The 72,089-nt window shown below is 39.0% G+C and overlaps 1 protein-coding gene across 2 annotated transcripts; it reads right to left on the reverse strand.

Moving 5' to 3' along the window:
- Positions 1-14,011: 14,011 nt before the first annotated feature.
- On the reverse strand, positions 14,012-56,732 carry SS18 (SS18 subunit of BAF chromatin remodeling complex). 2 transcript variants are annotated; one of them, XM_064706001.1, is made up of 11 exons: positions 56,528-56,732; positions 52,982-53,058; positions 51,651-51,735; positions 39,798-39,951; positions 33,217-33,438; positions 25,013-25,180; positions 24,191-24,295; positions 21,914-22,006; positions 21,075-21,197; positions 18,220-18,353; positions 14,012-16,090 (listed from the first exon to the last, which is right to left on the reverse strand). In XM_064706001.1, exons 1-11 carry the CDS (start codon positions 56,594-56,596, stop codon positions 16,064-16,066), a joined length of 1,257 nt encoding a protein of 418 aa, XP_064562071.1. In that variant the 5' UTR covers positions 56,597-56,732; the 3' UTR covers positions 14,012-16,063. The 2 variants fall into 2 exon arrangements, with proteins under 2 accessions (XP_064562071.1, XP_064562072.1); XM_064706002.1 differs by lacking the exon at positions 21,914-22,006 and having other exon boundaries at positions 56,528-56,730.
- Between the last annotated feature and the right edge of the window lie 15,357 nt (positions 56,733-72,089).

Here is a 72,089-nt window from a genome sequence, read left to right on the forward strand (position 1 = left end):
CTTACTAAGCTTTGGAAATGCTCCATCCTCCTCACAGTTCTCTAAGACCCTTGGAAAAGTTATTTGCTGTGGTGCAAGCAAGTGTAGAGCTGAGGCTGGAGAGCTCAGTGTCACCTGTCTCCTTTAGATGTCATTTTCCCTCATTGCAAACATTGCAGACATTTTCCTCCTCATTGCAAGGAGACAGACAATGCTTACCTGTATTTCTGTGTAGTCATGGATAGTCATGAAAGGAAAACATATCCCTAAAAGGTTATTGCTACTAATGGAAGAGAGCACTATGGAAAGGAAGGAAGAAGATAAAACTCCCAGATACATGTTGCCTAGTTTTAGGGCTTTAATGGGAAAGAAGAGACCTCCTGAGAGGTTCCTTTTACTCAGCTTATTCTCCAGTTGCAGTTGCATTCTTATTTAGGGTCCTGGTATTTGGCAGAGAAAAATCCTTTTTCCATTGACAGTGCTTCCCCTTCTAGAACCTAATGAGATTCTGCTTTTGGGAATAAAGCACAGAGAACTAAGGGTGGCCCCTCAAGAGGCCAGCTCTCGGATTGCTCCTGAGACATCCAGGGGAGCAGCAAGCAGTGCTGAAGCCCAGGGTGTGAGGGCAGCACAGTGAGCAGCTGGCAGCCCTGACCACGGCTCTCCTTTCACCTGCCAGGTCTCCAGGACCCTGGAGCACCTTGAGGGCTCCACTTTCCATGTGCCATTCCACTAGCAGAAGACCATTTCCCCACGCTGCTCTTTCCCAGTGGGTTGTGTGGTGGGATTTGCCCAGGTTCAGAGCCAAGCTGTGCTTGGGGCTGTCATCCCCCTGAGAGCAGCACCAGCAGCCTTCCTTGGGGAGGACACAGGACCTGAAAGGGTCCTCAAACTTCATGTCCCTCTTTGTCCCACAGAGCTGAGGAGGAGCATCTGCTCCAAGGGGAGAGCAAATGGGCACAGGCAGGACCCCACAAACCACCCACATGTACACACACACACTTGGCTGCTGTGCTTTCTCAGGTCATAAACTTGTGTTTTTGCAGGCAGGAGGGGGATGGATCTCAGCTGTGTTTTCCCCTGGCTTTGCTTTTCATCCTGGTCTCTGCTATGGTGTCACCCGTTTCCTCTCCCACATCTGATCAGACTAAAAATAAGCCATAAAAAGTCATGATGACTCCAGTTGGAAACAAAAGAAGTTATTGTACCTTTCTGGAGCAGCTGTTCCCCTCTGCCTGCAAATCCCAGCTGGCAACTGAGCCCCACTCAGCCCCTTGCTCACTTCTCCCTGTGGGATGGGGGAAGACATTTGGGAGAGTAAAAGCAAGAAAACTCACCAGTTGTGATAAAATCAGTTCAATAGGTAAAGCAAAAGCCACACACAAGCAGAGCAAAACAAGGAATTCATTCACCACTTCCCAGGGGCAGGCAAGTGTTCAACCATCCCAGGAAAGCTGGGATCCATCCACCTAAGTGACTTGGGAAGACAAACTCCATCACTCTGAACATCCTTCCTGCCTCATCCTCCAGCTCTTTTTGCTCAGAATGATCCCATATGGTCTAGGATACCCCTCTGGTCTGTTGGGGCCAGCCCTTCTGGCTGTGTCTCCTCCCAGCTCCTTCTGCATCCTCAGCCTCCTCACTGGTGGGGTGATGTGAGGAGCAGAAAAAGCCCTAATTCTGTGCGAGCACAGCTCAGCAAGGGCTAAAACACCCCTGAACTATCAGCACTGTTTACAGCACAAGCCCAAGCCATCACTCCATGCCAGCTAGTGTGAGGAAAATTAACTCTACCCCAACCAAAACCATCACAGGAATTCATCATAGTGGAATGAAGACCTTGGAAGGTGAGGAGGGGATCTGCCATGAAACTCAATGCCAGAGGGATGTGGAAAAAGTCACATAGACATGCCTGCACCCTGGCTAGGGCTGGGGGTAGATGTCCTGGGGTTTTCTAACCTGCCCAGCCCATCCTAGATGGGTTTCAGACATACACCCCTGGCTTCCTAATTAAGGCAAAAGTCACAAGAAGAAGTTTCCCTCTTCTGCAGTTGTTTCTGTCAAAGGGAAAGATTAGGTTGACTATAAATGATATTAATGTTGTCCTTAAAAAGTCATAAGGAAATCTGCTGTAAATCAGCCTGTTATTCCCCTGGAATACAGAAATGTGTCTGTTTGCTTCCCAAACAGTCATTTGCTGCAGACAAACTGAGTAAAAGGAAATATATGGCACCAAAAAGTGATTGAGAGAGTGGGAGAGTTGGGAAGCACTACTGGAGCAGCAAAGCCAGGGCTCTCCTGCAGCCCCATGTTCAATAGCAGAGTGCAGTAGGTGGTTCTTGGATTTGTCATTGTTATGGAGCTGGTGAGGTTTAGAAGAGTCACAACAAAATTTTCATTTTAGAAGTTGTTTTGTTCCCATATCGAATTAGCTGTATTTCCCTTTTGTCGTTGTCATTTATGAGAATATTGACAGATAAACCAATGTTTGTTTTGCTAAGCTCATTTTCTCTTCCTACCTACTTCCCCTCTGAAATCATGAGGTGAACTATTTGCAGAAACAATATATTTGATAAATAAACTCCTTTTCCTTTTCACAAATTATCTGGGAATAGACATTGATTTTTTATTACTTTGTTCATTATCTAAAGCATTTGTCAAATTCTTTCCAATAAAATTCCAAACCATGCATTGCTGTCACAGCTATCATTAACAGTTTGACTTAGTGATTTACTTTCTGGAGCCGGATCTTGAATAATTCTTCATGTCATTTCCAAATCCCAAAGACACTGTTAATTTGCTTTGCAGGAGCATCTTCTAGTTCCTGCCATGCATCAGGATGACACTGTGCTAGGTGCTGCATAAAAGATAAAAAAAATTCTTATTCCAATACCCAGTCTAAGCCTAGAAGCAGCTGGATATTACCAGGAAAGCCAGAGCACAGCAACAGGTGGGTATGATGGACTCTGGCGCAAACAGTTGTCACATATTTTGTAGGCATTATAGCAAAGAAGTCTGCCGAAGCAGAGAATGAAAAAGCAATGAGGTATTTTTCTTAAATACTGAAATTATTTTGGTTTATTCATTGATCTGATGCTTACAGCCCTCTATATCATTTAATGCTGCTTGAGTTCTTCCCAGACCTTGCAGGCTAGCTGCAGGAATAACTTGGGTATCAAAATGTCTAGAGAAACAGATTTGTAGAGGTATTTGTAAACTCCATCAATATTTCTTGTAATTACATTTTCAGAGAGTAAAAGAGATTGCAAACGCAGTCAGAGTGAATATAAGAAAATGTACTTTCTCAACCTTTTAGCTTAAAAGTCAATTCCTAAGTTCAATGTGGAAGCATTCTCATTTTAACAGTAGTCTTCCTGCCTGAAAATGGAAGAGTTTGCAAAAAGAGATAGAGAAAAGACTCCACACATGAAGAATTTTCCCCATCATTTTTCAAGAGAAGCTTGCAGCTCTTTAAAAGTAATAATCATCATTTCAATATATAAAATCAAACTTAAGCAGAATCGGGCAAGAGCATATCATATGTGACTGCTGGGATTATATAATGGGAAAGTTCTCATTGATTTTATAAAGCGTTGGATCCCAGAGATTTTAAAATCAGGCACGAGGCTGACCCAGTTTGGGTGGAAAAAGCTCACAGAATCCCAGGGAAGTGCACAGCCCAGGGAGAAGTCTCAGGAGGCACTGTTATTTTTAACCTTTTAGACCTGCAAGACAAAGAATGAATTCTGAAAACTCTGGGTAGAAAAGAGGTACTTAGTTTTGAAATTTTAGAATCCTCTACCCCCTCTCCTAGATCCTGACCCTGGAAGAAAACCTGTAGAGCAAACTTTTTTTTTTATTAAAAAAATTTGGTGTAGACCGAAGCTGGCATTCTACTCATCCCTCCACAAGCAAGGAGGACAAAATGAAAACATTTTCTAGGATGCGATAAAAGAAAGAAAAGAAAGATGCAAGGTTAGACCACCAAAGCAGAAAGGGGTCTTGTTTTAACTGAAATCAAGAAACTTAAATTTATAGCCAACATGGTAAAGAGAAACTATTGAATACTGAAACTTACTCTCAAAATTAACATTTGAAAATTGGTCTAAAAAATGCTGCAGTTTCCCAGTGATTAAGTGTGCCTCATTAGATGATTCAAACAAAACTTGACCTGGACAAATATTCTTTAGAAATTGTAATTGAATTTTCTTTCAACATACAAGAAGATTTCAGCCTTTCTTATAAATATGAAGGGATCATTATCTGAGTAGACTCTATTACAGGTGCTGAACAGCATTTCAGATACAAATTTATTAGCAGTGGAGTAATGTTAAACAGGTGTTAGTGTTTTGAATCAGGTGAGGATGAGATGCTTGTGTTGGTACCTGATCTTATCATACCACTGCACAAATTTTTAGTTGCTCTGAAATGGGAAGAGGACTGAGCAGACCTTTTTTTTAGCAATTCAGTTACATGGTACTAGCTATTTGTATATGCTTCTGGCTTGAAATCCCCACCACTGTTTCAGCCTCGTTTCATCACCTGAGAAGGTAGACTAGGGCTTCAACACACTTCCTTGCTTTCATCCCTAAGAACAGGATGTACAAACAGAAGCAGAGCAAGGATGGATACCTTGGGTCTAATTTCCAAAGACCCTTCTAAAAGCTGGGACACAAATTAGGATGGGGAGCACCCAGTGAAGCAGAGGTGCCAAAACTTGCTGGTGCATGATGACCTCTGTAGCATCTCCCACACTCATTTCAGGCATGCTTTTATTGGCCAGTGTGGAAATTTTACAATATGGGACACTGGAGGAGCTTTGGCCAGCGACAGGCAGGAGAACCTCTCTGGACACAAAGCACAGCCCTCCCTCATCCTTTCCACTCCTGCCCATGCTGGGATCTTCCCCAGTCAGCCCCAGCCTGCCAGGCTCCGTGCAGGCAGGACTGGCAGCTCCAGCCCTGCAGAGCACAAGGCTCCAGCCCCAGGTGTTTGCTGCTGGCACCTGGGGAGCAGCAGCAGCTCAGCAATGGGCAGCTTTGGGCCGTCCTGTCTGGGTTATCCCCTGCATCTGCTGTCTCTTATTCTTGCCATTCTGTGCCTGTCAGGTGTCCCAGGACAGTACTGCTGGCAAGAGCTTGAGAGATTTGTCTTGTTGTTTAGGTTTAGGTTTTTTAAGGTTTTTTTTCTGCTCAAGCCAGATGAAATTCCGGATTGTGTCCAAGTCCTGGCACAAATGTGAAGGTAAGGCACTGCAGTACTGGCAGAAGGCGGTGCCTTAAGCTGGTACTGCCAAGGAGGACACGGGCAATTTCTCAGATGGAAATCACTGGCCTCACAGCCATATTTTGTTAACAGAGCTGAACATTTCTCATTCAGTGCAAGCTGGCTTTGTTTGAGTCCTACTTCTGAATTTCAGTGGCAGAAAAACAATTCTAAGTCACTGCCTCAGAAATTAAGTTTTGAGGGTTTTTTACATAATAACTTTCTCTAGCTCTTGCACAATTTTACCTTCTTTATCTACATATATTAATGTTGTCACCTTAGCCCAAAAGTCAGCATTGCAGTCCTGCCCTGCTGATACTCAGCTATCTGCTGAAAGACACAACACAAAGCACAAAACTGTAGAAAGGAGCTTGGACAAACTTCATTCTAACGCAAAGACTCAGATTTCATTGATCTACAACTTGACATTCAGTTCCTGCAACTGAATAGAAAAAAAAGGCATTTATAACCTATTAAAAACCCAAGGATGATTTTAGTCTTTTTTTTTTCTTGTTGGAGAAATCAGTCTTTCAGAATAGCCTGGGAGTTGCAAATAAAAAAGAACTTTGCTATGTTTATTTAGAGAACCTAACCCCTTGGAGCCAGCATTTTCACTAATGCATTTTACATTAGCGGGCTGCATCAGGAAATCCTGACTTTTGGTGCCAGGGGGGTAATTAATATCAGATCATGTTAGCAAAATGGTTGTGTTTATGTGGGAATGAGGACTGAGCTCTAACTGGCAGGGTTTGAAGTACTCAACTTTTGCTACGAAGCTTCCATGACTTGCCAGGATGGGATGTTGAAAGAGCTAGGTCTTCATAACTTGGTAGAGCTACAGCTGCTGAGGAGAGCTGCAGCCTTTAGGATTCTGTTCAGAAACCTTTAAGGGGCTTCTGAAGAGTCTTAAGAGTGTGAGATTGGAGGTAACATGCAAATTGTTGTTTTGCTCCCATGGTCTCAGATGTGGCATTAAGTGCCCAAAATAGGCACACTAGGATTGTCATTTCCCAGTGCATCCTACCTCCATTGCTCCCAAATCCCTGTGCTTACTAGACAAGGAGCATCCATAGGTGGTACAAATGCATTTTATCAGCACACCTTGCTTTTGTGCACACATCAGCCAGCATGGTCCGAAACAGGAATGGGTCAATTAAGGAGTTTTGAAGCCCAGTTTCTCCTGAGCTCTGTGTTTTGCAGGGGATCTGCAGTGCCACTCCAGTGTTCCCCACTCTTGGAAGTGCAGGTCCCCCTGCACTTAGTACTCACCTGCTCTGCACACTGGCTTCTTCTGAAAAGAAGGAGGAAGCATACAAGATCTTTAACTCCTCTTCCTCCCAACTCAAAGCCAGGGTATTCAGGGAATGGGAACTCTGCTCATGATGGTGATTCAGCCTCCTGTGCTAGCACAGGCATGGTCTGCAGCTCCAGCTGGGCCAGCTCCAGCTCATCTCCAGCTGAAGAGGATGATGGAAGGGTATCCTGAACAGCACTATGCTCTTAGTATCAAAGAGAAAAAAACTACCGAAGACGGTTTGAGCAGCCTGATCTAGTGGAAGGTGTGCCTGCCTGTGGCAGGGGGATGGAACTATATGACCTTTAGGATTCCTTCCAACCCAAGCTATTCTTTGATTTTAAGATGGTGCCCAAGAACAGCCTATTTAGTAAAGACCTTGGTTTTACACCTGCCCAAAAATCACAGTTTCTTAGCACCAGTTAGGAAACTTGGAATAAAGTTTAATAAGGTTGAAAATCGCTCAAGAGAACAGGATGCACTGAATCATAACATTACAAATTGGTGTAGGCAAAGTTTAAAATTAAAGGATGCTTTCTGAAGTTGAAAAGAAGAGTGCAACTGAATAAAAGCAGCAACTGATGTTCAAAATGGGTTTTATCTGCTGGTTTCCCAGCATCCATTTCCATGGGATGTGGCAGCTGGCAGGTTCTCTGCAAGACCATTTATTTACTCTCTCCCCATCTCTCTCCTTTGCTGGAAGTTCATTACTCCCTCAGCGCTGGTGGGGATTAAAAGTAAAGGTGTAATCTATGTTAGATCTAATATATGTTTTGTACTATAATGAGCCAATATACTATTATGGATCTTGTGGTCAGCTCACTGTGTTTGATAAATATGATCAATAGATGTTATTCCCCTCTGAGATGCCCCCACCATCATCCTTCCATACTCACCTCATGCCAGTAGTCATTTGGGGATAATTATCCCCACCAAGATCCTACCTCTAATGTGCCCACTGTCTTTCCTTCTGTCATAAATTGGCCTGATAAGATAACAAATCTGAACTCTATTGCTGTTATTGCTGTTATTTTACTAGTTCCTTGATCCTAGAATAGGGCTAGCAATCTTCATGGCAACAATAGTAAAATTCTATGTACCTAATGAATTTCTCCTCATCTGGTATTTGTGTAACTGATTATTCCCACCTAAGTCTAGGAACAATGTCCTAAGCTTGAATCCTCTTCAGCAACACTGCCTACAGCTTTTCTTCCCTGAGAAGTAATGGATTAGCTCTTCTTTTTTTTTACCAGTATCTCTCAATAATTATAGTCCTGTTTGTTGCTTGCCTTGATTTTATTTCAATGTGTTCTACTGTTATTTTAAGCCAATTCCTAACAATAAGTGCCTTCAGTGCTCCTTTGTTTGAAGGCACTGATGAGCTCTTGATCCTCCATATTGGGATAGTTTGTACACCTACCATAGTGTAATTTTCTTTAAGGACTTGCCAGCTCTTCTGAATTTCTTTACTGTTTTTTCCCCCATTAAAGTTTCCTAGGGTAAAAATCTCACCATGACGGCTGCATTTGGTCTTTTCCAACTTGTTGTTGCCATGCATTCTCAACTGGTAAATCTTCCATGCCTCAGAGAAATACCTTATTCACTGATAAAGCATCTCCTCTCTTCAATTGTAAAAAAAGATGTGTGTATGTTAATGTTCGAAACCTGTAAATAAATAAATAGAACTATCAATATCTATTTGTGCACAAGATAGTGGAAAGAAAGGTGTTCCAGTTTGAGCCAGTGAGGTCGGTCAGTGCATCTGTGAAAATTTAGGAGTCTTCATATGAAAGGAGTAGCAAACTCTTCTTGTTGATGGAGTCACAGGTGCTCACAGTGGTAAAAATGGAATACTCAGTGCTGGGATAGGTTCCACACAACTTTACAGATTTTTTCAGGCAAAATTTGCCAAAGCAGATTTTGCTGTCCATCTTCCTTGCAGTAGACTTTTTCACTCTTAAGTCACCAGTCAGTGAGCAACAGAATCAAACCTCTTGGGCACCCTCTCCCTCACACGCACTGTTGCTTGGAATATGCTGTGATCTTTTAGAAACTCATGGAGCAGTTCACTATACAGGTCTTCACCCAAAGACCCTGCTTCCAAATATAACGTAAGTTCACTAATCCATGGCTATCTCTTGGGCTCAGAGCCCACTCACAGCAATGGAGAAAGCACTCTCAAAACACACACCATGTCACAGATATCTCACAGTATCTCCAGCAGCAATTCTGCCTTTGCATCCTTATCAGGCATCCAGGAGAGAGTCTTGCCTGTTACCCTTCTAGATGAGTATGGTCAAAAGGTAAGGTGTTGTGGCTTACAATAACAAACAGATGGCCAACATGGTCCCACTGCTGTATGAGAAACAGCAGCAGAGGAGAGAACTTAATATTCATCTATATATACAAACTGTCTGCACTACTGATGCCATAACATGGGGTAGCCTAGAAGTTACTGAGTGATTGGATCAGCCTGTTGCAAGGACACAACCACACGCTCACCAGCACCACAGCATGCTCCAGCATCCTCCTGCAACAACTCTCAGTGATAAGCAGGCAGCCCAAAAGGTGCTTTGACCCACGAGTTCACTCTTACCAAGCAGCTGATACAAGCTGGACGTGCAGCCAAGTGCCAAGTGAGCAGCTGCTGTCAGTGGTCACTCAAACAGTGACAATGGGAAATCCTGGACAGCCGGTCACCTCTGTCGTGCTTGGCCCACAGATCTCAGGCCTGCCACATTTTAAACTCCAGATTTCTAAACAGTCAAAAGAACTACTGAAGCAGTCAAATCAATTAGTCTCATGTTCCTCGTCAGCAGATTCTCACATAAGACTCCTGCTTTTCTGCCTTCCTTTTTTGCAGCCAGACAGGCAGAAAACATGAAGCAATGTGAAACTGATGGGCAAATAACACGGGCAACTTAGAACTAAGCTTCTGAGGCTAGAGAGTATCGGTGCTGTCTTTACAGCAGCAGCTGTAACAAGCACCGATGAACACGAGCTCCATTAGACATGTTTGCATGCACACAAGGTGCTTGTAGCTGTGACAGATACCCTCGTACTCACCACGTATCTATTTCGGTCCTAAAACCAACCTCTTGCCATCAACCAAAAATGCTGGGGGATACAACAGAAATGTTCATGCTGCCTCAGGTTTGCCAAATGCACTTTTCCTGAGCCTACATGGACACTGAAGCAGGAAATAAATCCTAAGCCAGTGTCACTCTAGCAAATACTTCGTCATACTCAGATGGGCTGGATCTCTGTGCTTATGAAATCAGAAACTCTAGGGTTTATAGCCAGAACCCTTTTTACACACCAGTAAGCTAAGAAGGCATTCCAGGATAGAAGGCAAACATTTTTGCCAAGCTGGAAACAGTGTTGTGAGCAGATAGATACACTTATCTAGGTGCCCAAATTTAAGAGCTAGCTCTTAGACAATCTGCATCCTTGCTGGGATGAAAAAAAAAAAAAAAAAAAAAAAGAGACAGAGATTCTGATCATTAACCTTTGAGACTGACGCTGCATCAACTTGCCAAAAAACTACCTTAACAAGTAAGGCCATAATTAGCATTTAGAAAGAAACTCTAAGAACTGGAGCACTTGTTTACATTGTAGCCCTGTGGAAAGAAAGTCTAAAGGCTATGGGCTGAGAAAAGCTACATGTAGAAAAATGTCAACGTGGCAACTTAATACCGGAGACCAAAACTTCTTGACTTGAAATTTGCTAAAAGCATCAGGAAGTACAACTGATGAAACTTAATTTCATAAAAACAAAATCTGTGTTTCTACCAAGCCTGCCCTCACAAATGGTATTTTTCTATAAAAGTATCTGTAATGAACCTGTGTCAAGATGCCAGTGCACTTCTGGCAACACCAACTGCAGTAGGTGATTAGAATTTATGCTGTGTAAAATTAACTGTGAGATTAAATGAAAATTATGAACCAAAATGCAAAAGCATTTATATGGCAATTCACCTACACCATTTGTTTAAAAAGTGCCAAGGCAAGTGAAAATAACACAGTGCCCTGAAGAGTTCACAGACTATTAGGTCTGGCTATTCCAGCAACTTCCTTTCCAGCCCCACAGCTCTTCCCACCAAAAACCCCAAGTGTACCTCTGTGAAGCCACTGACATACCAAAACTACCTTCATTTCCTAAGACCAACATTTGAATAGTTAAGAGAAAATTAGAACACTTTATCTATGGAAAACAGAAAAATCTCTTGTAAAATCATTAGATCTCAAGCAGGGAAAAACAGACATTCTGCTGGATTAGTCAGAATTTTCCTGAAAAATTGTCATGGGAAGCTTAAGAGAGTTCAGTGAAAGTACCCAGCCAGCATCTGGCAAGACTGAAATGTAAGTATTTCACTATTCACATTATTTTGGAGATATATTTCACCATAGCAAAAAAATAGCTTTCTGAATAGGACATTGCTACCCCAGTTCAGCTCCAGTTTGATATTGGAACATACACCAAGTCTTCTGCTAGTGCTGCCTACTCCCAGGTTTTGCAGAATGACATTCTAAGTGTGACAATTGTAAAAAAAATCAAAATATACTCGCAACATTTACTGTCAAGGCACCAACAAAGTTCTACACTCTGGAACACTGCTTATTGCACAAAGTTGTGGAACATGAGGTTTTAACATTCTTTCAAATTAAGCTTTTCATCTGCCCTAATTTAATTGTTTGTGTGAAATGAGGTTGCAGCAAAGTGGGGGTCAGACTGTTCTCCAAATAACAGCTGGTAGGACAAGAGTCCTATTCTCCCCTCACCAACTCACCAAAATACACACAGGGAGGTTTAGATTTGATATTTGGAAAAAGCTTCTCTTCCAAAAGGGTTGTCAAGTGTCAGAACAGGCTGCCCAGTGCAGTGGTGGAGTTGGCATTCCTGGAGGTATTTAACAGATGTGGCACTTGGGGACATGGGCGCTGGTAGAGCTGGCTGTGCTGCCCTCATGGTTGCACTCACTGGTCTTAAAGGTCTCTTCCAACCTAACCAATTTTACATTACTGTACATGTATCAAATTCACTTTTTAATCCTACTAAACCCATGGGATTGAGTCTGCAGTTCTGCATGCCCTAAGAAGCATTCATCAATTTCAAAGGTGCTGCTTTTAATTTTGGTCATGTTGTCTGTATCCATACAAAAACTACACTATCTGTTATTCACTGCTGGTTTACACATTCTGACATTTGAAATAACCCCAAACACTGTATTTGTCCTTGGCCATTTGTTACCCACTTACCTTTTACGTGAACTATCTTTTTGATATGGGAGAGAGAAGGTTGAACAATTCTGAAGTGAAAAGAATTCTTATCAGTGTTAGAGTACTTTGTTAAGCATTCCACAGCACAACTTTTCGAGTATTTTGGTAGCCCTGTGATTCCTGACACACTGAACAGAACTTTTACTGTATAAGCTGCTGGACTACTCCTGACAGCTAAATAGCTGGGTATGAGTAAAAAGGAATTATCTCACCCAGTACTGTATTTATAAACATCAGTGATTTCTTAAGTTCCGCTCTGTATGTCCCATTGCATTTCTAGTTTAAGTCCTGCATAACTTAAGTAGCACCACTTCCACCTCTTGTTGCTGTTGAAATACATGTTCTTTTCTCCAATTTATTTTCAGCTGTTAATCAGTGATCCCTAGAGAGCTCCAGAGTAACTTACTATCAACCTCTATTACTTGTGATACTTAGCATTTATTCCTATACTCCTTTTGCTGTCTTATCCCATTCCTAGTGCTTCACAGTCCTTACTCCATGCTTCATTTTTATGATGGCAGCTTCTCAGAGAACTTCAGGCATTGTGACCATAAAGATCAATTCCATCAGAGTGTGCTATGAGTTGTTACTATAACTCTACCTGACTGAGGGTCAGCTTTCATTGTTTTGAATATTTTTTTTTTAAATGAACATATTTAGCTTAGGTTGTTGGGTTTTTTTAACTTACTACTTTATCCAGGTATCTATTCATCTCAGAAGGTTTGTTTGGCTTCATTTCACAGGATTTTACTTTCATGCTTCTGTTTTATGATACAGCAATTGTTGTTCCTGTAGGGAAAGCCTGCTACTTTCTTTTTGAACTTCTTCAGTGCTTCTGGCAGAACTCCATCTAGACTTGCTGAAGTAACAGTTTCTCTTAATTTTGTAAATTTAAGTATTCTTTTTTTAAATCGAAAATCTGGTGGTTTTTTTTATCACATTGTAGTCTTTTAGCATCCTCTGTGGTAAAAACTGTACAAATACAACAGTATTTTTGCACTGAGGTCCTTGCCCCTCTTTAATCAGCTGCATTTTCTGAAAAAATCTATTACTTTACATATTTTAGAGTAATTTAGGTATGAAAATGGAAGTGTGTCTTTTGCAAAATGATACATTTAGCCTGCCTACAAAGCAGCACATTTGCTTTCTTACGGACAACACTGTGAAGTCAATTTCAACTGAAACAAGGAGCCAGCTTCTCTCTTCTGCAAGTCATTCACAGAGCAGAAAAGGAAATAAAACACTCTGAATACAGAAAACATACAACGGCAAAAATCATAACCCTATGATAAACAGAAGTCACTGAATGCATTAAACCCTCTTTACTCTTTTACCATTTTTATCATTTCTGCTCATGTGTTTGATTTGCTATGTCAGTCCTCCTCATTTTCTATAGTCTGACTGTAAAACGCCAGTTGCAACACCTTTTTTACTAGTTTCCTGTTGGCTGGACTGGATTTTATTTAATAAGGAAGACTTACTAAAATGAACTTTGTATTTTGCCATTTTCTCCTGGTCCTGTCATGCACTTCTGCTTCTTTTGTTTAGGTAACACACGTTCCTTTCTAATACATAGTTTTAGAAAAACAACTTCTGCATGGAGCTATCTCCTCTCAAGTTGTTCTTTTGGCATAGTATCAGAGGAATAAGGTAATTTTTGTCACCACCAATTAAAAAGTTTTACGAAACAGGACTGTTATAAAACAATTAAACCTTGCAAATGCAGTAGTCTCTAGGAGGGAAACCCTGGAGGAAATTCTGCTTATTAAAACTGCAATTTTAGTTTCCATTAAAAAGGAGAATAAGACAACAGAAGATGGGTTGGCAAGACAAATTATTTCTTAATGTCAGTTGAGCCTATTTCAAATGAGATAACGTATCTACACCAGGTTGGGTTCAACACATTTTTGCCTCGTCAACTCATTTATCTAATTCAGTCATCTTGATTATAGCCTCATGGACCTTCATTTTCAGAGAAAGAATTTCTTAACAAACAACCTACACAACATGCTGATTACTGAACAGTTAATTCTAATTAACTTGGCTATGGCAAGAGAATTTTGATAAAGTCCTAGACTGCAAATAAGGTCTGGTTATTCTGGCCAAACATCTTTAAAATCAAAACCCACAGCAGAGTCTCCAGATGAGACATCAGAGTGATAGGGATCTAATTTAAAGAAACAAATGAGAAAATTAAAATCACAAATAATTTATTCTTCCGTTAGAATTGATGGAGTACAGTTTTAAATAGCAATGAAGTACACAGTAGTGGAAAATTGGCACAGAACCTACAAGATTTTAATTCATAATAATGTTCCTCATGCCATATCTGTTCATACCTTGATGTGTATTTTCTATTGACTTTAAGAAAACTGTTTTCCTTTTAAAAAGGACGCACAAATTGAAAATCTTGTCTTCCATACATAATGTCACACACACTATGAACATGAGTCGTTTTTTTTATCCCCCTGAACGTTGATTGCAAACTGAAAAAACACAAAATATCATTTTACTCCTGGGTTAATTTTAGGTTTTATCATTTATAGAAGTTGCAAGGGATTTTTGAATGCATATATTTCTGCAGAATAGAATATCCATTTATTTATCTGATACACAGTTTTAGGGCAATTTCAAAACCAATTTTTTTGTGTACTGTTGTTATTGATCAAGGTGCTGCCTCTCTCACATGCAACACTATAAGCATTAATGCAATTCCAAACAAAATTTGGCATTTGCCTCACCAACAGGTTTTATACTTAATGTTATAAAACATCCCCTTGGTCTCATGTTAACCAATAAGAAAAATGGGCACAAACAAAAATGTCCCTTTTCTAATGTTATTAACTCCCAGTTAGGAAAGCTGTCCTGGTTCCGGCCAGGACAGAGTTAATTTCTGCAGTAGCCAGGAGGAGACACCTCATTTTCAGGGGACCCTTCCAGGCAGTGCAGCATGGGGTGGAACCGGGCTCTGCATGGTGAGCAATCAAGCACGTGTGAAGCCTTCACCTCTTTCTTGCACCCTCTGGCACTGGCATTGCTGCCGTTCCCTTCCTTTTGCTGTTTGCAGTAAATTGTTCTCCCAAGCCCTGATCTTTCCCTTTTGTGCCTCTGATTCTCCTCTCCAGCCTGCCACAAGGGAAGGGGAGGGAGAGTGGGGAGCAAGCGAGCAGCGTGTGGCTTGGAGTGTGTCAGTGGGAAGACTAAAATTGGGGGGCACCATTCCTAAACCATGACAAAAGTTTAGATAGGTTTTACAAAGTCCTCTAGGCTATTGTGATACATACAAATTATTCAACTAAAGGTTAAAATACACTTATACAATACAGTCCTGTTCTCCATATTCTTTTTCAAGTTCTTTGCATATTCAAGCCAAGTAAAATTAACACTTGTCATTTTCTTTGTTATTGCAATTATTAAGAAGGATTACAGCTTGCTTATGCAAAGCTCTGACAAAACACTTGAGAAATAAAACCCAAACGTTTATCTTGTTACCCAAAAAATGTTGCAGAAAATTGTCAAACTATGTTAGAAACAATTTTTACAAAACCGCTTCACTCAGAAAAATTGGAAAGCTTACAAAATTTATCTTTGCACAAGACTATATTACACTGTCCTTAATTATGTTCCCATTTAGATAACTGGGATTCTCAATCTTTGTATGTGAACCCATCAGTGACATAGAATGCTCTCCATCTTTTCACTGTTATCTTTATTGTACACCATTTCGAGACTAATACAATCAAGCATTTACCATGCCCTACCCATTTTAACAGTAGATTTGTTATCCTGCCCAGCGAGTAGTGTACTGTCTTGCATATTCATCACATGTAAAACATAATATACAAAATATTGCTGCTGTAAAAAGTGTGCATTTCCCCTTTCCCCCTACAAAAAAAATCTGTGGAAAAAATATTAAATTCCCATAACCTTCATAAACATACAAAGCTGTTTGCACCTCTCAGTCTGTAACAGTATATTTGACATACAGTTCTCGACTCACTGCAAATTGTTATGTCACAGATTTTCTGTCCAATATTGCCATCTAGAGTAGAGATGTGAAACTAGTTTCTGAGAATCTACAGTCTTTAACAATTAACCCATAAAGACTGTATACCATAAAACAGCCACAAGATTTTTCCAAAATCTAGATGGAATGGGAGGTTCTCATCTCAGGAAGATGTCCACAGTGCTGAGGAGAAAATATGGCTGCTAATAGATTTTGCCTACCGGAATGTGAGTACTTTTTCACTGTTGGTAATTTCCATATTGACCCTAAAAAAAATTCAAAATACATAATTAGACTACAATACATATTTTCCTGCATTTAAAGCTGCAATTGGAAGACCATCCAAATAAACTGTGATATTAAAAGATGGAAACTAATACAAGTAAATGATATACTGATATGAGTAACTAGCGTAGTTTCATCTCACTAAAAATACTTTGTGCTTTAATGCAGAAGTAAGACCAAAGATATGAATTTAAGGCCAGGAGCCTGATTTGATCAAAAGAGTATACCTTTATATTCAATAGCCTGCTGTGAAATCAGTAGAACATCATTAAAAAAAAAAGATGGGGATTATTTCCCACCTAAACTCTGAAAATTATTTCAAAAAGTCAAGGTCACCAAAATTCAAAGTAATTTAGGAAAGTAACCATGAAACAAAGGTACCTAAAATTATTACTCTATCAAGCATTACATGTATTTCAAAACCAAGGCACATCCTGGTGAACACTAACAACCCAAGTCCACATATCCTACAGGAGGCAATTATTCCACAGATCTGATACACAGAATTACCACCCTTACTGATATTCTCTATATCTTTTGACAGAATGTCATGTACTGCAGAGGTGGACAGAGGTGAAAGCATCAATGCTGTAAGCTTACCATGATCCTTCACCACAGGGTTCAAGGCTTGCAGAAAGAAGTACTGTGCTAGGAAATGAGCATGATCCAAACTGATCCTGCCACTGTTCCATGTAAAGTACTACCACAACAACGTAGTGTTTTACATTTTAGTTTTATGTTGCAATGTCAGTTATATTCCATTATAATATAACAATCAGTCATGAAGAAGAGTTTCACAACAGCTGCCAGATGAGAATTTAAGCAGCACAATTCCTATAGGAATGGTCAGTATGAAAGAGAGGTCTTCTATAATTGAATTTCCCAGTGGAACTTACAAGTGCACAAACTGGAGGAGCACAGCCTATCTACAGAGAGGGCTATCCACCTCTACTGCAAGGAAAGCTGGAAAAAACTCAGCAACTGTGATTAAGTTTCCTTGACCCTATACTGGCCGCAAGCAAAGAATTCTCCTGTAGCTTATTGTTTCCAGAGGAAGGTACTGGTTCAGTGCATAAACATTTTATCTGTTAAATAATTAAAAGCAACTGCATCTCTAAACTACCACACAGAGAGTTTGTTCCTTCTTCTTTGTCTTTTCTAATTTCTCTAGAAAGAAAGCCAACTGTTCTTCAAAATTCTGGGCAATTCTCACTTCCTCAGAGTAGTTTTTCTTGAAAGTTCAACTGATCTTCTACTGACATAACAGGATTTTATTTAAACATTAGAACCTCAAATTTATAATTTAGTTAATCTTAACATTATTTATACCAAGGAAAGTAACAGTGTACATTTTAATGACGTTTCTGAATGATTCATAGTGAAAAGTTTGGATTTTTAAAAGTTAGTACCTTTTACGGGGACAAACCTGTTTCATCCTTTAATTTGAAGACAGCTCTTTTACATGAGCCCTTCACTACAACTCCAGCCCAATGTTTTGGTGGTAATTGTTTGTTTGTTTTAATCTTGACTTAGCAGTGATAGGAATGAAGCAGCTGATTTTCAGGTCACTTCCTTCCCATGTTCACTGCCCCCTTATACTGCTCAGAGAAAATCTGTGCAAAAACAAGTTCATGTCTCCCCATAAGCTCTGCAGCTGAAAGACCTCAGCTGCACGCCTCAGGTGCTTCTGCAACTGAGGAGGAAGATTATGATTAGGATTTGTGTTTGTGGAAAATAAATTCAACCATTTCTATTGCAAAGAAGTAATGAAAAATGATCCACCATGAGATTTGGAAACCTCATCTTTCATATTAGTCATTCACCATAAGGCTATGAAACACATCACCTTAATTTCTAACATCCAAAAACACTGCTGGGAAGACCTCACTTTGCCAAATTGCATTAAAATTTAGCAAACTCAGGAGAGAATGACTAATCACAATTCCATACAAATGATTCTTGGTAACTCACCAAGAAATAAACTCCATGAGAATTGTATGTACATACCTGAAAGACCATGTCCTAAAATTCCTTAGTTTAAATGTCCAGAATCTAAGATTATTAAATGAGTGTGTAAGAATCACAACTTGCTCATCAAACAGAAGAATACCTGGTCATATCCGTAAGGCCTCTGCTGTGGTGGTTGTGGTGGCCCAGGCTGTGTGGGTCTGTATCCCCCATACTGTTGTCCTTGTCCCTGTGGATAATTGGGATACTGAGGCCCTGGACCACTCTGGGAAGGACCTGGGGATCATTAAATTAAAAAAAAAAAAAAAAAAAAAAAAAAAAAAAAAAAAAAAAAAAAAAAAAAAAAAAAAAAAAAAAACCAAAACAAGAGTGCTTAAGATGTTGGAAAAAAGAGAACAGGAAAAACACTGAATTTTACAGCTAAAACCACTGAATTTTACAGCTAACCAGGACTAAGAAATACCACTACTATGCAATTACGTCTTTTGAGTGTCCTACCTCCCTCCCCCTGGAAAGCACCTTGGCTGCCAGGGCCTGTGCTCCAACCACAGAAACATTTACTTTTATTTATATATTCATTATTTAATATCAATGCATGCAGTTCCATGAACAGGACAGAGAAGAACAAGGCAAGAAATGATACACATGAGCCCTTTCCAGGATTTAGGAAGGCAGTCTCCTGATGTAGGCTGCTTGAGTTCCAGAATTTTCTAATGCCAAGAGCAGCCAGATAATCAGCTATGTTTAGCATTTGGACTTTCTGAAGAGACCAGCAGCACTGTGCTGCCAGAAAGTGAAGTCCCACACCACAGCAGGCAATCATGGATGGGGTGTCAGGCAAGCAAGCTACACATGTATAAAATGTGAGATGTGACAAGCAGTAAAAGGTATTGTGAGATGGAAAAATGCACCCTCTACTCCACACTCCTCTGGTAATATTAACTTTCCAGAAAAAGGTTAAGAAAAAACCCAAAACTTGGACTCCAGTCTTTTTTGTCTGTAAAAGAAGTGGTTCTTTTGCAAGTATAACTCTCTGTTACTATTCACAGGGACTTGGCTTGTCTACCACTGGAAGCTGCACGTTACCACCATCAGGCATTGCAGCCATATTCCAAACAAAATTATCCGCATCCACCCCAGCACTGGGAGAGATGTACTCTGTATTTCAGTGGCACTCCTATGAATCCTCAGGAGTGGATCTGTCAGCTTTTTCAACAACACTCCTCAAAAACTGAGTCTCTATTTTTCAGAGCTGAAGATCTACAGCTTTTCAGACAGGCTTTTCTTTTAAACAAACCAACACTTTTGTTTCCTTCCCTTCAGAAGAAACAGATATGTTTTTAGCAACGGTGATTCAGTGCTAGAGAGGTCTAATCTGAGCTACAGGCACTGGACATTAAGATGACATCAGCTGGTAACTCCTTCAGTAATTCTGGATCTGTAAGACAGTGAAAAGATGACCTGGAGAAGAAAAGCTCCATAAGCTATCACCATTCTCCTCAGGCCTCAAATCCCCTTGAACTATGCAGTTTCACCTTTCCACAGTAAACAAAATCTTAAAGATTGATAATGATGTCTGAGATATTGATTTATTTCTGAAAATTAGAAAGCAATTAAATATTAAATTGAGCAAGAATACGACATCCTAAAAGTGCTGTGTTCATCTGATAAATGAACATGGGTTTATTTATTCATGGTAATTCTTTACAGCTGAATTCTAAATATTCACTGACAAATTTCACAGGAAAAAATGGAACTTCAGTAACAATTTTGGCTAAAAACAAGAAACTGAAAAATATGTTATTCTGTTTTACAAATTATATTGGGTAAGTGGCTCCAAAAGACTTCCTAATCCCTTTTTCTTCTAGTATTTCTTAACCTAAACTTTCTGAATAAATCAGATTTTATTTCTTTACTTACAAAGTTCAGAGCAGTGATCAACATGACCTCTACTCTGACCTTTAGTCTATTCCTATATTATGTTTAGCAGAATGTAGGTACAAGTATTACTCCAGAACCCTCAATTCATCCATAAACTACAGAAGTAGAACTTGGTATACCTTTGGATCCTCTTAAAGCTTAACTCTGTCTCAGCATAACTGGATTTCATGTGAATCTGGAATTTATCTACATGGCAAACAAATTACCCGTGCATTTCCTCACATACACACAATGCTGAAAGCTTTAGCATTTAAGCCTGCAAAAGAGCTGAAAGCTAATATACATGGAGTTTATGAAATTTCAGAGATTCCTTCTTCTGTCATAAATTTATGTATATTGCTTTACAGTATGAAAGCAAATAAAACTTTTTTGAGTTTCAGTATGCTCTTCTGACACGAAGTTTTTTAGAATTAATTCACCAAAATTACATTCTACTGCTTTAAGTTTCCTTTTTGGGTGGTTTTCCTTGAATCCAGGGACTTGTGGCAGAGGATTTCTCATTCCAGCCATGTACCAGAAGGTTTTGACTACTAGCGCAAATTTAAAAGGCACAGTTGCTTTAAAGGTGTGCTGTCAATGCTTACAGTCACTTCTCTGTACAGTACAGTCACTGATCAGTACAAAAATTTGAAAATAATGGTTCATGTATGTTGAATGAAGTTTTAAACCAATTTTAAAAAGACTGTTTTAACTGGCAAATCCACAGATGAAAGTGGTTCTTTGTCATCTTTGTGCATATGTTCACCTACAGAAGACAGAAAAGAGCAGAATCTTTCTGGGTCCTTCTAAATTACAGACACCCACTGCAATGCTGTTTAGTCACCCTCAGTTTTCTGTGCTACCATACTCTCCTAGACTGCCTAATCCTAAACAGATCTAACTCCCAAAAGACACTGCCTTCTATGTTTTCTTGTCTCAGCCCAGTGAAATTGCAGGCACAGAGCTGTTCTGTCCAAGCCTAGCCTCTGGACACAGTCAAACAGGGGTGGAGTAACACACAACAAAGGTCTCTCTTAGTCCTTTCTGTGACAGCTGTCTGTTTCCTCAGGTTCTTACCATAACCCTGCTGTTGTCCTGGATAGCCTTGCTGGCCGGGATATTGCTGCTGCTGTGGTGGATAACCCTGCTGCTGGGGTGGTCCTTGATATGCATCTTGCTGCTGACCGTATTGTGAGTTTCCTGTAAGATCATTGCAAGAAAGCAAAAACTCATAAAGATACCTATTTTTTTTTTTTCCTTCTAAGATGCACAGCCAACAACACAAGAACAAAATGAAAATGCAATATTGATTTCAAAAACTGAACAAAACAAAGAAAACTCAAACCAAACAGAAGGAACTCGGCCAAACAAACTGCAGTTAAAGCCAATTTTGCAAAGTTGAACTGCAGCATTTTCAGCATCTCTGCCAAACGAGCATTACATTTACTGGAACATCACAGTCATAAGATCATGACTATGCTAAATAAAATAAAATAAAAAAAAAGACAAAATTAAGGACAGCTACAAGAGCACAGACTAGCTACACAAGATCAGCAAGCTGTTTCCTAACGGCACTATAATTATACAAAATATACACACACAAAAAGATATATAACTGAACCAACAAATTTATGTTAAAATAAAAATTTCCATTGAGGTAAAAAAAAAAATCTCTAGAGTGTTTTAGTCATTTTACTGTTGTTAGAATGGCAAATTGTGGTTATTTATTTAAGGTGTTTGCAAGAAATTATTCTGAAGGCTCCAAGTTCCCTGCCATTTCCAAGACAGCCAGCAACTAGTATTCTACAAGAGCTTTGCATGGGTATAAGTTGTGTTGTGCAAGAATGTCTGTTCCCGTTGAGGGTGGGGGAGGAGAGGGAATGTCTGTGCGTATGTGTGTGAAGGTATATAGATACCTCCTTCGTAGTAATGTTGTGAGGAATCCTCATAAGGCCTATCGTAGCCTTGTTCAGGATACGACGGTTGCTGATAACCGTAATCATTATGACCTACATCAATTCGACAAGAGACAGGAAGAAACGTTAATGGCCTCTGAGTGAAAACCCTAAAAATATTTCATTTCTCAGAAAAATGAAAAAAAATTTCAACTGGATATACATGAAAAAGAATTTTCAATTGTATTAGCCAAAGACTTACTAATATGATTTCCTTTCATATTGAATTAACATGTGACAGGGGAAAAAAAAGGCTTAATGCAGTAGTTCTAGAAACATCACAGTAAGGGATGGTCTTAACCTTCCAATAATCCTTGTTGGGGGAGTCGGAGGGGGAGAGAGTACTTCATCTTTCACTCAAAAAAAAAAATGAAAGCATTTAGGCCTTTCACATGTAAATAACCTGAATTAAATTAGAATGAACAAAGAAAGCAATTATCATACTTTGTCTAACACCTGTTCTGCTGATCTCCAATTCAAAAGCATATGCTAAAAGCAGTGTGAAATATAACAAATAAAGCTCAATGAAGTTATGAACCATCATCTACATTAAATTCTGGTTTTGAATGACAGAAATACAACACTCCCAAGGTTTTCCCTACAAACAGAATTTCTACTTAAAGTCTTAAGAAAACCTTTCCTCTTACATTCCAGTCCTGAGCAGACCCATTACAAACAAACCTTTCTACTCAGAGACTACAGCCATCTCTGATTAAGAAATCAATACATGTAGTAAGCACCCCACCTGTTGTTGTTTTTAGCACACATGTCTTTTCTGTAACAGATGATCAAAATATATCTTATTGCTAATTTGGTGAAAAATACATGCCAAAACTTTGTTTACATTTGAAATTAAATAGTATAAATTTGGAATAAAATTTTTAGATACAAGTGAGGAAAGGACAAAACAGTTCTGAAACTCAGTGGTTTTGTCGTCAGGTCTGCAACTGTACCATACATCACTGACTGAATCTTACATGCATACATAACCATTAAAACAAGTCTTAAAATATTCTACTTGTATTCCACATAAAAGTAACAATGAGGTAATGATAAAGATGACTCTTAAGAAGGAATAGATCCTAGAAGTCATCTGTGCTGCCACAAAGCTGTTGATGGTAACATCAAAATGCCTTTACTAGAGCAAATTGCCTGTAACAATTTAGCGTTCATGTGTATACATAAATGTTCCAAAATGAAATCTGAATAATTATCAGTTAATGCAACTTGTAAAATAACACTGCACACACACCTCCAGAAATTAACACATGTAAGCTTATACAGAAAAGGCTTGATGTACCTTAAAATCAATTTGATGGAAATCAAATTCAAACAACTGACTTGCATCCCTTTATCTGCTATGAGCAGTTGCTTTGGCAATTACACAGCCTTGCTTTGTATATATATTTTTAAACATTAAGATCTACCACATTTCTTGAGCTTTGTAAGATACCATTAAGTTGCACACATGGTTATCACAGTAGTCAGGAGTTAGCATCTTTGTTCTCCCAGTCTCTGTTCAGCCTGAAAACAAGTTAATTTCAACTTTTCTAACTTATAACACAATCCAATAGTCTTCAGCACTCCATAATCCAAGGGATAGGAGGACAGATTTATGAAATTCAAAGTTTCAATCTTGTCTTGAAAGCACTGAGGGGACATCTAAAGAGGATTCACATTTTCAATATCCTCAGGGCAGGGACCACTTTATTCCTGTATAAATGTTAAACTGAAGGCCCATACCATGTCAGCAATAACACATTTGTGTGACTTACATGAAAATGAGACACTAAGTTAAAAAAGTAGAGTATTTACAGAAAAAACCCACATCTTTTTAGCAAGTTTTTTCAGTTCAGTAAAATTTTTAATAAAAGGATATCGCCCCCTCTCTTATTGATAATAAAGTTATGACTGTTTAAATTCATGTCAATCATATTAGATATGCTAAGGAACTCTCCATTCTTTGAGAGAAACAAATTATTTCCATTCTTTTGAAATACTAAAACTGTTTTTAAGAGTTTCAAATGGGAGTAATAGAAATTACATGCTTTAAGTTGCAAATTTAACTAGTCACAGTAACTTAAACTGTAGTAACAATTCTGAATTTGGAAGGTTTTTTAAATGTGAGGTATGATATCCAATTACTATTCTTGCCTCATCCCCTAATTTTGGGCATATGACTACATTAGTATTGGGCAGGTATAGAAAATGGGAAAGTTAACATTTATGAGAGATTACCATCAGGGTAATATTGCTGGTTCATGCCTTCTGGAGGACCTTGTCCACCATGACTGTATTGGTCCCCATAATAGTCTTCCTGGCCTGAGTACTGCTGTGGTGGGCCTGAAAAACCACAACCAGTCAATACGTAAATAACTTGTTTTGTCTGTTATAAAGCCTGCTAATTTCTGACTTTAGTATGAGAAATATTTCTCAAATGTATTCCCCACCCATATTGTTGCATTACAAACATATGTAATCTGGTTTAGCTTAAAAAATAAGTAAATGTATCTATATACATATACAAACACACAGTTGTTTGGCTGCACTAGACTGAGACTATATATATATCAAACTTCAGTTTTAAGCTCACTTTAAGAATATGTGTATAACAGACTAGGGTGTTAAAAATAAAATTATTCCTCATTGAAAAGGACTAAAAAGAAAAAAGATAGCCAAAATCGTGGAACATCGTTCCTTTTCCATAACTGAATGAATCCAGAAAACCAAGTAGGTATTCTGTTCCTTTTCTGTCCTATCAGTTAAATATCAGAATATCAAATTCTGCATCAGCATATCTGAGATGTGCAATTTCAGAATGTATAATCTCAGAAAGAACCAAAACAAAAAGAAAACAAACTTGTCTTCACATTTCATGGTGACAGCAGTAATCTCTTGCTGCAAGAACCACCCTTAAAATGGGTAACAAAAAGAGTGTGCGAACAAAGTCTGTCACACCAAATGACTTGACAGAAATTTGGATTAAGCAAGAAAGAGATGTAAAATGGTTTTAAACATGGTTATTCAAAATCAATGCAAAATACTGAAGTGAATTCCTACCTTGCTGTGGTGGCCTGTATGGAGGAATCTGTCTCTGCCCCATCATGTGATTTCCTTGGTTAACTTGGCCCATCATTCCCATCGGTGGCTGCTGCCCCTGGTAATGCTGGCCACCTGCCTGTGGCATGTTGTATTGCTGGGAGGGAGGCTGCTGGTGCATCATTGGACCTGCAAAAGGAGAAGTAGCAAAATTGTCAAAGACACAAATATGATTTGTGATTAAACCTTTCCAAAAGAACATAGAAAACCCAACCTTTAAAAATGGACCAAAAAAAGCTCTGTATATCCACTGCTCTGGTAAGGGTTTGTTGTTTCTGGACCTATGCAAATGTAGGTGAACAATTCAGCAGCCAAACTACAAAAGAGAAATCAACCTCAATAAGGTTGCTTTTTAGGTTTTTCTTCAAAACCACAGATATTAGTTTACACCTACAAAAGGATAACTGAAACACTTTCATGACTTTTTGCTATAAAAACACTTTCATGACTTTTTGCTATAAAAACAATCTTCAAAAAAAGCTTAGGTGAAAACCTGATGGTGAAACCTTGGTAAGTCAAAGAAAAATTATTTAACATTTGTGATCTCCTTGGAGCATAGTTTCAATACACATACATAGTTGCTGTTATATTCCACCAACAAACCACTAAGCTGTTATCACAAAATCAACAATTTTATTTAGCCTGTAAAGACAAACCACATGAACCAGACAGGCAATTAAACAACAGGCATATGCACAAAGCCCACAGAACACAGGCTCTGCCTGACACTGAACAGTCCTAAACAATCTGTAACAAAAAATTCTTTCATATTTAGTTGCACCAAGTTATATGAACCACAGGAAGAGACCAAGAGAGATCAAGTACTGTCCATGTTTTATCAACTGACAAAATCTGATTAAGGCTCTACTTGGAGAAATGCAAATTTCAGTAATGAAAACAGACAGTTAAAGAGCACCCTACTGACACCACATAGCAATGAAAATGATGATTACACAATTTCATTATATGAGACTGCAGGTTAGACTGATACATTTAACAAAGAAAAGCCTCTGTGCCTCCTCTGTAGTACCACTTCAGAAGAGTCATTCCAGTATCAAAAACATGAGGAGGAAAAAGTTGTGACAAGGAGCTAAACTTTTTTAAGCAACAGATTTTTGTAATATATGAATTCAAACCACTTCACACATACTGCCCAGTCTATCATGGCAAAACCCTAAGCTTTTCTGGCTTTTAAAAAAATAATTTATTTTATAAACTACAAAGATAATAAGAAAGTAGCAGCTTCACTAAAAACTAAAACAAACCATGACATCAAACATCAAACTAGCAGAGCCACTCCTAAGTGCCATCCAGTGAGAAAAGGGAAGATATCACTTTTTTTCTGTATGCTTAGATTTTTCCATTCCATTTAGTATTTTTGAAAAACTAGGTTCTGAAGCACAAACAGAAAGTCCTGTGTGAAACAACAGTACTGGGAAAATACCTAGATACACAGCCAAGCGACAATGGATTTATACAGGCAAAGGAATATGTTCTCACTTATATACTGTCTATGCAGAGTTACAAGGGAAAGTTATGACAAATTAATTAATGGTATGAATTCCAAGTGCATTAGTTAAATCCCATAAAACCCCAGTGTGGGATCTCTCACTGAGAAGTGGCCTAAGCTTCATTTTCCTCTGAAGATAAATATTGGCCACTCTTAAGAAGATCCAGTTATGCTTCTGTCCTTCAGTATGGCAAGTTTCTGTGTCCTGACTTTAAAGTAAAAAAGGGTTAAATTCAGATGTACTTATTTTAATTATTGGCAAAATACTTTTCCTTTTTTTGATCTTCTAAATGAGTAAGTAATTTAGATTATTCCGTTTCACTGCTCCTCTGTTTGGAGGTACTGAGAAACATCAGGCAGTCTTGATAAAAAATAGAAACTTGTTGCCATAATATTACTAGATCTCAAGAAAGCTTGTTAATTAACAATATTAATATTAGTCACAATACAATGTGATAAAATGTGTTGGGTCCCTGTGGTGCAATGTAGAGATTTTCTGTTTGCTTTTTAAATTAGAACTTCATTAACGCTTTGTAGAGCCACAAAGAGAATTCACTACCCTGTATTAGGCTGTGTGTTGTGTTCATAACAGACGGCCTGGCTTCCTTCCAGTTTCGTTCTTCTTATTAAAAAGATACCTAAAAGAACCACCATGGTCTCTACTGCCTCATGGAACATAACCATTCTATGCAGTGGTTTTGAGGGATGAGGGAATTTTGACTTTATTCTTCCATTTGAAAAATCTAGCCTAGGAGAAAGCTACATTTATTCATCGTGTAATACTTAATACGACATAAAATCCCAAAACTTAACACTTAAGACTCTTAATTCATTATCTACTTGGATATGGACAAACTTGAGAAGTGAGCCCAAGAGAACCTCATGAAATTCAACACGTCCAAGTGCAAGATGCAGCACCTGGGAGGGGGCAAACCTAGATATGAGTACAGAGTGGGAAACTCACTGAGAGCAGCCTTGAGAAGAACTTAGAGGGTTTGTGTTGATGAAAAGCTGGGTCTGCTCTGGCAATGTGGGCCTGCAGCCCAAAAAACCACCTGTATCCTGGGTGGCATGAAAAAACTTGGTGGCCAAGCGAGGTGAACCTGCCCCTCTGCTCTGCTCTGGTGAGATCCCACCCAGAGTGCTGTATCCAGCTCTAGGGGGTCCAGCACAGAAAGACACAGAAAGACCTGCTGGACCGGGTCAAGAGGAAGGCCAAAGGATTATCAGAGGAATAGATAAGGAAATGCTAAGAGAGCATGGAGCAGAGAAAGCTGCAGGGAGACCTCACTTTGGCCTTCCAGTACTTTAAGGGGGCTTTATAAAAGCGAAGGAGACGGACTTTCTATACATGCAGACAGTGACAGGACATGGGGCAATAGTTTTAAATTGAAAGAGGGTAGGTATAGATGGGATATTAGGAGGAAATTCTTCAGTGTGAAGAGGCACTGGGACAGGTTGCCCAAAGAAGTTGTGAATGCCCATCCCTGGATGTATTCAAGTCACCAGGCTGGATGGGGCTCTGAGAAACCTAGGCTAGTTGTAGCACAGGCAGGGAGGCCGGAACTATGTGATCCTTCAGGTCCCCTACAACCCAAACCATTCAATGACTTTATGTTTTCTAATATTTGTGGCACAGATTCTTGTAAGCACCCTAAAACACAGCTTTTGAATTCCTGATCAGGTAACACCAAAAACAAAATGCAGCAGCCCTCATCAAAATTTTTTTGGTGTTTTTCCACATGTTTAAAAAAAAAAAGCTTCTTTTATAAATGATGGTTTTAAGCCTTGTGCAAGCTTTCTTAGAAACTATAATGAGGGTCAATTTAACTTGACAAACACTACAATTCAGATTTGCTTAGTCAAATGAACCACCATCCTAAATTTAACACCAGGAGCAGTTTAAACATTTTCTCAAAAGATTTTGAGGATACAAAACTTTTTGCTACTCCTAATATATGATTCCAGCTGCAAATTAAGGACAGTAGACACTTCTCCACACTTTATTACTCCACAAATTTCTCATCTCAAACTGAACCTCAATTTCAGGTATCATTTTAAAAAAACTAGAACACAAAATGTCATAGAAAAAAAAATCCTTAGTTACCAACACTGCCTTTCATGTTTTACTCCAGGGAAAGCAGATGAAAGCACAAGCTCCATGGCAGCTGTTTATATCTTTTGTTTTTTCATGACAAAAACTAGAGTGTCTTCTACAGCTAGACATCCTACACAATGCAGCTATAGCATGATGGCATTTCAGAAGGTGGAGGCAATTTTATTTCCCTCTAATACACTAGATTTCAAACAAAAAATGACACTGCCCTGCTTTTTCCATAGCATCTTGACTACTGTAAACAGTTGAGGTACTGAAACCTAACAGTCTCAGCTTACATGGGAGTGAACAGATGGGAAGACATTTACAGAAGGCAGCCAAATTCAGAAATCACTTTATCCTGATCTGCCATACCCTGAATATGTTTATACTTTAGCTAACATTGGATGTTCCTATCTTTATGTTCCTTTCTTATGTGCACAACTAAACAACCAGAATCTGCATCTGTCTCATCTCTACTCTCTCCATATCTTCATATTTGCTTGTAAGTCAAAGAGCTCTGAAATTTTAATGGAATTTTTCCAAGGTTATAGAAATTAAACTATCAGTTAAGAATTTCAGCACCAGATTTGACAATTGGTCTCCAAGTTGACTGAGTCAACATGATCTTGTCCTGTAGAAGGCACCTGTAAACTTGTTCTCCTCCCTTACCACAGGAAACATATAATGCTCATTCAATAGAGACTGGGAATTTGATAACCTTGTGTCAAGCTCTTCTAGCACAGTAATGGAATCCCAGCAAAGGGATCTGACAAATGAGAAACAGTCTCAGGGCTGGCCATACATAACAAACAGTTTCTGAGATGACCAAGCTACAATTGCTTGGTTCTTACTTATAAAACGCATTAATTCCACTACTAAATATTATTTCCTGAGTGTGAAAGATTTGTTCAATATAAAAAAAAGAGGAATATCCATGCAAGTTTCAGGTTTCAGAAAAATTATGCCTATATCTTCCCCCCTGAAAAGTCAAATACTGGCAACACTTCACATTTTTTTCAACCTAAGTAGTTTACCATACACAAGAAGAAATGCACCCATAAGAACATAATGCACCCATAAGAATATAGTTTCTTCAATATTCATTCAGTTCCTTCTGTTTCCTATCTTTTCCAAAAAGGTACCCAATATTCCTTGCAGATGTCCTGGGCTGCTATATTCACTTTTCAATGAAGAGTCATCTACAGAATCTTCCACTTAAAATATTTTGCTTTTTAAGTCCAAAATCACTAGAATTCCTCTTTTAAACTGGACTGACTATATAAAATCAATACCATGAAAACTTTGCTTCTCATTTAAGCTATTCCTCTGGATAGCATTTTATAACTAGTACAAAGCAATAATGAGTACAGAGATGATACAGGAAGTAAATCCAGCAAACAGTTCTGTTACTATGCATTTTATTTCTTAATTAGCGCTTTTGCATTTTTTTCTTGCTAACACCACCTGCCTCACAAGGTGTATATACAGCAAGATGTTTTGGAAGCAAGTGCACATAAAGAGGTTATGCTCAAGCATAACCCAAGTGTTAAAGCAAGCCTTTCTCAGTGTTATGGTGGTTTTATCTATTATATAAAAGTATGCTTCTTTTCCCCTGGAAGTACTGGCTTCATTCTGTACATGGTAGCTATCACCCACTGAAGAACTATTTCAGTATTTTGTTTCTGTTCATGTGATACCTAGTCAAAGACTGAAGACAGAATTATTAATTTATTCATAGGTTCTCTTATGGCACCCATAAGTAATTTGTCCAAATCTTCATAATGAATATACTTTGACAACTCTCCAATGAAATCAGATGGTATTGTAATCTTACCATCAAATTCATTCCTCTACAAATGAGGAACCCACATAGGGAAAGATTAAGGCAAAAAACATCTACTAATTTTTAACAGCCACCTTGAGATGCTAAGACCTCATCTTGTGGAATATTTAGCATTATATTTAGCTAGTGCTGTTATTAACTGACAGATGTAGTAGGATCTCTCATTTTCAGTATGGATCAATCCTGGAGGACAAAGAAACAAAGCATACTTAGGGGTTCACAAATGTCTCCTGACCAACAACACTGATGTTCAGAAACTTTGGTTCACTTGTGTTTCTGAATTGTTGTATATATGACCAGTTAAGAAATCTCTGAGTCCCAATCTGTTTATTCCCTTTTGTTAAACTGCACTGGGTGCATCTCCTAGCAGCTCATTCTTGTTTCTTCACTTAGGAGAGAAGCCTGAAGTGGTCATGCTTGGCTGAGACATCTGCCCAGCCAGACTGGGGCTTGGCTACCTACCTCTAAATTTCTCATGGTCTCACAGATTGCTGTCATTCTCTGCCCAGCTGGCTTGAAGTCACAAGAGAGTGAAGATATAAAAATACTTCCTCTAATTTGTCATCAAACATCAATACACATGGAACAACTAAGAGTAGAAAATGGAGGAAATGTACTAAGTAGACCCGATTGGGAATCATCTTAGATCAAAATAACAAACATCCCCATCTTCAAACATAAGACTTCCTCTTTCACAGGTAATTGGAACAGTATTTTCATTTAACAACAAATAAAACTTTGTTTGCATAACAGACAAGTTTCAAAGCCTTGCTTTAAAGAAAGGGGCACATGCACTCTTACATTTATATGTGAAGTGTTCTGTTTACCAATGTTTTTGTGAGACATTGAAATATTTTAAAGAATATGATTTTTCACCCCACTGGCCTCTCCTGTGAAACCTCTGCAAAAAATAGAACCAGCCTTGAAGCAGACACTTGAAATGGAAAAGTCTCAGCCTAAAGGGTCAAAACTTGGCAGAATTAGAGTTACACTATGCAAAAGCCTGCTGTGGCCTTAATGGCATTGGTGCCATTGTTCTAAGTAAAGATTTTGCTGTTGTTCTTGAACCTATAATTTGGTTAATACTGTTTTATTCTATATTCCCCAAAGTCACTTCAGTACCACTATTTGTTCAGCACAGAGATCTTTTAAGTTTATTTCTGCTTAGTTTATAATGACCAATTTTCAAGTTTGACAAAGTATTGAAAACACAACAGAGGAATAAAGAGTAAAGAATGCTACTTTGAGATGGAATCATCTCCTAAATTTTAGGCCAGTCACACAACATTTCCTGCAGAGCGACTGACTAGATGGCTCCCTCACATACACTGCTACATAATTATTGCTAATTCTGCAACTAAAAAATCTGAAATGAAAACAGCATAAGACTTTTCCAAAGCATCTTACAACAGAATTACTACACTATGTATTGCCCAGAATACAGAGATAACTTCCCAGTTCAGAAAGACAGTCAAAAGTATTCCCACTTATGATTTCCCCGACTATGTACCTATCTTTTGTTTCCTCCATTGTTATACATTAAGAAAAATGCAATTAACTATGTGGATGCTAAAGGCCTCAGATCTGGTAAGAAAAGTGCAGAAATAGCTTCTCTCATCATGACTCATTTTTAGTCTCTCATTAACTTAGTCTTTTGTCTGCTTTGCAACTTTCTGTAACCTAATAATCAAACTGATCAGTATGACCTGGTCTGTCTGTACACCTCAGGAACAGATGGTATCTACACATAAAAAAGTGGAGCTTAGGTTTGTCATATGTCTTCTAGCAGGTGCCAGATCCAATGTACAGGTGTACTTCTAGCACGTACATATCCAATGCAGTAACAACAGGTAAGCTGAAAATACTGATTGCTGACTTCTAAAGCATCTCTATAAGAATATGCAGTACAGATACAACTTAGTAATTTGCTGTGCTGTGACTTTAATGCAATATTTTAATTCCACAACGTCCTTGCACTTCAACAAGGACATCAAAACACCATCAGTTTATGCAATGGAAATACCTTAGATACAAAATTAGCTTTGATTTTTACTATATACACAAGGACATCTCATGAAAACAGTAGGGAGTACCAGATTTGTTCCTGGAACTAGTTCTTCCTCCACTAGTGAATTTTGCTTCTCTAAGACCAAACAGACATTCCATGCTAAAAAGGCTGAAAACAAAGACTAACTAGGTATAACAATCTGAGGGCTATCTGACTTTGATTTTTCCATTTAACCAAGAAACTTAAAAGTAGAAATGTATTTTATCAACCTGAATGACAATAACACTTCACTAGAAGTGTAAAGTCTGAAAAAGACAAACAGTAGCTCCAGCTTATAACTGCTGAAAGGAGATCCATTTCCAGATTCTCACATTATACCTGAAAACAGTTAAATGTCTGCAAATAAACAAAAAGTCACAGATATATGGGAGAAAAGAGGTGTAGAATCCTCCAAACATGAGTACAGAATATTCAGAGTATTCTGAGATGATCCTTCCACAAGGATCTTTGAGTCCATGCCTTAGGTAAATTGCCCATAGGGTGACTCAAGTCACAATTTTTGTTCTTTAGCACCATGCTCTAAGCAACTGAGCCAATTTCAGGGTACAAACACATTTAGAGAAGGAAATCTACAAGATAAGACCTTTAAAAAAATCTGCACACAAGATATTTTCCTTTTACAGAAGCCAATAGATCCCTCACTCACCTTGGTTTGGTTGCATATTCATGTTTGGTCTGGGCCCATAGTTGCCCATTGGCTGTCCCTGGCTCATTGTCATCTGATTCTGCACTGGCATGCTCTGTGACGATGGCACTGAGTGATTATAGCCACCCATGGACCCGTGGCTACTTGAAGGCATGTTCATGGAACTGTTTGTCATATTGAGCTGGTTAGGTCCAGGTCCTTGCATAGGCATATGGTTGGGTCCTTCAGAAAGAAAAACAGGGAGAAAAGTTGTACGTTAAGCATCTTAAAAGCAGGTGCAAACAGTCATACTGAATTACAAAACTAAACAGAAGTAATTAAATACAATTACATGAAAATAATTTAAAATACAGTTTGCATGTGATTTCCTCACTTTTAAAATAACAAAGTGAACAACAAAGTTCATCTCTACTATGAAATACATTTTCTTTTGTTGAGTAACTGAAGCTAGTGAAACAAAGGTGACTTATCATATAGCTCATCTTCTATCCATATCATACACAAAACTAGCCTTTTTACTACTTGCATAATATAGCCTGAATTTCATTCTGAATGGCAGAAGACCAGTGTAACAGAGAGGCTGAAACTTCATCAGACCTGTAATTGTTACAATGGAAGTAACATTTCTGTGTATTCAAGCAACTCATGCTAGACAATTTTTGAAACTAACAATTATTATTATTATTATTTTTAAATGCAGGCAGTATTAACATTGAGATGGTATAATTACATAGAACCATAGTAACATTTTGATTGGAAAAGAACACTAAGATCGTCAAGTCCAACAACAAATTTAACACTGCTAAGTCCACCACAAAACGCTAATTTAGGCTAATTTTCATTCTAATGATTATACAGTCACCCATAGAAGAAAGAGAAGGTGACAAGCACTCCATGGATCACTGATACAACAGCAAAGGATATAATGGAAAACTGTGAGCCAAACTCGTTCTACACAAGTGTTTTAATGCCCTTGTGATAAAAACGTAACCAGAAGTTGTTCATTACAAGGAGACAACTTCTGAGTTTATTTCCTGAGATGGGAATGAGAACAAATCTTTTTGGTCAAGACTTTTTTTTGGATACTTCAATCATGACTTTTATAAGAATGACATGTAAATGAAAAGCATTTAGTGACCTAGGCTGGTAAGCACATCACCTTTGCTGTGAATACATAAAAGAACAACCTTGGAAATCAGAGAAAGGTGTGAAAAAAGAAACAAAGGTAAAGTGTTACAGGCAATGAGCTGCATTCTTCTCTACTTGTAAATAAAGTGGAAGATTTCAACACAACAGTAAATCAATGCTTTTCATTTCTAATGGACCTAGCATTGCAGTAATTCAGATAGTATCAAACAATGTAGAATAAAAATGGCTGAAGAACTGTTTAACAGTTTTGATCATATACTATATAATCAATATTCTGCAACTGTATTTGCAGATTACTAGTGTGGGGGATGATGACTGGAAGGACAGTCTCCAAATTATCAGTTCAACTTGTGAAGATGCAAAGGAAAAGCAACTTGCTCCAACACCCATGTGCCAACAACATCTTTTCACCTTTTATTTCCCTTCTTCCTGACAACGGAGGATGAATTCAGATTATTCTCTGAATTCAATCTACTCTCAATAGGCAGTACAACATTATAATACCATCTGGTCAGTTCATTCACTACTTTAGTGGAATAGGTGAACAGCTACTAGAACAAAAATTAGTAAGAAGTGGGACTGGATATAACTATGACAAGTGAAAAAGTAGATGAAATGCATGGATTATGCCCATGACAAGCACCACATAAAGACCTCATGAAAATATGTAGAACCAGAGGACATGACAGACCAGGTCAACTGTAAACAAGGCAAATGCTGACACATACAGATTTCAGCAAGAAGATGCTCCTGTTGCTTAACATGACACAGGTTTTTTGTTAAGCTAGAAAAGTCTAAGAAGAGGAATCTAAAAGAAACTACACTATTAGAGTTGTAGGAAAGTAGTGATTTACTGATTTGGTTACATATTTCCCAGTGAAAATTAAAAAAAAAAAAAAAAAACCACACACACGCCTTCTCTGCCTTCAGGTGTAAACAGCTCCTAAGTCCTTGGCTAATGAAAAAAATGCACTAATCTAGAGTAGAATGAAGGCAGAAATAAGGACACAGAGAGCTGCACACAAGGTCACAGATACAATACTAACTGACTGAAACAAAAAGATGCAGAAGAAAAAGATAACAATGATAACTGAACATGGTTATTAAAGCCAAAGTGAATAAACAGAGGATAAGTTTTAAAATGTGTTTATCCTCTTGCCCTTAAGACACCTTACTGAAATAAACACAAACCTATTTTGTCAAGGAAAGTGTAAAAGCTGAAAAAGGCATCAAACATGCAGTTTACTGCTCCTGCAAAACAAGGTGTGCAGAGATTGCTGATATGCACAAAGGCAGGTCCACCACAAATACAGAAAAAGTAATTCAGTGAAAAGGATTATGCCCACAAGAGTACTACAGATGCCTATGCTGCCCCTCTTCAATTCAACACTGCTTAATTCTGTAATAATGAGAACATGGAGACAGTTTAATTATGAAAAAGTGAGCTTGTCTCTAACCATGAGCTCAATCAAGAATGTGCTCTGAGGTAAAGCTACAGTGAAGAAAAGCTTCCTACCGTAGTGCCAAGCAACAGTTGCAGAGCTGCTAGAAGACTATTTCCTAAGTAAAGGAAGGAATACACAGCGTTAGTGGCAGAAAGCTAGGGCCTGGGAGTGGCTTTGTTTCTTTCTGATTAAAGGAAGACATTATCAGTGATAGACTTCAGAAAGTTAGGCAAGCACACAGGTAAGCAAGTTTTTAAAAACTGGTAATGTAAGAAGCAAAATGAGGAAGGCAAAAATCATCGCAAGAGACAGCTTGAAAAAAATAACACACCTTCTCTAAAAGGTTGGTTTATATTCATGTCTCAGCACTAAAACAGAAGAGAGCACTCCTAAGAAAAAGCTGCCATATGAAATGTGAGGTACATGTATTTTCTGTGGTCAGAATCTAGGGGGTTTGTTAGTGAGAAGCTAGAAAACAAGAACAGAGATAAAGCTAAGACCATAGGATCAAAAACCTTGCAAATGAAAAATAATAAAAACACACTTTACACATAAGTTTTTTTTATAGTTTCTCAAAACACTTCATTGAGCTCTCTTGCATATAAGGACAAAACAATTGATTTTCTTCTTTACATGCATAAATGAAATAGGAAGAAGAGAATATGAATGAACTGAGAGTGAATTAATGAGGCATGAAGTATGTATCTCCACTTTAAGTAATTGCTTTAAATGCTATACTCTAGATATATACCCTTATAATTAGATTTGTGTTACAATGAAGTTACTAGAGTAACTATCTATCTTGAGTATAAACAGAAGTCCTCTTTCCTTTTAACCACCTATGCACATATCTTAACTCCAAGAAGCTGTAATTGAACTAAACACATTGGAGACTACACTTGCAGGAAGAAAAGATTTTGAGAGAACTTGTTGGGAACACACAAACACCTGTGTTGTGGTTTAGAAATGCTATTCCCCAGTTTACCATTTCCACTACAACACTCCAAACCACACACCACTTTGCTTGCTCCCATGTACCCCCTTTCCTGTGCAGGGCTGGAGAGGTGAACAGGAGGCAAAAAAAGTAAAGATTACAAGTTGAGATAAGAAAAATTTACTGGAAACAGCAATGAAATCAGAAAAAGGACAGTAACAGCAACAGTATTAATAAGAGTGTACAAGATGCAAAGGATTCACAGGCAATTGCTCACCACACAGAACCCTCAAAATATCCTGCAGGTCCTGGTCATGCCTCCTCTGGCTACTGCAAAATTTAACCCTGTTCTGGCTGGAACCAGGACCTGTTATTCAGGAAGGTCACCTACCAGTGCCATGACAAAGGACAGAGACCCCATATCTAGTCTTACCTTTCAACTTTGTGTATGTGAGAAAACAACCTCAAGCTATCAGGAAGACAACTTGCCCCCAGTACATCTTAGTTCATCATCTCCTTCCAAATTCAGACCGCCCTTACTTTGCATGACATAAACTCAGCCAAAGTAACTCTTCAGACAGCAATTTTTTCAGCTAAAAACCACAATCTGTCACAGGTACAAATAACACTCAAGTGTATCACCAGTTGAGAAAGGTTTGTCATGACTGTCTTCCCTGGCAAGAGGACACAGACACACATTTGTCAGGGGATGCAATTAAAGGCCCCAACAGCACTTCAGGTTCTGTATTAACCAGGACACAAGTACAAGAAAAATCATCCTTTGCCCTTCAGGCAATGGGACAGGTCTGAAGCAGAACTTTAAAATTACTCATGCCCTGATGATCACTAGGCAGTTCTTCTAATCCCTTCATCAACCATTCTCTTCTGCCCATACACAGATCTGTGGAAGCCCCTACTCAGGTAATACCTGAAATCCTTAGCTGGCATTTTTAAGAGCCTGCATTTTATTTTTTCCATGCTGGTCAACTGATGTCAGTCCTGGATTCTCTTCGCTTAAGATTAGTGACTTTACTCCTTTTATACAGATAATCTCTACAGATATTTAGGGTTTTGCATCTGGTTTTTAGTACAAATGTTTATGTAAGCTCAGAGTAAGTGCCCTAAAACCAGAAAGCAAATGTATATAATGCAGAAATTATTAGAAATACAAAGAGAAATACAGAGAAATTTCTCTGTGAAATACAGAAAGGCTCACAAGCAGGTAAACTAACACACTTGAAAAGATGTGTAATTCAGCTACACACTTACCAAGATGATTCTGTTTCCCTTTTTCCAACCTATGAAATTATTTTAGCAAGCCTTTCTGATATTAGAGATGCCCTCATCCTAAGCTGTTTATCTTCGCATCCTCAGAGAAAACTTCAAACTGAGATGGAAAGAACAGACATTCAAGAAAGGGAATATGTTGGAGGAAAGGCTAAATTAAAGCTTAGCTGGAAACTGTATTTAAGTATCTGTCTAGGTGAATACCAAAACAAAGCTATTTACCTTTCACATATTTTCCTAACAGCTCTTTTCTTATTCTATTTAATTACAAAATATGTATGTTTAAGGAGTGACTTTTCTCCCCCGTGGCTCTGCAGTGAAGTCATTATGCTCACATTGTGACTTAGTAATCCTTCTCCTTGGAAAAGATCACTATAACAACAATAATATGATTACACTTGAGGGTCAAAGAGACTGATTTTTGAGAGGCAATGCTATTCTCCATGGGAACTGATGGATCTTACTTGGATAAAGGACACCATAATCAGAATATCTCTGCCCTACTTAGGGAGAAGCATGTATTGCTCTTTACACTTCCAAATGCAGACCATGTCCACCGTGTATGATGAAACTAACTTCTCTAGATCTTTTATTGCACTTCTTACACACAGCCTCTGGAGGCTATTCAAGTTACTCTTTCAGAAAAGCCACCATTATATCAAGTCCATTTTATCAAGATTTGCACAGAAATTAGAGACTACAGCAATTGTTACATTTTTTACTTTGTATAAAGTTTTGCATAGTTATTACTGTGTTTGCTGTCAGGAAGGTTATCCTTGACACCAGTGAGAGATTAATTTTCAAAATCCTTTGACAGTAGTTTCCTTTCTTGAAAGTATCAATACCTTGAGGAGCTTTTGTATGAAAAGTTCCTCCATAACAAAAAAAAAAAAAAAAAAAAAGAAAAAAAGAAGGGATCCTGAACAAAAGCAATCCTGGGAATGCAATTTTAAGCTGAAAGTCATTTCACATGAAATAGGCAGTATGATTTTACAAGTGGAAATTCAGGAAAATAGCCTCTATATAAAAAAGCATGCTCTTCCATTGCCTACTCCACTCTGATCTGACTGCTAAAGGGAATAGTTACCCCAAAGCCAGTATTGGTAGGTACAATGTGGAATTTTATCATCCTCCTTTCTCTGCTTTGTTTCTGTCTTCCCAAGTACATTTCTTTTTATTACAAAACAGGATGGCATAGAAACTGAACTTAAAATTTACACCTAGAACAATAATCTGGAGGCCATTTCTTTACAAATCCCTTACGATTCAACACATCTTCAATAATAAAGAACACAGGAGATTAGTGGAAGCTGTATAAAAGCAACCTTTTTTTCTTTTAAACATTTACCCAAATCAGAAACAGTCGCTTTCAGATGTATCTATTTTATTATTATCTAATTATTTAGCTACAGTGATTTCACATTATCTTTTTATTGAAGGATTTGTGTTCGCTCAGCCACAGGCCAATACCTTTCCCCAGTAAGCCCTCTAAAGCCAGCTGTACTGCATGGTTTCAAACAGACTAAATTTAGCCAGTTCTGTTCATCAGAGGAATGCTGTGTGTCAGCTACATCAAAGCCCAAGGGCAGCCTGATAAACACTGAATACAGGTCACGTAGCTCTGTAGCTAACAAACTCTAAGAGAGCTTGTACTCGGGGGCATTCAAAGCAGTTTTGTCATCAACAATCTAGTATCCCTTGAGCCCCCATGTCGTTTCAGTTGCCAGGCAACGCTGGTGTTAATGTCTTAGAGGAGAAAAACTTACCAGGCATCTGGCCGTTCATCTGGTTCTGCATGTGTGGTGCAGGAGGGCCCCCACCTACCATGCCATCTGAAGACATGTTGTGTGAGCGCGGCGGTGGGGGAGGGCCGCTCTGACTCATCCCGCCCGGACCCATAGGCATATTCTGTGTGGGTGGCTGAAAGGAGACAGTTTAGTCAAACACGAGGAGCAGTTAGTCTGACAAATATATTATATGTACATATGGTACAGCGCTCGCCTATATTGTTCAACAGCATATGAAAGAGAGCGCTGAAATGCATTTCATTCTCTATCTGATATGTTTAACTCCTCCCAACATTAATTCTGGCAAAGCGTTTAACATTTTAATCGATTTTACATGAAGTATTACATGCAGACAACACCACAGTACCTTTTGAGCACCACTTCAAAATAAAAAAAAACAAATCAATGCCTCATTAAAAAATTACATCTGAACAGTTTAAGACTGCTGGAGTCACTCCCTTACACACACACACACAAAAGCTTTCATTCAACGGAGAAATAAGTGTTCACTGTAATTCTCTCACGTCAACTATTTGTTGCTGTTAACAGACCTTGCACTGGGACAAAACAGGTACAACATGAGATGAAAACCTCTGAATGCTCATAGACCAGCAAAAAATTTGCACCTGGGTGTGGTAAAACACTAGCGATCTCTTCCCTGCTCTCCCCCAAAGCAATGAAGGCCTAGTTCATAATTCCATGCCAAACACCCCCTACAGACTGGAAGCACATTAGTGCTGGCCTCCAAAGGTCCAGAGACAGCTGCCTAGAAAGGATGTTTTTGGCAAATTTCCTAATGAAATTGCGAGGAAAATAACTGAATAACCTTGAGAGTTCAAAGAGGGAGAGCAAGAAAAACAATAAATACAAGGGGGAATTTACTGGTAGGTTCTCCTCATAGCAATGTAAGGAGACAGAGAAACTGCTAGTAGCCAGCTTTGTTTTCCTACTAAAAACACCTGTGAGACTCTACGATCCTTCTCACATACCTTAGCCAAGCACTTTCAGGGGAGTAAAAATCATCTCAATGAGAGCAAATTCCCGGCTCTCTGGCTTTTGAGGATTCTGCCTACAGGTTATAACTATTCATGAAAAACTGTCCCCATGAGACAACCACGCGTGCGTTTTCCAACATTTCTCTTCACAGACAGAACCAAGCAGGTGAACCCTAGGTTCCTCTCTAGCCCAGTCCCTGCCTATGCCTACACTATTCACCAGGTTCATAAAGACAAAACACAATATAGTAGTAAAGAGTAAGGCTTTCCCAGTGAGTGTATGTTGGAGATGGTAACAGCAGAGTAACACAGACACACACATATATTCACTTGCCAGGGGAGGGAACTGAATGGTAGTAATTTGTTGTCTCAACATTTCTTCAAATACCTCAAGCAGGTATTATTTTCCCTGCAGTACTTTAAAAAATTCTTCAGGAAATTAGTGAAGGCTTTTTTTTCAGCAGTAAGAAGGAAGGAGATGAAGAAAAATATAAGCAAGTAGGCAACTTCTCTTACTAAATTCCTTTCATTCCTCCATGATGAAGAGAATAACATTTTATAAGCAAAGTTCCTTCTTCAGCCTACAGCAGAAGCGGCAGGAGGTGAAGAAGGTAAGAGTGAAAGGCAGCTCTACCCTCTGAACAATGTGACCGAAATGCTGCTCCATTCTCCTTGTTCTTCCTCCACTAGTGAGCAACCAAGGCAAGGCTGCTTCCCCTCAGTTAGAGTCTTGTGTCCCCTCACCTTCAAAACTCACTATTATCCTAATTTTGCATTTAACAGAATCTTACAAAAATTATCTAAAACTGATATACAAAGAAATAAACAAAAAAGAAAACAGACCATTTTTCATTTTTATTTGGAAAGTATGCTCAGGAATACTATCAAAACCAACACACTTGGTAACCTCCACATGAACAGTAAGTGCTCAGAGCCTGTCCCATGTCAGCCTCAGAGAAGGCCCATGCCAGCAAACTGAGAGCAAAGTCAAAAATCATCCAAGCTGAAATGTTTTTAGAATTAAAATGAACTTCTTCAATTCCAAGTATGAAACATTAGAAAGTCCAATGAAGTACTAAAGAAGATCACCTCATACCTAGGTTTTAGCTATACTGCATTGTACAAACATGGGCATGCCCTTATCTGTGGAAAGAGGGACAAAAAAAGCTCCAAGGATTATTTAAACAAAACTATATATATTCCAACTCTATTTAGTCTGAAGTTTTCAAATCAACTATCCTTCAAGAAAAACACTGCAGTTATCAAAAAGACAGCATGAGGGAGTGTAGACATGCAAGGACAAGGAACAAAAGATTGTTAAGGGCTTTAGATACAAAAACCTGCAAGAGACTTCACAAACCACAGGGAATTAAGTCAATTGAGGGAGCAACTAAAAACACTCAAAGAGGTACTACCAGAAAGTAATTCATCAAGAGGAGCTTCTGGATATGGAAACAGCCCAAAGGCCTACGTGAATCCATATCAGATTCTTGAAAATAATGCAAGAAAAAGGTCAAAGATGCTAAAAAAAAATTCAATCTTCCATTAAAAGAAACTACCCCTATCAGATAAATAGAAGGTAGACAAACACTACACCTCTACTTATTAAAAAAGTAGTAGAACCAATATAGTAAAGTCAAACCTTTCTAATTTACTAGAAATTTTTTAAAAATATCAACTAAACCACCTAGCTGCATAATTAACAGAAGCCTCTTAACACAAGTTTTTTGACAAAGCCTTTTGGAGCAATACATTGTTCAATGGCACTGATCAGAAACTGCCCAGAGGGAAGTTCAAAGAGTTAAGGAACATACAGAGCTCTCCTGAAAATATTTTAGTAAATGTCAATATAAGAAGCTACTGCAACATTACTGAAAATGTGAAAGAAAGAATAAGCAGAAGGTGCCAAGTGATGTGGATAAATATATGACAACTACATGGAATTGTAAACCACGTTCTTCAGAAAGAGGAAGCTCCTGTTGCCACTAATCCAGAAAACAAGTAACAAACAAAAAAGAATTTATCACAATCCAGAGTGTTTGGTGGGGAAAAAAAGTCCCAAACCAAAAAGAAAAACCCAACAAAACAAACAGAAAACTCAAAACCCCAGAAAATCTATGCATAATACCTGTGGTCTCTTTCTGATTATCTTCAGTAATACCCGAAGTCAATTTAGAATACTAAAGAAAAAATGCTAATGTTTTTGATACCATAATACACATTCAATTTGGGAAAAATAACCTCAAAAAGATACTGTAAAAATAGCAGGATTCTAAAGAGAGGCAATCAGTGTTTAAAAACTTGGATTGTTTACACCTGAAAAAGGAATAAAGGAATATGACTTAAGAGGATATGACAGAAAGACAATTTAATGTATGATACATACAAAAAGTAGATCATCCAATTTATGGTTTAACAAGAAAGAAAACCTCAGGAGAATAGTCAGTAAATTGAAGAATAACATTAAACATACAAGACACGCCATAAATCACATAAATCTGAGGTATTCATCAACACAGTACTCTGGAAGTAAGTTTAAACAAGATTAAGAGATAATTACACATACGTCTATGCAATAGAAACAGTTATATAGGATATTATATAGGATATTTTAAAAGAGCATTACAGTCTTTTTTGTCAGATCATAAACCAATCACTACCTGATAGTAATTAAAATGAAATGTCTCCTGCAGATATAATTATTCCCCAGTGAAATTCCTCCAGAGTATTTTTCTAGTGGATGCAGACAGAAGAAAACAAGAAAAAATTGTTTTTAAATGGTAACTTCCCGATTTCTATTGGACTTGATCCAGACTTTTAGAGATAATAAACTTCTTTAAATTAACTTCAATTTAAAAATCCCACAACAAGAAAAAAACCCCACCCAGCTACATAAATCAGATTATTTAACCTTTTTTGTTCCTTACAGAAGAAAATTGACCATCCCCAAGAACATGCACTAAATACAGCAAAGACTTTTGCAATGCAAAATGACCACACAGTATTCAAAAGAAACAACCCACCCTGTGCGAAAGAAAAGCTACCCAAAATGAATTCTAGCCATTAAGCCTACATAGGAAGGGTAAAATGACATCCAAACACAGGCTAACAGAACCAAAGGAAAGGCTACTTCCCTCCTTTTGCTGGAAGTGGGACAAAAAGGAATGAAAATTAAAATCACTGCTGACTTTATTCCAATTATGTAGTAGAAAATGTTAAATATTTTACTTCAGTAAAAAGTAAAGATTTAGTAAATATTAGTTTCACTTGCTAAACGCTAACTTTTGGCTCATTTCCCCAAACACACAGATTACACTTACAGTGGCTATGAGCATTTAAAATTTATCAGAGCATGAAAAAAATTAATTATAAGCTATTTAGTGAAACTCTAGAAATCTGAACTGGAAAAAGACTGAAACTGACCCAATAGTTGCAACAAAAAAAAGAGATGAGAAAAAAAAATTAGATTTTAACTGACAACTTCCAGCAAACAAAATTCTACTAAATCCAAAAGTTATTTGAAAGCATGCATTAAAGACAATAGCTACACTGCATTTTTAGAGGATTTTCTTTTAAATAATAAAATAGATCAAATACAAGATGCAGCAATAAAATCACCTAGGGTGAAAATGTGTACCTGAAGATGGTAAGATTTTTCTTACCACCACCAGCAGGTCCAAAGATTTGTTTAGGGAACATGTATTGTTATGAAAACTGAGGTGGAGTATCAACTCACTCAGCAAAAAAATTTAAGAAAAAAGGCAAAAACCAGGAAATACTGTTAAGCACATTAAAACACAATATTGCTAATCAATACAACTACCAATAGATACTTAAAGGACACTATCAAAAATACAATTTTCTTGAAATTCTCTCAGAATAACAATTAAAAGCTACAGGAAATGCAAACATAAATAGCCTTCTTTTGTTTCCAAGAGAAGCCTTAACTCGGGATTTAATCAATCATCTTTGTTTTCAATTCTCAAATAGCATTTTCTGCAAAACAAAACACCCCTTCCCAGGGGGTACTCTGCCCTGCTCATATCACATTGCTAATATCACAGGACCTGTCCCAGTCTCAGAGAGCAGGACTCTGTTGATAGGTGGTGATGGCACCTGTGGAGCACTTACTGAGGTGTCAGACTGGGAAATAAGATCGTAAAGGAATATGCTTTTGAGATTAGAAAGAGCAGAGATTTAATTGGGCTACAACTCTTCCTCTACAAGGGACAGGGTATTCTGGTACTGAGTGTCTTCAATGAAAAAATAAAGAGCCTGTATCAATTCTTAGCTAGTGAAATATTTGAGAGTAAGGAGGATTTGTACAGGAAAAACACTCACAATCATGTCTAAATAGTGAAGTTAATTATAAATGTAATTTCTGCTCTCACTGTTGGATTACCAGGTGTGACTCAGAGTAAGGAATTTTAAATTTACAATGACAACCAGTTAATACATCTTGATCTACATCAGGATCTTCAAAAGTCAGAGAAATTCTGACTTAATACTTAAACATTCTGTTTAAAGAGGAAACTGAAATCTTTAATTGTTTCAAATTGCATATGTCACTGCATAAAAATATTTCACAATATTTCACAACATTTTAACAAACAAAATTTAACCCTGAAATATCTGATGTCCTCTTAGCAATAGCTATTCTGATACTTCTAAAAATAATCCTCCAAAAATTCTTTGGGGGGTTTTAGTAGAACTAAAAATTACTTAAATCAGAAATTTTAAAAACTGCATTAATTCATATGGGTTTATTAAGAGTGACCATGCATCACTTAACTGTGGATGTTAACTCAGGGATCACTGAATTATAGAAACTAGACAACTTCTGAGGTGCTCTGTAACTCCCCCATAAAATGCAGTTCCTATCTGTCCTCAGCTTTGTGTTCCACAGCCCTGGTCTCTTTTGCTTTTAAGATGGTTTACTGTTTGGTCTGATACTTACAGGTTTTGCTTGCATTTAGTAGTCTAAGGGAAAAAAAATCCATCTCTGTTCTAGCTAAAAGGCTTTATGTAAACTTACCTAAAGCAGAAAGAATCCAGCAGAACCCTCACAGCAAAGCATTTGGGAAAGAGCAGAACCATACAGACTCTGCACCTATGTTACCAGACTACCTGGTACAGCTCTCAGGAAACAGCCTACAATTGAAAATGTATTTATTGTGCAGATACTGCACTACAGAGAGGCAAATGACATCTGTGAGTATGAAAGAATTACACTTTAGAGCATACTCCTCATTCAAACTGCCAGTGATTTTTACTGATTTCTAAATCAGCCACAGAAGTTCAGAGGCAATAGAAATAGTTTTTTGTGTACAGTGCACTAGCTCCCCGTGTGGACACACCTGATTAACAATACATGCAAAGTAGCTTACAGAACTCAGAGCAATCCTTACAGAACTCAGAGCAATCCTCTGTTTAAAATGGCAGCTATTGGGCTCTGAATTCACTCCTAACAACAGAAATTTCAGTATTTATTTTTCTCTTAGTGTAGTTGCTGGGTTAAGAAGCTCCCACCAGTGACTCTTCATTTCCAACAGTACCCATTCAGTTGTGCCAACACAGCCTCCTTCTTCTCTTTTGTAACATCTTAAGAAATTATGGTTTTTTTCAAAACTATTTAACATTTAATCAGAGCAATTATTCTTCAAAATCCAAGCTCCAGGAATCACTAATAGCTCCCTTGCCTCTTGACAGGAAACATTCAACCTTCCTTTTGCTCTGTTCTCTATTAATTCAAGTTTACAAATAGTTGAACTTGAACTGGGCATGGACTTGTGTTCAGAAAGGTTAATGCAAAATTATGCAGCATACTCCACATACTACAAACAGATTTTCTGCTATGCCACCTGTCCTGATTTCTGCTGAGATAGAGCTGATTTTCTTCCCAGTAGCTGGTGCAGTGCTGGATTTTGGATTCAGCAGAATAATGTTGATAACACACTGAGGTTTTAGTTGCTAAGCAGTGCTTCTTCTTAAATCAAAGATTTTTTGGTTTCCCAGGCTCTGCCAGCAAGGTGTGCAAGAAGCCAAGAGGGAGCATGGCCAGGACAGCAGACTCAAACTGGCCAAAAGGATAATCCACACCACAGAGCATCATACTCAGACTGGGCACTGGTCTGTGGCTTTACTGTCTCATTTTTAATTACAACTATAATCTTATTGTAGTATTTTATTTCAATTATTAAACTGTTCTTATCTCAACACAGAAGTTTCATCTTTTTTCCTGATTCTCCTGCCCAGCCCACTGCAAGGGGAAGGAAGGTGTGTGGGATAACCAAGCAGCTGCATGGTACTTAGTTGCCAGCTGGGGTTAAACCACACCACCACTACAGCTATCAAACTTTACCAGGTATTTGGTGCATAAGTGGACAAGAATCTCATTAATTTAGGATTCCTCTCATCATCAGTAATAAAAGTTGTACTTCACACTTTTATTTTAAAGTGTGAAAAAAACTGAGCCATATTTTTATTTTCAGGATGCCACCTTGCTTTTTTCAAGAAGAGCCAAGTCAAGGTAATTCAATTACCATATATTTTAGACAACTTTTGTGTTCAAAATAATGGCTACTAAAAAAAAACAGAATGCACACTCATTTCTTAAGACTCCCATTTTTTTCTACAACACATTGCAAGTACACTAAAACCACAGATAGAACATCACCCCTTTGAAAAATAAAGTGTGTAAAACTATATGAGAGTTTTCATTGTCTGAGTGAAACCATGCTTATATATTAAAGATTCCTACTTAGCCTGCAGAGCTCCACAACTTAGAACCATTAAACATCATTACTAACACTTCATGAAAGCTTGTCTTCAAGTTAATTTTTGGAAGTATTTTATTATTTGGTGTATGGGCAGTGGTTGTCTTTGGTTTTGGTTTGGGAGATTTGTTTGTGTTAGTTTGCTTTGCTGTGGTTTGGGTTTTTTCCTATCTCTTGAAGCAGATGTTTTGGGAAGAACCAGCATTTCAGTGCTTGTTGAGATTAGGTGTTTATAAAAAGCAATCATTATCTTCTAGACAAGTATTTTTTAACTAAAGTGACATGGACTCCTCTCTAATCTGTGTGACAAGTTTGGGAATAGCACAAAATAAGGGATTTCGCAAGTGCTACAAAAAGCTTAATTTTTCAAAGAAATAGCTCAAGAAAAAAGATATTTGTGGTTTGTAATTAGAAAGTTTATTAATAACCTTTACAATACTATCAAATTTAGAAAAACTATTTAATGCAATATCCAGATTCTTCTGTGACTTGGACACAGTAAGTTTTCTTGGAAGTCATTACACATACAGACTGTAACTTAGTAGTGGAAGAAACTGGCACTTCCAACATAAAAGAAAGCTCTATGTTACACAAGTGAGTAATAATCAGAAGCACTTATTTTCAACACCCTGAAATATACACTGAAATCTCATGCTCTGAATGCTGACAGAATGTAAGAAAAACTGAAAAACATCACTGCCTATACTACAAAAAAAAAACCACCCTCCACAAAACAAAACCCAAAAAAACAATAAAAACTCACACACCAGTGTTCCCAAATAATTCCTGTAGATCTCAATATGTGGCCATTATAAAATGAAAAGTTTCCTACTACATACCAAATAAAGTGACAGTTACGGGTTGTTTCCTTAAAAATATTTGGCAAAACTAAGACATATAAGAGAGGGAAGATGCCCAAATAGAAAAGCTGGGGTTTTTTTATTCAGTAGCCTTCAATGACTTTTTAAGGGCACTAAAAACACTTCAGAAAACAAAAAAAATACAAGTCAAGGAGGATGCTTGTTCTGCAGATTGAAATGTCATGTGTTTAGAAACAAACACACAATATCTCACCACCACTTCAATTGCATCTTTGCTCTCTACAGTTCAAGGATATCAATATCTTGCTGTAGGCCTCCCTCAAAGGCAGCACCAGTGAAAAATCACAAGAAAGCAAGTGTTCCTCATGGTGCAAAAGCCCTTTCTGGGAAGCTAGCTTATGTCATAAGGTGATCATAAAGAGACTCTTGACTGTGATGCAAAAATACCTGCCACAACTCAGAGAGACAGCAAAATGTTGCATCAACTTCAAACGCGAACTTCGTCACTGCTCCAATCCAGCTGGGAAGACACCACATAACAGCCCTTCCCTTAGTAATGCTGCTGTTCACACAGCTGAAAAAAGACTGGTTCACTCAAGAACCTCACACTTTGTCTCTTAATGTGAAAGAAGGTGTCTTACCCAAAAGCAATAATTTAGTACTCTAGTAGGCATACATGACCACAGGAGCCTTGTTATGACACTGGATTATCAAAGTTTTCCTGGCTCCCTTCACTCAGACTCTGCAGTGCTTGCTTCACCTGCTTCACCTTTCCACACTTCCAGGTCCCAGTTATATAAACATTTCTCTACACAGCACTATTGGATCTCTACACTTTTTGTTCTCTAAGGCAGTACCAGAGTTTCAGAAACTACATCAGTCATTTCATTGGAACAGTGAATTCTGAAAGGCAAAGGAAAAGGCACAACAGCTGACTACAAGCATTTCTCCTAACAATATAAAGCATTGAGCAATTTTTGCTCATACTAAAAATTTCAATGAACCTGGTAACTTATGTCTTTTTTTCAGTGTGAATGACATCTGAAGAGAAGCATTCTCTTTCCAATCTCACTTTAACACGTAACTATAACTTGTTATGAAATGCTTTAAAAGTTGTGAAATTTCTTGAAAGCTTATTTACCTGATTAAAACAATAACAGGATAAAACTTGAACAAAAAAGAAAATTTAGTCTGCTGGGGGGAACAATCTTCCAGAAATGAATAGATGACACAGAACCCAATTTCAGAAGGTATCCAAACTCAAGGTCTCCTAACTTCTGTGGAAAGAAACTGCAGAAGCAGTAGCATAAAGTTGATATCTTTCAGTATTAAAAATAGTAGATGTCTACACACACAGTATCCTGGTCTGTATTTACTGCTGCCATCCACACCTTGAACACTAATCAACTGCTGATACACAAGCATGGTGAAGAGAATCCTACTACCTCCAAGTCAGCATGAGCCTCAACAGCTCCTACATGGAAAGCCAGTGGAGGAAAAGACCCCAAAGTAGTTCATCTTGCATTGAACAAAGAAAGATAACATGATATCTTGCACGTTCCCAAATTCTGTTAGCTAAAATTTACTAGCAAGACAGAAAGAATATAAAGAATATTTTCCTATAAACCCTAACAAAAATCATCATGCTACAATCTGATTATGCTACATTTTGGGACAATCTTCAAAGATTGTAGGTCATCTACATTTAGGTAACACTGAAGATCTAAAATTTCATTTAGTACTTTTGAAAGAAAACCCAAACACCTTTATTCACTTCCTCACCTGTCCAAAAGAGACTGTCTCTACCCACTCAAACACACACACACTATGCTATTTTTCTCAGTATCATGGAATATTTCTGTCATTGAAGATCAGAAACACACTTCTGTCCAGATCTGCAAAAGCCTTTCACAGCCCTATCTTCATTTTCTTTTAGGCAGAGAATGTCATCACATTCAACTTTAACAACAGGGCTGTCCACCAGGGACTAGGAGAAGGTCAAATTCATTTCCAGTTGTCATCAGAACCAGGATATGAATTAAGCCTCCAAAAACATATTAGTTGAGGAACACACACAGCCCTCTTAAAGGGTTCTTTCCCTCCCCCTCAGCTACAAGCATGGATTCATAAAAGAGAAACCTCTACAGGCACAACAGGTTGGACATAATAAAGCACTGTTTCTATAGTCCTCTAGGTACCAACTTGAAAGGATGCTTCGCTAGCAGCAATGATTGGAGAACACTTCTCCAGAGACCAAAGAAAAAGTAATTCAATTTCAGTTGGTGAAAACTAGTATCTAGGAATGGCTGTTTTATAGACATTCTTTTTAGCTTCATTTTGCAGAAATGAATCAAGACTATATTAATTCAAGAAAAGTCTTATTACTAAAAAACAAAGACCTTCCTTGTGTTACTCACAATGAACTCCCCAAGCTTTCTGATTAGCACAAAAAGCAAACAGACAGCAAGCTATCTTTATGCTGCTGTTTCTTTTCTTATTGCTGCATAAACAATGGAAAAGGGGAAAAATTCGAGGCATCTTGTAAAATACAGAGTTCAAGAATACAGATTCAGAAAAAATTCAGACTAAAAAAGATAGCAAATAATATCCAAGACATGTGAAGTGATGTGCTGTTTCAAGGGCCTCTGGGCCCTTACTTCTTTTATATTATCATAATCCACCTTAAAACAAGGTAGTTTTCTAATACAGGAGAAAGGCAATGAATTTGAGACTCACCTAGAAGGTGGAAAAGCAGCAAAAAATGTACCCAGCCTCATTCCACTGGGGCAAGAGAATGGATTATATTCCAGTGAAAAATAAAAAGACAAAGAAAAAAATCCCATTCCCTCACCTTTCCCTAATCTAAGAGGAAAAAGAGTACTGCTGTAGGAGTTGACTAGGAACCATACCACTAGTTCTCAGCTGAGGGGAAAAAACAATAAAGGAAAAAAAATTATATCTTTGAGGCAGACCAGATAGTTGAGCGTTGCATATCTAATTCACAGTAAGAGTCTACATTTAAACAAGTCAGATTTTAAGCAACACCTAAGCAGTGAGATTACTCCAAATACAGCATAAAGAGACAGTATCATGTATTTACTGCACAGTAAATCAGAGGCCAAGTGTTTGGTCATTATCTCAAACATTTGGTTTCTTGGTTTTTTGTTTGGGTGGGTTTTTTTTTACCTTCAGGAATCCAAATGAAATATATTCCCTACTTTTACATTATTTTATACTTACTGCTGGTAGTAGAGACTGCATGTTCTGGTTGGAGTCAGCTATAGTGGCTAGATAAACCAAGTTTGTATGCAGCATCTGCTGGTATCTATCAAAATAAACAAAGCAAAACAAATCTTAATTCATAAATACAGTAACATCAGAATTTACTTTAATTCACAAATGTAAAGAAAGCTACTTACGCAAAACAAGACCCAAGAGACTAACCAAAGCACCATTACTAGGAATCTTAAGCCTTTTGCCCCACACTTATCTATTATCCAATCTTTCCCAATGTCTCCATCATATCTGTGCCTAACTGTATTACTGTCTTGCTATGAAAAAAACCTAAAGCTGGGTGACACTGTTCTCACTTACTTCACTTCCTGCCTTAAACTAAATCACCAGAGACACATACAGGGAGTGTGTTTTGTGTCTGGTGTAACTTCCATCACAAACACTAGAGAAAGAGAGATGTTTATTATGTCCCCATATTCAAGATATCATAGATTTACATGACCACATTTCATGAGGACCGAGATTTGGAAGCTTGCTATGGAATAATTTTTCTGCTAGAGAACCACAGTGACTCTCAGTATCTGGCCCACAGTCACAAAAACAACCTTGAAAACTGGAGCAGATTACAAGTACACAACTACAGGCCTGCAAACAAAAGTAGTCCCTTAAACCAAAAGCACCTATTGTTTATGATCTCACTCCTATTCCCAGATAACCAGTTCTCTTGGCAAGGGAGTAGGACGAACTACCTGTCCATATTTGTCTGATTACATGGGTGCCATCATCACCTCATGCCAGGAAAGAGTAATGGGAAAATAACACTCTTTAACAATTCACTCTTTCTATAGTTCTCTCAGCTCACTCTCCAAAGACCCCACTAGACAGCAAGTCTACGATGGATGTTTCGGCAAGCCAAACTTCTACAACAAGCCTGTTTGTTCTTGGGCACGTGAAAAGCAGGTAGTTTTCAAACATGCCATCAGGAAGCAAAAAGGACCATTTTCCTACATGATTTTGGGTATTTTTCAAACAAAACTACCTCTTTACAACAATGTAATTACCATAGAGAAGAAAAATATCTTTGTTAGACAGTCCTTATTTTTATGAGCATCATCATCATGACATCAACTTGCAGCAGGCAAGTTGCAACATTTCAGTGACAGAAGTCATAGAGCAAATAAAACCCACCCATCCCCCACAAGAATTTCAAGTGTAGTATCTGTAGCAATGCTTTTCTTCACAGCACAGCTGTCCTATAAGGTAAGCTAAACAAATCAAGAATGATGGTCTAGATGGAAATTCAACCAGTCCACATTAGGTATAGATTAAGGTCTTACTGAGAGCATTCAGAAGTCTTTCCCTTGTTCTGATAGTCCATTATACACTGGATAAGATGGTTGTTTTCATCCAACATCTGAAACAACAAAGAGAAGTTTGAAGTAAATTCCATGTTCTTTTTGGAAAGAAACTGAAGATAAGTTTGAGTCTTGAGTAATGCTCCTCTTCTTAGTTTTAAAAAACAACAAAAATGTTGTTATGGATAAAGTTCTACTTCACCACTTATTTGCAGAAGATTGGTTTGCTCCCATTTCCCCCCTCTAATCAGTTTTACAGGTTTTGGCTTAAGGGTTTCACAGTGCTACCATCAGCAGCCACATTTGTGAAGCATCCTGTTCAAATACCTGTCCTGATTTTGCACCAAGTTCTTAGAAAGTTTAAAAAGTTTTCTGCATTCCTTCATTTGTTTGCTAACAAGAAATTCACTTAGAAGTCTATGCCCCAAGCTTCCCTCCTCTTTCTAAAGCCTGCAACTGCTTATAAACTTAATTTTAAAAGACACTGAAATTGTTGTTGGTGAAAACTGAGCTAACCAGATTTGTTCAAAGCAAATGCACTGCAAAGCCAGGCAATATTTACAAAACTAAGCTGCATTTTATAAATATTTGGTATAATGGCACATTATGGCTTAGGAATGGTATTGCCCAATTTAATATTCCCACTGAAACACTCCAAATCATGCAACCCTCTCCCCTCTGGTAGGGTGGAGGGGAGAACTGGAGGTACAAAAGGATCACCTGCTGAAATAGTAAAAATTTACTGGAAATACCACTGAGATAAGAAGCAAACAATAACAGCAAAAAATACTACTGATGGAGGGTACAAGAGGGCAAATGATTCACATGCAAGTGCTCATCACACAGAGCCCCCAACAATACCTGAGGGCATCACAACATGTGACCCCTTCCCCCACGCCTGGAAAATGGAGTGAGGTGCTGCAGAATAACTCTGGGTCCATGCCATGAGTGCTCCTGGCCAGTGCAGGAATTAATGGTGGCCAGAACCAGGACAAATGGACACAATAAATCTATCATACTTCAGCAGTGTCCATGAAAATGAACACCTGATAATTAATTTTCTCACTAAAAAAGAGTAGTCCTAAAACTCATGGGCAATGGCCAATTTCACAACTTTCTACAAAAAGTTCATGAAGTCAGTGTTCCAAGCTCTGTAAACAGGGAAAAACCACACAACCTGATATCCTGGAGTGCATGCGGCCCTCACACACTCATCTTTCTAGCTCATGCTCTGCACTCTGATCAGACAAGATTTAGCAGAACCATGGCTAATCTGAGCCTCCAGCCAAGTTATCCAAGTGAACTTACAGAAATGGAAAATTTACTGCCAAATGCAAAATTTTGCATCAATTTATTCCTTTGCTTTCTCTCACTGGAAAGCTGGTTTACATCCCTTTACCCAGATGCTGAATTTCACAAAACTAGCAGAATCTTAAGACATCCCACAGATTCTCTCCTTCTTCCAAGCATGGCTGAAACCAGCCATGACCAGACTCATCCTTCCACAAGGAAAGCACAACATCATTCCACAACCTTTATTTCCCTAACCAATTCTACAGGGAGGGGAAAAAAAAAAAAAGAAGTAGTGACACTTTTTTGTGCACCTAATCCATCTCTACTATGAAAAGAGTATGGAGTCAGAAACCTTATGCAGTTCACTCAGAACTTCTACCCAGTGAGAACGAGCCGGTCAGCCAAGTTTTCTTAAACTTTAAACAGTAACTTACCAGAATGGACTAAAAAAATCCCAGTGCAAGTATTTTGCCTGAAACTGCTGGATCTGGAAACACATGCATTAAGCACTAAACACAGACATAACTGCAGTATCTTCAGCTACTATGTGAGCCTCAGCAAACAGGCAAAGCTACAACTGCAAAGCTACCTCTCTGAAGAGGATCACAAACCCACTGCTACACAGCACATGAACTAAATTCAAGTTTTGTAAGAAACACAGGGGCCATTTTCACCAGAAAACAGGGAAAAAGGAGATAATACCTTTGATACCAAAGTCTAACAGAGCACTTGCAAAGGAAGCTGTGAATCAAGGCTCTCCCCAGAATACCTCCCACAGTCCTGAGGGAAGCAGCAGATTCTTAAGGCTTGGCAGACAAACAGACCTTGAAACTGCCCATTAGATGGTTGCATTCTTCATTACAGCCATGTAAGCCAGACCTCTTGAGAAGGAAAGGACCGGAGGGGGGCAGGAATGCTATGGTTAAGAGGAAAGGGAACAAGAAGGAATATAACTGTATTCTAGGTGGGGCTGCAGACAACTGCTTTTTACAAGTTTAACTGAGTGTTTGCCGAGAGAAAATTGAGATAGTTATAACATCTACCATCAAAAGAGAATTTAGTTTCCAGCTGGATGAAGATACCTTCAGGGTTTCTGACAACTTAGGTACATTACAAAAATTCTTCAACTTTAACACTGGGGTTTTGCCAGAACACCACCACTGAACTAATGGTTTGACTACAGACCCAGGAGAACTTTATTGTCTGTATTCTCCATGTGCACCTCAGCATCCTGAAGTCTCTACTGACTACTACATACCCAGGGATATGTATTTTTCATCTACAGTTCCCAAGCACTGACTTCTACAGTACCCTGGAGGTTCCCATTACAACTCTAAGCTCTTCTTTGAGCTCCGTATTGCTGCAACACCTGCTTTGTAGAGGTTCCAATTCTTTACTAAATCAGAGGCTTGCTCTGTTGACCTAAAGGACCTCTCCACATAAGGAGCTGGTACCAATCTGAAATCTGTTTGATCCACGGCCAACCACACCAATGATGGTACGAGTCTTAAGTTCCTAAATACCACACAGTTACCAGTGAACTTGAACACACTCCTCTGTTGCTGCTGTGCATTATTATTAATCTTGTATGTGCTTTCCTTTGATCGCTTTAGCGAGTGAACTTGCTCCCTCCCACACAAGCTTAGGTGGAACCGTCCGGAGGCGCTGTCATTGGCTCCGAACGCGATATCCTTCTTCAATCACACCTAAGGCTTACTGGGAGGCAGCCTTAACTACCAGGTCTACCAAGTTTGGGAACTGGAGCCGCCTCCCACCCCGCAGCGCCCGGAGTCGGGCAGAGGGTCCGGAACACCCGGGCCGCGGTCCCGCTGTCAGAGCCCCCCGCAGGAAGGATTTACTCCACTCCTCCGCTTTCAGGCCGAGTCCTCCCGGCTTAATTCAGGCCCGCGGGGGCGATCGGGGCAGCCCGAGAGGAGGAAGGAAAATGAGGGCTGGAGGGGCCCGGGGACATCGCCCGCCTCCGCCCGGCGCCTCCCGCCGGCCCCGGGACCCTCCAACAAGTGTCCAAGCGCAGGGAGAGGGGCAGTGCCCCGCCGGGGCCGAGCCCCGGGCGCAGCGAGTGCGGCCCGGCCGCCTCCCTTCCCCGCCGGGGCCTCGGCGCTCCGGGCCTGAGCCGCCGCCGCCGCCCCCGTTCCCCGCGCGGCAGGAAGCGGCAGCTGCAGCCCCCGGGGCCGCCCGGGCCGGCCCAGGCCCTCCTCTTCGCGCCCTCCTCACCTTCTGGATGGCGGCCGGCGTGATCTCGCCCTTGCCCCGCTGCCTCGGGGCCGCGAACGCCACCGACATGTCTGGCGGGTGCCGGGAGCCTCCGCGTCCGCTCCCGCCCGTTCGCGCGCGCGCCCCGCGGACCCAGCAGCGGCGGCGATCCGGGAAGAACGCGGTGCGCGGGGGGGCGGGGGCGCGCGCCCGGTGGGACGGCCCATCCCCATCCCGCCGGGGGAAGGGGTTAAGGAGGACCGGCGGCTCTTCGCTGCTTTTCCCCCTGGTGAGGGGGCGCCTCGATGAGACCGTGGCCGCCACGCACGGCTCGGCCAGAACAACTGGACCGAGAGCCGACCCTGAGCCGCTTCGAAAGTGATCCCCCCCCACACAGCCTTGTCACGCGCCTTTCTTGTCTATCCCTTTCCCTCCGTCGCCTTGGTACGTTCCGGCCCGACGAACCTCATAGCAGGGAAGTGGTACGGTCGGCTGGGAGGGGGAGTGACGGTGCTGTGGCGCGCACGTTGCAGGGGACACGCTCGGGCTGTGCCGGGCGGCAGCCTCTACTCCCCCCTCTTCCCAGCGCCGTAGTTGGTTGCACCCGGGGAGCCCGCTCTGGCGGCAGCGCGGGGCGGGGCAGAGTGGGACGGGACGAGACGTGCTGGGAGGTGATGAAGGGAGGCTCTCGGAGTCGGAGGGGACCTGGTCTGGAGCATCTCTCCTGAGGAGAGACTGCGGGAACTGACCCTGTTAGTCTAGAGAAGAGACGATTCTACATCTACACATCTCAGAGGAGGGGGCCAAGAGAGTGGTGCCCAGCGACAACACAAGGAGCAAGGGCCATAAGCTAGAACACAAGAAGTTTCCACTTGGACATGAGGGAGGACTTTTTTACATAGAGGGTGGCAGAGCACTGAACAGGCTGCCCAGTGGCTTGGGACGGCTTTCCCCGATGAGTTGGGTGGCTGCAGGTTCCCTGAGAGTGAAACAGCAAGAAGCTCGGCTGCAACATTAAACATAAAATTACAAACGCTGGAGCCCTGAAACCAGCCTTGATTTGTTTCAGTGCAGCCACTGGAGGGAATCTCGGTGACGCTGAAGTTTAAGACAGTCTAAGACAGTTTTTAGAAGAATGAAGAGTTGCAACGGGGAGTTGGTACAGAGACATTGAAAGTCCCCAGCCAAAGCATTTTAAACCTTCTTTTTCCTGGGCACATCCCTTGCTCAGCCTGTGTGCATTCCCGTGCCATGCCGCAGGCTGTGGGTACAGAATTCCTTGCCTTTGGCCAACTGGGGGCTGCTCTTGCAGCTGGCCGAGGTGTGTGTGCTTCCGTGGCTGGCAGGACACTGACCGGATACCACAGCCACAAGGCGTGAATCTCGATCCTTCCTTGCTTGCTCTGTTTCTCAGCAGTGCTGGTGGAAGGCCCTGGCTCTTCCTGCAGCCAGTTCCCGAGCTCGCTGGCTCCAAGCTGTTGTTGCATTCCTACAGCATCCCACTCTCCCCACAAGGGCTCGCCACCTGGGCCTGATGCTCTGTGACACCAGAATGACACTTCTGCCCTGCCTCTTCAGATTATACAGGACCCAGAGTTCATGTGATGCTAATCTGGCTTGCTTTTCTCCAGGAAATATCTGTGGCTCAGTGGTCGCTCTGTATGTTATGCTAAGATGGAGCAATGCCAGTGTGTCCATTACTTCGTGTTTCTAACCATTTCACTCATCACTGTGGTCCATTTTTTGGACTATTTTGGTCAATATTTTTCTGTCTGCTACACACTTCATCATCACCATCATCATCATGATCATCATCATTGTCACTACTATAATGCTTGTAGGAAACCAAAAATAAAAAAAGAAAATTTGAAGAAACCGTGTTTTTCTAAAGTTGATATGCTTCATGGTGATCTATGGTTATTATTACATGATCTTGGAGTGAGCTCAGAGAGTAACTGTTGTAGTACCTGTGTGTTCAAAATGGTACTTTTTTAGTTACTACAAACAGCAGCAAAGAACCCTACCAGTGAAGAATGCCATGGCTAAATCAGTGTAATCAGAACCAACCATCTCCCACCCAGTTAGTAACAGAATTATGAAGACTCTTTTTTTAGCATATACTTGACCCTGGAGAACTGGTGAGGTGTCTGAAGGTGTCCCAAGGCTGCAGGCACAGCAAACATGTTCCCATGAAATTCACTGAACATTGGGAATGCCACGAAATGTTTTTCTTTTTCCACAAGTGTGATGTCCAGATGCCATGCTCTGGTTACCCGACTCCTGTGTATAAAGGATTTTGCACTGGGCTGTTTTGGTGATTGCAGTGTTTGAGACAATGTGGGTTAGATGCCAGCCACATAAACACTGCTCCTGGGATCTGAATGTTCCATTTTGCTCTTCCACACTTTCAGGCTGGCTTTTGAGGGGAAAAAAAAAAAGCTTGTGGGAGGCCACAGGTGAGGAACCTTAAAATGAAAGGAGTAATTTCCCATTTTATTTCCACAAATGGTCCAAACTAAATATGTGAATTATTTTAGTTCATTCCTATTTCCATGCAGAATACAGGAGAGCAGTGTTTGAAACGCAACTCTCTCAGTTTCTAGAGGGAAGATTTAAGATCATTCATTCACAGCTGTTAAAACTCTCCTCTGCCTCATTTTCTCTGGAGATTAATTTTTTTGGTTTTTTGCCATTTGTGATGTTTTTTCATTCATGTGTTTAACATTTTGGACTTCCACATTCATAAATAGCAACAAATTTAAACAAACATTGAAAAAAGCCAGTCTGAAACTTGGTTTTTTTTTAACCATGCAAAGGGAACTTCACATTCAAAATCAACATTTAAATAATGGCACAGATGCATACAAGCAGGGAAATAGATAGCTACAATGGAAATGTGCCACATGTCTCAGAACACATAACCACAACAGGGTGTCTCTTTTATGACTTCCTTAATGCACTGCAATATGCCTGGATATCAAAGGACATATGGTATATTTTCCCTTTAATTGCACATTTCTTTGCTCTTGTGAGTTACTCCCAACCTTAACATTATTTAATTGTAATTTAGATGTGTAAATCTCAGTCATCATCAAGAGTTTCAAATGCAAATATGTTTCAATGAGATCTTATTTCCACCTCTATTCCAACTATTGTCAGTGTAGTCTTTCTTTTTTGTTGATCTGCATTTGAGTATGTCATATTTTTTGAAGAGAGAAGAATTCAGACAGAGGAGGATCAGTCCTTTTCTGAAAGACTTTTTCCTATGTTTCCAACTCATATTTCTCAGTAACAAGTTGTTTTCTGTCACTTGTATTATCTGAATTTCCACAGAGTCATGGACATTTCCATCCACAAGAAAGAAAATACAGAATGCTGATTCATTAACATTTTCAAAAGTACATTTAAAAAAAATTAAATGTAGTATTTATGAAGCTGTAAATGCAAGAAAGGGACAGCAAAGAATTTTATGGTAGTACAACCTACTTGAAAACCTTCTTTACTAAAGGTCTTGATAAGAAAGTTAAAGATTCTTCCTGTGAGCCAGGTGTTTCTTAGACAAAGCTTTTAACATACATCATTTTTGGTGAAAGCACCTAATTTTGTGACCTCACTCCAACTGATAGCAACCTACCCACTTTATAATAAGGATAACTCAGAATCTACTGGTAATAGGATAGTGGTGAATTTGAGTCTCATTTTCAGACTCCTTTTTCATCTTGAAATTTATAAAAAAAAAGAGGGTGTTTACACTGGTGTTTTGTATCATCAACAATACCATCATGTAACAGTGCAGATCCCAAGGAAAAAGGGTCTTCTGGTAGATGAAAAAGAAGAAAATGCCTTTTTTTTTTGTTTGGTAGAAGAAAAAATGCCATTTTTGGTTTAGTATTTCTTTACCAACCGAACTTGGTGATCTCATAACTTTTTTGGGATTTTCTACATGCCCAGTCTCTGTGTTAATTCATCTTGAGGCAAAATGAAGTTGCACCTGAAGGTCTGCCTATGTAAATGGTTGATGTTCAAATTCTGTTTATTTTAAATGCAGCAACTTGTTATCAAAATACACAACAATATCAGAGTGGTTTTTAGGGTAAATAGTGCTTTTTGCTTCCTAAAAGGGATAATGCTAACAGAATAAATTTGTCTTGAATTTATTCTGCCAGCTTCTTGCCTGATTGTTGGGGGGTTTTTTTCCACAGAATTTTGTAATTTCCATTCTGCATTGGCTATTGTATGGAATAGTAATAAAAGGCAGCATGTGAAATGCAAGCCTGTGTATTCCTGTATAAAATGAAGTACTCAAACAGCACTGCACACTTCAAGGATATTGGCAGCTCTGCCACATTCCAGAGGGGCAATAACAAACCCAGAAAAAAAATCATTGGGATGCTAAACTTTTATTCTACTACCTGTCATTTTAGTCTGCAAATATAAATATTTAGAATAAAGAAGCTCACAGCAGGTTCAGCAGTTTGCACTAATGGGAGTAAGTGCAGTATCTGCAGTGAGAAAATCTTTCCATGTCCTGATTTTATGCTTCAAAAGGGAATCTCCAGCTACTAGGAACATATGCTATAAATAAAAAATAGCAGAACATCTAATCTAAACCTCCTTAGAGCTGCAAATTCCTCAAGTATTCTTAGAAGTTAATATTTTATTTTATGGCACAGAAGCAAAGTGCTACAGTTCACTAACTTCAGTTTTTGAATGTTGAAAGCAAAGCAGGAAAGACAAACATGAGAAGGCACTGCCAAGCCATACTGAAGAAAAGGTAGCAATGATCTGGAAAATAATAGAACTTTCATATCTGATAAAAGGCACCACATTTGCAGTGGAGAGCCCTACTGTTCTTCTGGGGACTCACTTCTGCATCATCTGCATCATCTCCAGCATCTACCTTCTGAAGACTCATGACCATGAAGGACAGAGGAGATGACTGAACAACTAGAGGGCAGTACTTCCACCTTGTCACAATTCCCATCAGCTTCCTGAGGGGAAGTAGAAAGTGCAAATTATGTCGAGTGTGATTTCCTTTCAGAGACTGTGATCCCATGAGGTAAGGAAGAACCCCCTCATTCTGCTGGCAGTGCTCTTTCCAGTGCTGTCAAAGATTCTCTTGCCCTTTGTGGTGAGGGCATGTTGCTAGCTTACAACCACCTTGTCCACCAGGACTCTCAGGTGCTTTTTGCAATCATCCCTCTGTAGGAGAGATATTCTGTGCTGTTCTTGTGAGCCAGCAAAGGCCTCCTGAAGATAAAGGAAAGCCCCATATCTCTCCTGAGGAAGACACCAGGGTTGTCACCATGGAGACATGATAGAGGAGAGAAAGTTAAGAGATACAGACTCTAGCTGGCTCACAGAATGATGTGGCTCCTTGGTCAACCACTGAGAACTTTCTTTCTTTCCTATAACTAATGGGCAGTGAATGTGTATGTTAAGTGAATGCAAATATCTTGAAAAAGTATAAAAGCAATATGTTGCTGTAATAAATCTCTCTTGCACCCTTCTGATGGAGTCGTGGTACTTTGTACTGTGTCGTGCTCTATAATGACATCCCTCAGCATGAGCTGGTGCATGGGTTTGGTTCTCCCCAGATACAGGACTTTGCTCTCCCCTTTGTTGAAGTTCATATGGTTCATGTCTGACTATTTTTTCAATCTGCTGAGGTCATCCAAGAGCAATGGTGTATCAACAACTCTCACTCTAGGAATATCTGTGAACTTGCTGAGGGTCCAGTTCCTTGCTGTCATCCAGGTCAGTAATGAAGAAGTTGAGCAGCACTGGCCCCAGCAGTGACTCCTGAGATGTATCAGTGTTGGCTGGCCCCAGCTGGACTCTGTGCTGCTGATCCCAGCTCTGTGAGACTGACAGTTCGGCCAATGTTCATTACACCTCGCTGTACACTTCTTTGGTCTGTACTCCATCAGCTGACCTACGAGACTGTTGTAGGAGATAATGTCTAAAGACTTAACTAAAGCTGAGACTATTAAAAAACCCCTCTCTGCTCAGACAATATTTCTGTATTATTCCTCTAGATTTCCTCTCCTTGCTTCCACCTCTGGTATGCTGCATTTTATGTTTGGGTTTTGTCAGGAGCTGCTTGCTCATGTTCATCCATGCAGACCTCTTACATCTATGCATGTGTGTTTCTTTTCAAGAAGGAGCAAAAAGGAGGAGAAGGAAGATGCTTCGTGTGAGTACAGTCTGTAAGAAGAGGGCCCCAAGCCAAAGAAGGTCTGCTGTGAAAAACAGGAGAAAACATAGAAAAAATAGGAACTATGTTGATTTTTGGTATTTCTTTTATGTATGTAGCAATGCTTTTTACCACTTTCTTTTCCATTTATCCAGCATGAAATTTTATAGCATGCCTCTCATACAAAAAGATACTTTTAAAAAGTGTTATTCCATAATTGCAATATATTCTTTTCCAAGTAAAACAGCAATATATCTTACTATTAAGTCAGTCTGAAAATCAAGTTGAGTTTGCTCTTGGTATCAGTAAGAAAAATTCTAAATTAAAAGACTAATTAGAAACCTTGCTGAGGAGATTGTGGGCCATAAAAATACTTATGCCTCTTTTATGATGATTCTGTAGGAATAAGAAAGTTTTTTTCCTAGACTGTAACCTTCATTATTAAATACTACTAGTTTTCGAGTAATGACAAAATGCAGTTTTGTGTAATTTTCTAAATACATTCACAGTCTAGCTATTTGTGTGTATATATTTGTGAAGGAATAAGGTACTATTGCTCAAATAAATTCATTACCCCTTTTGCTCTTTTGCTACTCATAAATACTCTATTCTTTCTTAGTCATTCCAAATGAGCCTTTGATTCTCCATCCATGATGGAGAACATTTTACCCTGTTGATTTAGCTAGTGAGAATAATTCAGTTTGGAATAATTATCTTTTGTAGGATTCAATATTAGATATCTATTGAAAATACTAAACATGGATTTTATTTTTCTTTGTCTTTCTCAGAATTCCTCCCAGTATTTGGTCATCATCAACTTGGAAAGTTGATTAGATAAAGTCAACGAAAATTATAACCCACAAATGAAGAATTGAAATAACTTTGTTGTCTGGAGAAAAGAAACAAAAAAGCTTGAATTCATCAGAAATTATGACAAGGAGAGCCAAGTGGAAAAGAGAGTGGTCAAATCAGGTGAGGAGAAGCAGATTAAACCTTCTATGTTTATTGATTTATGTTTATTGATCTATGTTTATTGGTTTAGACCTAATTTTTCTAAGCAATGTAAAGAATTGTAAGACTAGAACAAAGGACAAAATTTTAGTTGACTGAAACGTAACACAAAACTGTCTATAAAAACTCTTTGCTGGCATATTTTAAGATATAAGTTTTATGAGCTCTAAAACAAGTATAATTGATGGCTAGATTGTATGTACTTATGGTCTGGACTTTTGAAAAGGGCAAACATTTTATTTTAGAATTATGAAATCATAGCCTGTTATTCTTCTTAAATGGCCAAAATATCAGCTTGTGTCTTTTAAAATAATAAACCATTGTCTACATTTATGCATGTGATATTTTACCTTGTGTATACTTTATAAAAAATAGTCACAGAAATTGTAAAGTTTGATGTTGGTTGTGATATACCAAAGCTCTAGTCTTAGGTAAACGAAAAGGAGAATATTTATCATAAGAAAATTGTGTAAAAAAGGGATGAGTTTTGTATGTAATGTACTAAAAGGACTTTTCTTTCTTGAGTACTGGATAAGAAAATACATTTCTGCAAGGGAAAGAATGTATGTGTTCCTGTAAACCCTCTTTTACATCATATCATTAGAGTTAGTAGGAGAGCATCTTTGAGGAAGACTGACTAAGCAAGGGAGGGGTTGCTTACGTTCTATTTCAATCATGCTCGAGATGTTCAGCTCAAAATCCTTGTTAATCACACTATCATTCATTTAATTTCTTCAGTCCATTGACAGATCTGACACAGTGCAGGGTTTCCTTTCCTTTTTTATTTATTTGCATCTTCTAAGAAAAAGGTTTTATCAGGGGAACTGCTGAGCTTCAAACAACTGAGAAAGAAACAAAGTTCTTATCTGCTCTTGAAATGTTAACTAACTTTCATTCCATGAGTCTTTCTCAGAAATTTTCAAAGCAGCAGTTGTCACCTTTCTTTCTATATCTCTCCCTCTCCCTCCCTCCCTCCCTCCCTCCATCTATAAAAGGAGCTTCTCATAAATCTCTGTAGTGCATCTGCCTTCAAAACTCATCCCCACCAAAATACTTATGAAACCAGTGACAGCACTTAAGTTCCAGTCTGGAATTACCTTACATCTAAGTAAACCTCACAGCAAGGTGTTACCAAAATTCTTGGTTTTCCTTCAGTCCCTTCTACACTCACTTGTGCCCCCAGTCTGTCTCCTGTGCCATCACTTTTACTTGTCTGATCGTGTAGTGAGATGTTTAAGGAAGATAAATTGGCAGAAAACCTATTGCCTTTCTTTAAAAGTGCTTTTCTGCCTGATCAGTTTCACAGATTGGGAGCACATGAGTTCCAATATCAAAGCTAGGGAAGATGATTCCGGGACAGAAGAGTGGGGCAGCTTTACCCTTCTTTGTCAGCAGTTAGCTTTTAGAAGATTGTAGCCATGACTGCACCCATGAACAGTGAATATACTGAGAATACTACTCACCACATTGATTTGTGCAGCCATGCTATCTGCCTGGGCTCTCATGTCTGTAACCACCTTATTTCCTTTCTTTTTTACTTGGTTATAAGCCTTTTGTCCAGGGGCCACCTATCTGTGCTGTATTTGCAAACCACAACTTTTGCAACTTCAAAACTTTTTGGTGTGATCTTTACCATACCTTAGAATTTTTTCCTTCTTAACAGGTGTCAGACATTATTATTATTTCCAATTTGGGGAGGATGACACAGCCTCCAGATAACTGTTTGCCAATGTCCTTGTGTAAAGGCTTATTATTACAACATCTCTGCATAACATAAATAAATATTTGGGATAAGAAAAACTTATCCTTACTGAACAGGATGGAATTTGAGGGCTGGATACAGCTGTGTTGCATATACAAAAATGAAAATGTTGCCAAGCTTCAAGAGGAAAGAACTGTGAGCAGAACATGTGTACTGGTTGATCACACCAGTTATTGGTAGGTTATTGATCACACCACACCAGTTATTGCAGGTATTGTTACCAGTTATTGTACCACAATATGTTGCCTTGCAAGTATATGGTACATAGGAGACCTTTAAAACTGAATTTATGAAGGTAATTGAATAACAATGAATTTATGAAGAATATTGTGAAGATGGACACTATGGTTTGGGACATTGGTACTAGGACATGAAGGCTTCTACACAACTGTTTTGAGCATGGCCAAGGGATTCTTATGGGGCCAGTGGGAATAATTTGTAATTTTGATTTTGCAAAATTAATTATGCCTTTTTTTTTAAATAATCTTTTAGGTTTGTTTGCATCTTGTTATTAGGAGTAAGCCACTTGTTTAGCAGAAGTTGCTCTTTAGTAATTCCAATGACAATAATAGGCAGACTGAAAGGGACAAGAAATACTAACCTACAGATAAAATTCATCAAAACAAATGAGGATGATACTGGAAATATTTCTGGAGACTTGGAACACAACTTTGGGCTTAAATCTCTGCTGCTCTCCTCCTCCCCTGCCCTAGCTACTGCCTCTTGACAAGTCCATCTCATAAAACAGACCTCTCTTCCAAACATAAATAATCCAGCGCTTTAGAACATTTGCCTCCACAAGGAATATTTTTCTTCAGATGAGGACTGAATGAAGGAAAAACTGCATGGAAGCTCAGCAGATGGTTAGCAGAACTGCCTAGAGCATACATATCATCCCCCTGTACAGTTCTATGGCACCCCTAAACCAACTGGTCATTGCTACCTGGCACCTCAAGGCAAAGGTCTTACCCACCCCAGGCTGTGCTTTCCCACTGTCCCTTCTGTGCTGGCCTTGCTGCCTGGCTGGGCTGTGGTAAAGCAGGCTGGAAGCCCTGCAGGGCAGAGAGATAAGCCAGGAAAACCAGAGAAGGTTTATTGCAATGTCTCACCCAGGCCAGGTGAGAGCCACAGACTGAGAAGAGGAAGCAATTCAAAGAGCAAAGCCACAGCACTGACTTAGATCAGCTTAACTCTCACATTACTGTGTGCTACTGGGTGGTGGCACTTCTTCCTCCTGCCTCTGCTCTGTCCTGCTCTGTCCTAAGCACTGTCATCTTCTCCCTGGTGCCCTTTCTGATGCTGCTTTGGAGCCCTTGTGAGTGGACTCAGCTCACCACCCTCCCAGAATAAAAATTCTTCACTTTCTTGTTGCATTGATTCAGTGGGCAGCCATATGTATCCCATACCTGTGAGGGAAAGGGAGAGTGAAGGAAGAAGTTGGGGGAGGAAATGTAAATGTCCTTTTTTGGGGGTCAGACCGTTTATGTCACCCACTAAGGGTGGAATTTGATATTACACCTAACCAATTGTGTAAGCAGGCTGCTACTGAGGATATTTGTGCTAAACTCACTGATCTGATGCAAAGTGATTTTTTTTTGTGATTTGCCACAAAGCTGTGTGATTGTTAAATCCAGCCCAAGGAAAGCTGCAGGAATGTCTGTGGAAGTGGTTGGGAAGAATAGGACTGTTGTCTTTTGCGGCAATCTCCATTTAGCTTCACCTCCTGATAGGTTGTGCTGTCTTCTTTGTGTGATTTCAAAGGGATGAAAACAAAATTCAGCTTGTAAAAAAAATTAGTTTTGAGTTTGATCCACACACAGGTGGATCAACAGTAATTTAACATTTGTAGAACTGCTCATCTTAAAATAGGGAGAAAATCAAAATATGCAGTGAGAGGCAGGAGAAAGAACCTCTTCTTTTGTAGCAATGGGCTCTTAGGTTGGCTGATGCTAAATGTGGAACTGCTCCCAAAAAGAGGAGTCCAAGTGATCAAAGAAGTCCAAGTGATCAGCTTTTTGTAGTAAACAGTTCATCAGAATGATCCAACTTAAAAAATTAAATATCTTTTACCTTTGGAAACTGCATGTTTTCACTGGCCTCACAAGCAGGTTCATTTGTGGGAGAATAGGAGAATGAAGAACTACACCAGAGAGTGAATAACTTACTAGGAGTTTGGGATGTAAGGAACTTACTCAACTGGCTTTACCATCAGGAAAGTTGTGATTTGGTACTGTATTTTGGATTTTCTACAGTATCTTGTAATGAAGAAGAAAAAGGATGTACCTCAGTAGCCCTCTCTTCTTACACACTATTATGCTGCTGGCGACCCCCATTGCGTGGTACTGTGGTTGGTGGGAGTGGTACAATAGCAAAACCATGATATGTGGTATCTAGAAAAGAAGGTGCTTTTCATATGTGTTTTTGGAGTGGCTAAACCCATATTTTGTTATACAAGTAAATTTTCTGTAAACACAAAAACTGTTATGGCCTGAAATTTACTTAAAATTGCTACTTCTCAGAATAAAGTTATTTCTGTGTCAGGTTTTAAATTTGTTTTCACCTACATTGCTCTCTTAGCAGTTTTTGTCTTTAAAAAACAAAAGTTGCAGTGGTTTCATCCTTCTTGAATAGCAATTTGTTGTTAGTTAATGAAGGACTCTTTGTGAGAACTTTATCATTGTGATTATGCAGACCTGACTGCTGGTGCCACAACAGTGATTTAAAGCACCATAGACTCTTGAGGGTCCAGCCACAGTAGAATACATCACACACCTGTGTTGCAACTTTAGCAGGTAAGTGGTTTGACACTTTCAGGTTTCTGCTTAAAAGTGCCAGATGATGGTGAGTATCATGAAGAGGTATGGAAACTGGTTGAGGAAGTCCTCTGGCTAAAGGAACAGTCACACCTGACAGCAGCTGGTGCTGCCCATACTTTGTGCTCAGTCCATCAAATATTTACCACTATAATCCAGTGGAGTAATATAATTGCTGAGTTTGTGCTTAGTGGATTCTGCAAGCTCTTACAGTGCCTGAGCTGATGGGGTGTCTCTTCACTAGTAAACAAAACTGCTGAAGACCAGGTTTTGTCCTTGAGACTGTGTTCAAACCAGAGTCTCCTTGCCTCCAGAATGGACCAGCTGTGCCCTGGCTGCAGGTTCCTGATGTGTGCCAGAGACCATTGAAGAAGTAGAGATGAGCCTGCTCCAGTGTTTGATGACCTTTCTGTTTGGGCAGAGGCATAGCTCAGGCAGCTGGAAGCTGCTGCACTGGATTTGTCTCCCAATGCACAGCAGGAGTGATGTCCACCTTCACTGCTCAGTTTTAATTAGTTCTCTTTGGTAAGGCTTAGTAGGAGAAGAGGAGAGAGGAAAATAGTGCATCAGCACATTTTGTAATTCTTTGGTTATGAGCAAATTTGAACAATTTTTCTGTAGAATTAAAACTCCCCCAGACCTGTAAGAGTACATGCCTTATTGAAGACAAAATCAAATATTACATTGGCTTTGAGGCAAAGGACTGAAGGACATAACGATCCTTTAAAGGCTTACACTAATTTTATATATGTTCTGTGTATTTTATGAATTTCTCTTATTTTGTCCATCAATGAAATAAAACTAATTCAAGGCTGAATTGTGATAGTCACTTCTGTATTGACTTATTTTTATTCCTAAGTGGGTAGTTTTATTACATAAGTACTTCTCATTACTGTGTTGATACTGTAAATGCTAGTTTAATCAATTTGATTTTTTTCCAATTTTCTTTAACCTCTTAATGTCATTGATGTTTTAAAGTAGTTGCTAGAACTGGTAAGTAAGTACACGCTTTGTGTTGTCTCTACTTAAGAACCTTGGTGGGGAAAGTTGCTTTTTGATGTTTTGCCAGGTAGTAGCCATTCTTGCTGTTACCATTATCTCTCTCTCAATTCCTTTTTGCTCAGAGATTTTGGCTCTTAACTTGGAGGGTATGGACAAAAGGTAATGACAAGTCCTAATTCCTTCTTTTCTCCTTTCTTAAGTATTGCATGTTTGTTTATGTGGTTTTATTTTTCCCAAGGTAAGCATAGAGTAGCAGAGTTACTTACCAATGCAAGGGATGGTGTTTAACTTTGCAGTCTTCTACTGTTCTATACTCTGATGTGCCCATCACACCTTCTTGGCTCCCTGTCCTGCTGGGACCTGCCTGTACTTGCCTTTTATTCCCTAGTTTTTGCCTCAAAAGTGTAGTTAATTGGATTACTGTTCACATTCTCTGATTCCCAAAAGAGAGAAAGCAGGGAAGCCATTGTCACATCCGCTTTTCCCATCTCTGAATATACTTTTTTCCCCCACTGTAAACAGTGCAGAACACCTTTCTTGCCATTCTGATTTCAATTTTAAAAAAATGCTGATGGATGATGCTTGTCTTCAGGACTGGTGAATGTGTATTGGCACTTGGACCACCAGGGATATCATTTATTGAAAAATCATGGCACAGGTGAAAATGGTCATAATCAGCTCTTCAGTAAACCCAGGTGAAGCTTCTGCCCACTTTCTGCATCACTTCTAAATGAACAAATGCTACTGGGGTTTTTTTAGTGCTAATATAATAGAATTTTTTTTTATTATTAAACTTCAGGGTAGGAAAGATAGTCATTGAACCACTACAAATATTTATTCTCTAGATAATGTAAGAAAAGAAAACAGAAGCTAGTCTTGCACATTAGACCACGTGGACAATCTTCGATTCACTAGGAAGTTAATAGTGATTTAGATGCCAATGAAACTGGAAAAAGTTTGGAATTCCATTTGAGAGAAACCCTGTGAATGCCTTTTTTCTTCTCTGATGTAAAGAATTATGTACCAAACTTTGCAGTTCTTTCAAACTGAGCTTCTTGACTGTTTTTGCAAAAAAACCCTGCCTAATTCAGCCATGGCATTCCTAAAATGCTGAATATAGATAATGAAATAGTCTACATCCCAGCTTACTCAGGATGCTTCTACCACGGACAGAATTTGTATTCCCTCAACTGTTGCTCACAGGAGTGTGTTAAAGGATTGAAGTTTTTATGCTTTCCGTAACTGTTGATCAGAAGAGGTTTTGGCTAACAGGAGTTGCCAGAGAATAAAGACATGTGGCATAAAAATAGTTGAGAACTGCTGCTGCTCTCGTGCATTATGTTCCTAGATATCCTATGATGAAGTATTGGAATGTTAGCAGAGTCTAACTATGAGCTGCAAGGGGAAATGGTTGACCTGGCAGACAGAAAAGTTGTGCACTGCATGTTGCATTGTGACTGTGAGGGAGTCCCTTGCAAAATATACATGAGCCTTTATAAAATCAATTTAAGCAGGTAAGTTCATGTGTGCTGTGGTGAGATTTGCAACTTCCTTTCTGTCATCTGCAATTGCTGGCAATGCTAAAGCTGGGTAAGAGTTTTTGAAACAGAAACACCCCAAAGCTGCTCCAGGAGCTCAAAGGACAACATCAAATCAGCTAAAAGGTAATCCAGTATTAAGTGCATGCTAAAAGCTTCAAGAAAAGCCTGGGCCTCTTTCCTTCATGAAAATGCAAAATACTTGGTGAATATACTTGTTGTAATGATTTCATTGTATGCTGCACTGTGAAATCTGGTGGAAAAAGCATTGAACTTCCTATAATAAGGAGAAACCAGCCATTCCAGGTATGTATTAATAACTCTATAGGAAATAATTATATAAATGGTATGCAAAATCTTCTCACAAAAATTATTGCAGGTGACACCTGTGCATTCAACTTGATGTATGAAATCTCCCCTAACATCTGGAGGTACAATGTTAGGTGACTTTTGTAGTGTCTCTGTAGATTGATAGTGCTGGGAGCTATAATGGTTGCTGCTGATTTATAATAGTGTAGGGCACTATTGGGAACACTTCATGCAGGAAGCAGTGTAGGAAGGTGTATGGCAACATGCTACTTGTGTGGGTTGTATAAGACATCATCATTGTCTTTGAAAATGATGAAAATTATAGCAGTGTTTTATCAAACAGTGATCCTTACCACAGTGTTTCTGACATGATGTTGTCCCTTTGTAGCTTAATAGTTTCTGTTTCCATCACAAGTGGAAGATACAGGGTATATAGTGTATAAAAAATTTGCATTAAAATACTATCAGAATGCAGTATTCTCATTTTTCATAATAATTACTGTAATACTACCTCTATAAAGTATTGCCAGCAGGTTAAAGGAAGACAAACTTTCCTCTCTGCTCAGCACTGGTGAGGCCACACCTGGAGTGCTGCGTTCCCTTCTGGGCTGCCCAGTACAAGAGAGACATGGATGTACTGGAGAGAGTCCAGCAAAGGGCCCCAAGGGTGATAAAAGGAATGGACATCTCTCCTGTGAGGAAAGGTTGAGAGGGTTGGGACTGCTCAGCCTGCAGAAGAGAAGGTTCAGGGAGATAAAGTCAATGTCTATAAATATCTGATGGGAAGGTACGAAGAGGACAGGGCCAGCGGTGTTCAGTGACAAGACTGGAGTTAACACTCAAACTGAAACATCAGGATATTTTGTTTAATTTTCTTTTTTTCTTGCAATGAGGGTGATGGAGCACCATAGGGTGTTGCCTGTCTCTAGGTATTCAGCTTGAATAACAAATT

This window comes from Zonotrichia leucophrys, chromosome 2 (assembly GCF_028769735.1).
Source record: "Zonotrichia leucophrys gambelii isolate GWCS_2022_RI chromosome 2, RI_Zleu_2.0, whole genome shotgun sequence".
In the NCBI taxonomy this organism is placed as follows: domain Eukaryota; kingdom Metazoa; phylum Chordata; class Aves; order Passeriformes; family Passerellidae; genus Zonotrichia; species Zonotrichia leucophrys.

What these genes read in the sequence shown, in the direction of transcription:
- SS18 (XM_064706001.1), bottom strand. Translation starts at nt 56,596, where the DNA reads ATGTCGGTGGCGTTCGCGGCCCCGAGGCAGCGGGGCAAGGGCGAGATC. An exon ending in CCAGCAATATTACCCTGATG is followed by an intron (nt 22,007 to 24,190) that starts GTAATCTCTCAT and finishes GAATTGATGTAG; the next exon opens with GTCATAATGATTACGGTTAT. An exon ending in AGGACAACAGCAGGGTTATG is followed by an intron (nt 18,354 to 21,074) that starts GTAAGAACCTGA and finishes AATGATCCCCAG; the next exon opens with GTCCTTCCCAGAGTGGTCCA.